General features: G+C 45.6%; 1 protein-coding gene across 1 annotated transcript; it reads left to right on the top strand.

Moving 5' to 3' along the window:
• Positions 1-36,184: 36,184 nt before the first annotated feature.
• On the top strand, positions 36,185-52,701 carry LOC146191486 (uncharacterized). Its single transcript, XM_084599959.1, has 6 exons — positions 36,185-36,419; positions 45,993-46,272; positions 48,534-48,640; positions 48,747-48,773; positions 50,045-50,125; positions 51,336-52,701. The coding sequence occupies exons 1-6, from the start codon at positions 36,386-36,388 to the stop codon at positions 51,398-51,400; spliced, it is 594 nt and encodes a 197-aa protein (XP_084456085.1). The 5' UTR covers positions 36,185-36,385; the 3' UTR covers positions 51,401-52,701.
• Positions 52,702-72,089: the final 19,388 nt, after the last annotated feature.

The following is a 72,089-nucleotide window of genomic DNA, read 5'->3' as shown; positions in this document are numbered from 1 at the left end:
TGCTCATTTAAGAAATTATAGTCTCTAATTATTGAATTGGTTAATTGAAATAACTGACAAAATTAAATATTCGGAAATGGAAGGTTCAAACTTGTGAAAATCAACAGAATGGAACGCCAATGTTTACTGATGCTAAGTATCGGCATATAAAAATATTAATAAAAATGAAAATAAATAAAAACACAAATTAAAAAATTAAGAAATGAAAAAACATCGTCCGTGTTTGTGAAACACTATCGCGTCGTACACTTAAAGGCGGGGCTTAAGAGTCCCCCTACTCTTTTTTATTTTTGTTTAAGTTTTTTTTGGTGAAACGAAAACGCAGTGTCTGTTTCACTTTTCGGTGGAATACTACAGTTAATAAGGCTTAAGGTTATTTGATCCCATCAAGACGAAATCTAAGCTGCACTCCGGATAGTAGATCCTGCGCTCTAAAATTATCAGTACAAAAATAAAAAAGATAAAAACACCAAAGTAGCCGAAGCTTTCTTTACTAGTATTTCTTTACCAATCGTTGCGACGCGTGGCCCGATGTATCGGGAACTCGAAGCAGCATCGTAACAAGACCGAATTCTAGTCACGGCGGTCGCGTTTCAATAGAGGCTAACCGCTAAAATGCCCGCGTACAGTGCGGTGTCAGCGCTCGTAAAGGAGCCACGAAGTGTCAATAACCCCCGAGTCCTGTTCCGCGCATCGCATTGCCGCATGTGTGGTTTCGGCTTTTGCACTCCACATACAGCATGCGATCATCATGCGCCGTCTTGTACGCTGACAAATGTGTTTTTGTGTGTGCGTGCCATACTAGTAACATTGGTATTTTAACTTAAAGTTAACTTGCCTCTCTAAAAAAAAAAAAACAAATGAAACTTACTCTCAGAAGTTCTCGCGTCCTACGAAACATGGTCCGAAATTATGGTCCTACGAAACAGGTCATATTTCTAATTCTATGATGTACATCTACTGTGCAGAAGCAACCATGTTAACTTATCTTTCCGGCTGCTCACAAGTCATAAACAGGGAATCAAGAACAGGTAAGGGGGTATGATTCATTGCCGGGGAAAATTTTCGCAGGTATGACGGCATATTGTCACGTAAAAAAGGAGCTGGTGGTTCATTGTTGTACAAAATGAAAGTAACAGTCACTGCACTTTAGAGGTGGAACCACCAATTTCATACTTGTTTGCCTCTTCCCGTGCTTAATACATTAACTTTTTTTGGGGGAAAAGAACCGCCGTCATAGAAGACGCGGCAAAACCTTTAAAGAGGCTGTTTCTTTGGCCCCCCTTGCTGCCTACACGCGACCGAATTCAAGAGAACTGCGACTCTCTGGGAACTCGTGCCCTAGACCAGAGTCGTAGAACTCTGCTGCATTCTTGTTTAGCTATAGGAGCGAAGTCGGAGCCGGAAAATGAAGATATGCGCCTATGCTGGCCGCAATGAGGAAACCTCCGAAGACCAGAGAGGAAGCAGTTGGGAAAAGGAGACGCAGGAGAGTATAATGAGGCCCATTTATCGCTTTCCCGCGTGCTTGCAAACCTTTTATTCAAATGGGTAATTCACTGCCAGGTTCCTGGATGTTTGCGCTGCTCCGATCGAAGTGCGGAATTACTCTCCTGGACCTCTTTATTCGAAGCTACTAGAGGCAACTGCATGGTGCTTTAATTAGAGATTACTGCGGGCAACCTGGAAGGCAAGGCACCGCCGCTGTTGGCCCTGATTGCCCTTCCGGGAAGAGTGAGGAAAATGCGGACAAATTGCCTAATTACTGGCGGGTGTCTTGCTGAAATACCAAGCGGTAAGAAAGATAATTTATGGCTCTATACTCATCTCTTTAAACCGGAAGCAGCATCGACATTTTAGGTATACCGCTACGAAAAGGCCAACGAAGCAATTTTGGCATTGCGATGTGTTGGGTGGGAAAGCCTGTTTAATGCGGCGAACTGTAAAATAAAAACAATTATAGTGGCGCGGAAAGGATGCATGTGCCGGTAGGCTCCTAACTTCAGAAGTAGCTTAAACACACTCAGACACAAATAAAAAATGTGGAAAGTAATTTTTGCTTTCACCAAGCACTGCAATTCCACCTGAGTGAGTAGTCTGGCCCTGTCATGTCATTTATTATAAAGGGATAATTTATTCTCCCCCCCAGAAACGAATGGTCGTCCATAACGAATACCACCAGCATGGGCCTTCATTAGGGGCTTCTTAATGGGCTGCCCCTCAATCTGAAACTTTTTTCTGTCCTTGCCACACCAAACCTTACTAAGGCATGACATAGTTCGACATGATATGGTGTGATATGATGCGGTATATTCACGATATGTTAACGTGATTTTTAGTCCCAGAGATGAGTAGTGGACTGAAAACACCATAGCTGAGCGCTTATGATTAATTAGACCACCTGCAAGAACACGTTGCGAACATGGCAGATAAACTTCCTAAAGAGTTTGATTTTACTGTCCTGAATATTTGAGGGGGAGTTCAACCCCAATAAAACGTGCCTGACAATGCGTAATCAAAATTTCCGCTCAGTAGACTAGGTTCTAACCTTACTTAACCTGAGTGTAACCTAATGAGTCTAACCTGGCTTAGCTACACAACGTAACCAAGCATAAAGCTTTCACTTTTATAACCCGACTTATCCGAGCTAAACCACAGCTATCTTATCTCTTCCTTCACCTCAGCACCTTTTAAGAAAACAGTGTAATAATAGAACTATGGAATTTGTTAAAAGACTGCTTATACTGTCTTCTAACATATTTACTGAAAAACATAATAGAGAAAGCAGCGAAAATTAATCCTTGAGTGACGCGAGAAGTCCTTCATTTGAAAAGAAGAATACAACGATTAAGACGTAGCAATGCCCGTGCAAAATTTCGGATATTCCATACTAAGAAAAACAAACTGGCGCAATATATAGTGGATGATGGCATTCTTACCGTCGAAATGCAGAGCACTGCTCAGCTTTAAACTTGCAGTTTCATATTGTGTTCGCCAACATGAATGAATGCCTATTTGCCTTCATTGCCTGATGAAAAAGTGGAGCTTTTTATCTCTACAAAATGTAGTTTTCATAATTCTAAACTAATATATAAGCGTCATAATTTTCGCATAATCATTTCGCATAAAAAGAAGTACATGAAAGTTTTTTTTTTCTTCGAATCAAGCTCCGTATTAATTCTATACGGCACCACACAACTATGCGCGTTCAAAGCACCGGATGTAAAACGGGAGGCGACATATTTCACACTCACACTTTGAGCTTGCTTCTTTCTAACTTGCTGAGCACCGGTGTCATTTTTTTCTTGACGAGAGGCGAAGGGTTGTGGGGGGGGGGGGGGATATGTATGGTACGACAGCGTTCTTGTTTGTTCTTGAATACCTCGATATCTGTTCCCTGCCTGAATGTGTTCCCATTGATTTGTTCGCTGGTCAGAAGCAACCAAAGCCGCATGTAAGTTGTGTGCCGCAACGCTATAGTATGTCGGCACTGAAGAACTCACCATAATCAGCAGCAACCGGTTCAATCCGACCACGGCAGCACAAAGGCATCTCCAATATATCCCTTGAATTAACCCGATCCTGTACCAGCTGTGGCCATGCTCCTATCTTCGCAAACTTCGTAACCTCACTCATCCCCCTCGCTTTCTGCAACCTCCTAATACTCTTGCCTTCTTCAGACATAGTGGCTAGTGCACAAGGAAGGCGCACACAGAACGCAAGAAGACAGGATACGCGCTAGACTGCATCTGAAGGCGGCACCAGTGGCGCAGGTTAAAGAGAAAAACAAGAAAAAAGAAAGGAGAATAAAAAAAAATATTGTGTATAAATACTTCCTCCCGTAGTAAATTTCAATTTCAAGTCTAGTTTATGTCCTGTCCTCTTAGCTTCTGTGTGCATCTTCCTTGTGCGCTAGCCACTATGCCTGAATCTAGAAACCAAGTAGCCAATCAAGAGCGCTTTGGCCTTGCCTTCTCACAAAACATGAAACTTTAATATTTATTTTTGTCGATAAGTTAGATGCTATTGTTGTGGTAAAAGCTTGACGTGGACAACCTATCAGGCATGCCTGAAACAGAGCTCGTGATGCCAGGACATAACATTTCTGAATTCGAAGCAGTGCTAACTCAAACTGTATCTGATCCGGCTGTCCTCAAATGGGAGCGCTGAAAACTATTAAAATAATTTTATATTTGTTGGTGAGTCGGTTCGCACCATAACAATTGACTTATAATTTTAAGGATGATTACAATACTCTCTAATGTGAAATTTGAGTGCATCTATTTAAGCGCTTCTGCTATGCGTTCAGGCAAAGAATTTGAGATGTATGTATGTATGTATGTATGTATGTATGCATGCATGCATGTATGCATGCATGCATGCATGCATGCATGCATGCAGGCAGGCAGGCAGGCAGGCAGGCAGGCAGGCAGGCAGGCAGGCAGGCAGGCAGGCAGGCAGGCAGGCAGGCAGGCAGGCAGGCAGGCAGGCAGGCAGGCAGGCAGGCAGGCAGGCAGGCAGGCAGGCAGGCAGGCAGGCAGGCAGGCAGGCAGGCAGGCAGGCAGGCAGGCAGGCAGGCAGGCAGGCAGGCAGGCAGGCAGGCAGGCAGGCAGGCAGGCAGGCAGGCAGGCAGGCAGGCAGGCAGGCAGGCAGGCAGGCAGGCAGGCAGGCAGGCAGGCAGGCAGGCAGGCAGGCAGGCAGGCAGGCAGGCAGGCAGGCAGGCAGGCAGGCAGGCAGGCAGGCAGGCAGGCAGGCAGGCAGGCAGGCAGGCAGGCAGGCAGGCAGGCAGGCAGGCAGGCAGGCAGGCAGGCAGGCAGGCAGGCAGGCAGGCAGGCAGGCAGGCAGGCAGGCAGGCAGGCAGGCAGGCAGGCAGGCAGGCAGGCAGGCAGGCAGGCAGGCAGGCAGGCAGGCAGGCAGGCAGGCAGGCAGGCAGGCAGGCAGGCAGGCAGGCAGGCAGGCAGGCAGGCAGGCAGGCAGGCAGGCAGGCAGGCAGGCAGGCAGGCAGGCAGGCAGGCAGGCAGGCAGGCAGGCAGGCAGGCAGGCAGGCAGGCAGGCAGGCAGGCAGGCAGGCAGGCAGGCAGGCAGGCAGGCAGGCAGGCAGGCAGGCAGGCAGGCAGGCAGGCAGGCAGGCAGGCAGGCAGGCAGGCAGGCAGGCAGGCAGGCAGGCAGGCAGGCAGGCAGGCAGGCAGGCAGGCAGGCAGGCAGGCAGGCAGGCAGGCAGGCAGGCAGGCAGGCAGGCAGGCAGGCAGGCAGGCAGGCAGGCAGGCAGGCAGGCAGGCAGGCAGGCAGGCAGGCAGGCAGGCAGGCAGGCAGGCAGGCAGGCAGGCAGGCAGGCAGGCAGGCAGGCAGGCAGGCAGGCAGGCAGGCAGGCAGGCAGGCAGGCAGGCAGGCAGGCAGGCAGGCAGGCAGGCAGGCAGGCAGGCAGGCAGGCAGGCAGGCAGGCAGGCAGGCAGGCAGGCAGGCAGGCAGGCAGGCAGGCAGGCAGGCAGGCAGGCAGGCAGGCAGGCAGGCAGGCAGGCAGGCAGGCAGGCAGGCAGGCAGGCAGGCAGGCAGGCAGGCAGGCAGGCAGGCAGGCAGGCAGGCAGGCAGGCAGGCAGGCAGGCAGGCAGGCAGGCAGGCAGGCAGGCAGGCAGGCAGGCAGGCAGGCAGGCAGGCAGGCAGGCAGGCAGGCAGGCAGGCAGGCAGGCAGGCAGGCAGGCAGGCAGGCAGGCAGGCAGGCAGGCAGGCAGGCAGGCAGGCAGGCAGGCAGGCAGGCAGGCAGGCAGGCAGGCAGGCAGGCAGGCAGGCAGGCAGGCAGGCAGGCAGGCAGGCAGGCAGGCAGGCAGGCAGGCAGGCAGGCAGGCAGGCAGGCAGGCAGGCAGGCAGGCAGGCAGGCAGGCAGGCAGGCAGGCAGGCAGGCAGGCAGGCAGGCAGGCAGGCAGGCAGGCAGGCAGGCAGGCAGGCAGGCAGGCAGGCAGGCAGGCAGGCAGGCAGGCAGGCAGGCAGGCAGGCAGGCAGGCAGGCAGGCAGGCAGGCAGGCAGGCAGGCAGGCAGGCAGGCAGGCAGGCAGGCAGGCAGGCAGGCAGGCAGGCAGGCAGGCAGGCAGGCAGGCAGGCAGGCAGGCAGGCAGGCAGGCAGGCAGGCAGGCAGGCAGGCAGGCAGGCAGGCAGGCAGGCAGGCAGGCAGGCAGGCAGGCAGGCAGGCAGGCAGGCAGGCAGGCAGGCAGGCAGGCAGGCAGGCAGGCAGGCAGGCAGGCAGGCAGGCAGGCAGGCAGGCAGGCAGGCAGGCAGGCAGGCAGGCAGGCAGGCAGGCAGGCAGGCAGGCAGGCAGGCAGGCAGGCAGGCAGGCAGGCAGGCAGGCAGGCAGGCAGGCAGGCAGGCAGGCAGGCAGGCAGGCAGGCAGGCAGGCAGGCAGGCAGGCAGGCAGGCAGGCAGGCAGGCAGGCAGGCAGGCAGGCAGGCAGGCAGGCAGGCAGGCAGGCAGGCAGGCAGGCAGGCAGGCAGGCAGGCAGGCAGGCAGGCAGGCAGGCAGGCAGGCAGGCAGGCAGGCAGGCAGGCAGGCAGGCAGGCAGGCAGGCAGGCAGGCAGGCAGGCAGGCAGGCAGGCAGGCAGGCAGGCAGGCAGGCAGGCATGTATGTATGTATGTATGTATGTATGTATGTATGTATGTATGTATGTATGTATGTATGTATGTATGTATGTATGTATGTATGTATGTATGTATGTATTTGCCGTTAAGAAACACCATTTTTCCCACGTGCCAGCTTGAATTCTTCAGAAGGAACGAAAGGAGAGGTATGTACGAGCGAGCGCTGCGTAGCTCGTGGCTTTTCGCTCACTTCTGAAAAAGTATATTTGCTTCATGACTCTCCAACGGCGCACCAACGGCGACGCGTACGAACGGGTGCATTGCCGCGTTCTAACATTGATCCTGTGCTTGCCTGCGGTCTCGGAAACGCAACAAAAAAGTGGAATAAATAACACCGCTCGATCAACAAAGCGTTTATCTGAAAACCAAATCTACAACGCACCAAACGCTTCTCTGTATCGATATTGTCAGTGAAAGCTGATAGAGCAAACGGTATACTGGGAGCACACAAACATTGGCGAGAGTAGGCACGGCTCAGCAAATCGACCTGTAAGCTCAGGGAGAAGAGAACAAGTACGTGCCAGTCCCCCTTTGTCTTTCTCTTAGCTTGCATTTTAAACTGTCTCATGTAGCAGTGTTACGTTGTCAAAGTTAAGCGTAGTGATTATTTTATATTTAGGCATAAAAAGAAATTCTCTACTGTATTTTATTCTTTCCGGCCTGGAGAGAATGGTCGCTGACCTCAGACGGTTAAAAACGATATTTATTCATTTCAAAATTACTTGTGCTTGCGTCATGGTGACAAAAAATGCAAGGTTAAACGTGCATTCCGATGTCTTGCCAGTGTATTTTCCGTAAAAAAAGAAGTTCCCTTCAGGAAAAACTTCGCATTACTTCTTCATGAGCTATCTGAAGAGCGGGTACCTTAAGCAGCTTATTCGCCTAAATGCGTTTTAGACTCCCATGTTTCCAAACGTTGCGATCAGCGTAGTGCAGAGAAAGAGAGAAGTTAATACTGCAGAAGGCGCATCGTTAGAAATAGGATGCGTTGCGGTTCACTTCCTCTAAAAATGAAAGAGGAAATGCATTACTTGTAAAATGGGCATATATATATATATATATATATATATATATATATATATATATATATATATATATATATATATATATATATATATATATATATATATATATATATAATGTTCATTGAGTGTATAGTAATATAGAATAGGTTACGCTCAGCTGCATTTCACGAGCTACAGACAGAATGTCGAATGTTCGACATATCTAGTAATCCGATTATCTCAATAAGGACCGTCAAATGACTACGAAATAAGCTTCTTAGTGAGCTAAGTTAAAATAAAATAGAAGTCGCTCCCTCTACACCTGGCGCCTAGCCGAGTGTCCTTCAGGAGCCCTACTGTGGGAAATAAAGTTTTACTAAACCAATGCAACTTTTATACTTTTTCTATAGCCAGCGCGTCCAGCTCTCTCACACAGTACTCGACTTTCTTAGAAACAACTGCGTTGCGAAAAAAAAATGTATTTTGCTTCTTCCGTTAACTTCTTTTTGTGAGTTTTTTCCAGATTGGGATTCCTCCTGGGCTTTGCATTGTCTTATGTCAGGCTTCACAGAAAGACAAGGGATGGGACAAAGGAACGCATCTTCCGAATTGAAACGCTCTAAATTATCCGATTCCTTGATATCATATGCGCAGTGAGGCCTCGTGGGTGAATTTGTAAAGCGAGGTTGCAAAATAAACTTGGTTTTCATGCGTGGTGAGTTGGCGCTTCACTGTGTACCGTTCCATGTAATCTGCCTTCATGAGTCGGAGCAGGCAGCTTCCTAAGTTGGCGACGGTTTGTTCTACATCTGGAAGTCTTCTAAAAGTTTCTACATCTTGCTTTTATTATAATTGGTCTTTAGGGCGGGCTCTTGTGCATTCATCAACGCATGTTTTCCGCGCGTTGTCACTGAACATTAAAGAAAAATGCCGGCGTTTTAAGATGTTAACAGATCGAAAATGGATCTATATTTGCATTCTTCATTGCAGTCTGATATCGCATATGAAATTTAAAACTGAAAGCTGCGGAGTATCTTCATAAATGAAGCCTAAATATGTGCATACCCCTCGATACCAACTTCGTTCAGTGCTACGGGTTAGTACGTGCGCGCGAAGCCGGGGGTTCGCAAAGATTTCGTGGGACCTGAGCAGGCCCACACCAGCTTAACTTGGCGCTTTCAGCTCGATGTGATGCATATATGCCAGAGTGGGGAACACGAGAACTGGGCCTGCGCTGTAGGGAGTACAACTTTCTCAATGGTGACAACGGGCGCCATCTATCATAAATTCCCAAGCGCCAAGGATCTTCGAGACAGGCCTGTAAAACCTGTGGGCAGCTTCAGTTGGTCTCCAAGTCACAAGTTCCCCATGTGCTCGAAACTTTTTATTCGAGATTGTTACGAAGACTCCGTTCGCCGTAAGAAAAGCTTTCGAAGTCGCTGAGGCTTTGTTCAAAAGGCTTTTGAAGGAAGATTCCTTAGTAATATGGTTCAGTACAATAACGAATAGAATCCAACAGCTAAGTGAGGCGTGGCCATCAAAAAGAAGCGGCATGCTGTAAGCCTCAGGTAAAAAAAGCTTAAATTCCTTATCAGTTAAGGGAGTAGTGTCATGACTGATATGCCAACAATAGACTCCAAAGGCGGCTCTGCTACTCCTGGAAGAGAGCACCATCCAGGGCAAAAAACCTTAAGATATCCCATAAGGGTTGAACGAGGAAAGCCTACGCTTCCTCCTTTAATCATTCGCGTTTTTCTCTTGCCTCTACGTTTTATCTAGTTCTCTTGCCTTCTTTTCCTTTGCCTCTCCTTTTAGTCATTATGAGTCATGTCTGAGCATTTTTACTAATTTCTAATCAACTGTAGTCGTTAGAAGTCGTCATCAGACATATTGGCCAGTTGTAGTCCTTAGTAGTCATTAGTATCTATTAGAAGTTGTTAGTAGCCATTTTTGTCCTTACTAGTCATTACTAAGCATTTTTGTCACTTCTAATCAATACTCACTATAAGCTGTCGTTAACCAATACTGGTCATTACAAGACAATAGTAGACATTACAAGTCATTAGTAGTTATTACAAGCCATTAGTAGTCAGTTTAGTCATTACTACTCACTGCTAAGCATTTTTAGTCATTTATTATCAATTGTAGTCTTTACAAGTCATCGCTAGACATACCGGTCATTACAAGTCATTAGTATAGTCGTTATTAGTCATTATAATCTCTACCAAACTTTATTATAACATCTAATAATCGCTATCACTAACAATAATGTTTCTTCTTTAAACTGTCTTGACACGGCGGACATTTAATGATGATGCGTACGGCGGTCAATTCTGCCGACGTACCTGGCGATCACGTCCCAGAGACGCACCAGGAGCGTAGTAAGGCTTTCGTTTTAGAAAAAAATAGAAACGAAGAAGGCGGGGGCCGCGCGTCCTGCTTGCACTGTCGCATTCCCGGTCTCTTCCGTGTACGCGCAGAGCTCTCTTGCTGCATCTGTAACGTGTCGAGGTGTACCGTCTGCAGCGCGCCTTGAAAGCCCCTGCTTGCTTTACTTTATTTTCTGTAAAGCAGACTTGAAAAAGATTAGAAAACTCGTGTATAACTTTTTCTCTATGAAGCAGACAGTAGACAACGGCTGGACGCGATGTGCACTTCGGAAGTTAGCTACCACGTCACATATTAGTTGCCCATTTCATAATGTTCTTGAAATATCGAACGTTCTATAAACAGTACGAAACGATGTACTCGGTGGGGCGCTCAATCGACGCCCTGCGTTTGCGAATATGAGGAGCACGCTTTAATGGTTCTGGTACATATTTGTGCAGAAATTGTGTTCACTAAAGGATAAAATTTAATGGCATGCGAATAAACACAGTTTACTATGAAAGTGGTATCTATCCACTAAAGAGCCTGGGAATCTAAGAGACACTCGTTCTCCATTCTCATCCATTGAAAAAGTTCCCATTGAATTGTTCGCGAGGCAGCGGAACTCCTAAGATTCAAGAAGCTATATACTTTAGGCTAGCAGCTAGGCCGAGAAAGCTTTCTCTGAAAGCATAGTCTCATGTATTTCGGTTTTCGGGCCATGTTTGGACATGAGTATGGACATGTTTGGACTTGTGAGAATATAGGCTTTACAGATACACAAGGGGCTGTGCAAAAGCAGTAGTCAGTGCCAGTGATGCCAAATTAGTGCGCGCGACGCTCACGTGCAACAAGGGCGCAGACACACTCAAAGTGATGTTAAGAAATATTCAAGTTCTAGCTTTTTATTTTTGTCTCCCGAATTATTGGACACAGATGGAAACAATGTTAGCATCATCTGAGGAAAGTGGGAAGCAGCGCATTTAAAACACCGGTAAGAGAGTAAACTAGCCAACATTTGTTTATTTCATAACAGGTATCACTATGCTATAAAAAGCAAGAGTTCTTTAGCGCTTGCAAAGCTGGAAATTACGCTCACTGCAAGCACGAAGCTGCGGTGGCCTTCATGTAAATTAGCACGAAGTAAATTCGCGCTCCAGTGGGGCAATATCCGCTGTATTGACATTTTCTCCCTCGAGTTGCGAAGCATTCATGCTTTACGATGCAGCGCTTCGGTAAAACAATGCATTATAACAAAACAACGTACTCAAAGCATATGTATGTGAAACCATTGTTCTCGTTTCAGATTCACACTTTTCTCTGTTTAGCTTTGTTGTTTCCTTAAAGCGCGTTATGCATGCAGTTTTTTTTTTCTCGTTTTGTGATAATCGCTGTAAGTCTTTCTGCTCTGCAGGTACTGTAACATGTACACTTTTGTTTTTGAAAATGTTTGTGATGATGGCTTTTGCTAAAGTTGTTGGCAACGCCGCCGGTCTGCCCAGTTCTGCGCACTAACGATTGGACACTTATGCGAGCTGAAGGAAAAAATAAACAAAGCGAATGAAATTTTTATTATTGTTAAATTTAGCATCATCATCATAATCATCATCATCATCATCATCATCATCATCATCATCACCACCATAATCAATTCTGAATCCGCGAGAAATGTTTTCTTGCGAGTACTTCTTCAATTTAGATCGGCAGCTTCCACTTGTTGAATCATTAACCTGTTCCCTTCTCCTCTCATTCATCATAACAGGCAAGGACACCAACATTCTTGAACCGAAACCTACTGAAGAAATTATTTTTAACATTTCGGACAAGTACAGCCACGCAGAGGCACGCGCGACCGGTGGCGCTTCCCTCCCTTTCGTACTGAAGGTCGTGTGTACGCACGCGTTCTACTGCCGCTGTCTGGCCAGCAGCGCCCGCCGAGACATCTCTCCAGTAGCCGCAACAACCCGCCACCTAGGGGAGGTACGCGTTGGCGTCGCGCGACGACACTTGAATTCCTTATACAACGCGGTAAATTGTGCAATAGCAGTTTCGTTAGAAGTCGCGCACTCAGAGAGCTCGTCGCGGAACTACTGCGACACGTCTGCTATGAAGAAAATGGTAGTTCACAAACTGTGCGTCATTCAATTGGTTACAATTCCTGAAAACGCTTTGTAGCTAAGCGTTATTCTCTTCTTGTTTTGCCTATTTCGTTATGTCCAATCAATAAATTCGCCAGCATGCTTCAGCCGGCCGACGGAGGTCCACTGCAGCGACTTCGCGGGCATTTGCACTTATAGCGCAAGAGCGCATTTTTCCGTTCCAGCGAGGCAATGAAGTGGAGAAACGATTTATCTGTACCAAGCATATGTTGCATTTGATGTACATCAGCACGCGTGTCACAAGCTGCCTCACCTGTACAGCGGAAGTTGCGGGGCCTTCTACCTCAGAGATAGAGCGAAACTCACGGGATCTCGCTGCTCCTCTGAGCATGATTGGACAAGCCGATGGAGCAGCGACCACACGTCCTTGACGCGGGCGCTGCGTAGACAGCCGAGAGCATAAAAATGCATACAGCAGCACGCCCGCGCCAGTGTGCTCTGGGAAGATCCAGTCTTCCGGGCCTCTCTCGCGGCCGCTCCGCGAAAGCATATTGTGTTTCATCAGGCCCGTGAACGACGCATCGTTCTCCGCACCTGTACGGCCGCCGCTACCGACCAACTCAGCCTTTGACGCCTCAACGAACAAGAAAGCCGTGAGAATTCCTTTTTGCCACAGACTGTTTAATCGAACATTATTTTCGCTTTTGTTAACCTTTACCTGACTTAGCAAGATTGTTCGCTGTGTTTCTATGTGACTTTTGCTCATACTTATTATATTTAGAATACTTGCTTTATTACCCTTATAGTGTTCTTTTATCGCAGCGTTTTGTTCATTGTGGGGTGTTTTTCCTCTTGTCATTTAACTAGTCGTCTTTGATCAATATCTTGTGGTGGCGTTTTATTGTTGTCATTGTACTCTATTATTATGCAGTGTAATTTGGACTACTAATTATAAACATTCAGTTGTTCGTAAAAGAAAGTGATATCTTTTTGAACTTATTCCTCAATGACACACCGACACACGTACTTCACGGGTTGACCGGCCTAACTTTTAAATGTGTTCTCAAACCTCATAGAGGGACGACGGGTAATCATAAATGGGATTCCGCGCCCCTTTTGACCGTAAAGGCGGGGGTTTGTGACCACGCGACTGAGTTATATTTTCCAAAATTTCTTAAATCCACTTGACAAGTATGACATCAAGTTTGAGATGAGCATACAATGGTGTCAGCCATGAGACTTTCCAAAGAAAGATGCGGCCATAAACATCACCCTCTTTAAACCCAAGACAGAATCATGTAGTCCGAGTAAAAGCAGCCTGAAAGAAATTAACTCAAAATTAGGAAGTCATCAAGAAAACAGGTCACATGCTTTGTGATACTCTTAATGCTTTGCTTGGCAATCTTATGGCCACCAACGTTACTAGAGACAAAATCAGTTTCACAGCTCCACCTGGAAAGGTGTCCCCGGTGGCCGCCGCCAGAACTAACGGTGCCGCAGTCAACTCTTGCTCTTTGCCGGGCGCGAAGTTTGCTACACGCGGCGCGGAAGCGTGGAGCGGCCGGCACACACGTAGCTTTTTTGTGTTGCCGTTGCACTCTGCATGGTTGTAGTGCAATTATAACTACATTGCAACAGCTTTGGCTTCAAAGAAATGCATTACCTTGACGAACGTGTTTGTGTGATGCGAAATTTAATGCCGAAATAAGTGTGACAGCTCTGTCGACTTGCTAACCAGCGCCAACGTTCGAGTAACGTTGTCTGCTCTGTGGTTTCCTTTTTTTTATTACACGATGTCGTACGCAGCTCGTCCAAGTAAAAGGCGTCGCCATCGAAGTAACCCAGAGTTGAGAAAAACGTATCCTCAAGAATACGTACGTCATTTCGTATTAAATTGTGACGTAGGCGTTAATGTGCACCGTTCAGTGTGGTGTCACGCAATTTCGCTTCTTATTTACCATCCACCATCTTGTCCAGCTTGAGTCTAATTTATGACAAGAATTCAAGCTGCGGACACATGTGCCATGCAATTCTGTGCCGCTCACTGTAAACGTAGGGTGCGAACCGAGAAAATGATGCGTCATTCGTCCAAAATGACACCAAATAGACGTTTAACGCTTTGACAATGATGTGCCAGCCTCTAGATGCCTAAAATTGGCGGAATGAAGAGACGGTGTTAAATGGACTATCGCGTCCTCTCTTAAGACGAAACTTGAGCGTTCTGCTATTTTTGTTTTTACCTCAGGTCTCTTGATGCTGGCAACGGCACCCATTGAAACGATTACTTGGAAGGCGGAAACTTAGGCGAGTTTGAAAGCATTGAAATCATATTTGCTAGCGCTTCTTTAACGCACAAGACACATTAGAAAGAAGGAACAAATAGGAACACGTGTCCCTTGTTTGTTAAAGAAGCATTGGCAAATAGGATTTCGATTCCTTGGAAGTGATTCATTTTTTCGTGTCAGTGACAGACGCTCTCGAGATTAAAAAATGGACACAAGCTATGCACAGAAAAGATAACTTACTTCGAAGTGAACAATTTCTGATCTACATTTAGAAGAGCTGCTATACTGATGTACGGAAGTAGTTCGTGTAGCAAGGAGCTTTTTTTCCTTGCTGGCACGTATTCAGAACGCAAGAGGCATTCGACCGAAGAGTGAGCACCCTAATTATCGCGCTGCCCCGTGTGTATCGACAGCAATGCCGGAAGAGAACTTGCAAGATTCCAAGAGCTTATCAGTGTGCATATAGCACAGATAGGATAGCTGAGCTTGCACAAACGGATTTCGATCTGGATCATTTTGAGTTCGTCGGAATAACCGTAAATCGAAGGAAGTTTGAGTATTTTCGCGACGTGGAAAAAGATGAGCTGTGAGGGCGATGGAATTTCCTTGTTGAGAGACTTTTGTAAATGGTGAGCGGTTGTAACGACTTTGATTATAGTAGGTTGTGCTTAAAGTTCTCATATCATGTGAATTGAACGTTTGTTACGTAGAAGCTCTTCTGAGGCAGATCAATGGAACAAATTGTGCACGGGGCTTGCAAAGTAGTTCTAATGAGAAGAGCGAAGACATCATATGAACTGCAGAGAAATTCAAGGTGATCAGAAAAATTAAAAAATCTTTAAAATAACTGCGCATACAGCGTAGAAAACGCTTGTTGCGCGCTGCAGTAGCTGACAAGAAAAAGAAACAAGATATTTTGCAGTTAAAAGATAAGAACCTAAAAAGCTCAGATGAGGATCTAGATCGGCGTCTACAAGCTAGGTGTTTCAGACTTTTAACGGCTGGCACGTTAAGCGCCTGCCTGCACTCAGGTATGATGTTAAATAGCTTCTTAACTGCATTTTTGTGAGGGGGGCAATCACAATAGCGTATAAGCTTCTGAATGAGCTCAAGATATGCTACCAACCAAGCATATGAGCTCCTTAATTCGTGCATTGAAGCGCATTCGCTGCAGATATGTTTTTCTATTCTGTTGAAGCAATTCAAAATCACATGCAACAAAAGATGTTCAGGAGAAGTTAGAAACGCTAACGCTCATTTCCCAATAGACACAAAAAAGGAATATGCGGCCAACTCAAAAATATTTTCCAAAAGAAGTATAATGCTCTCATATGCATTGCTTCGAATCTTGCAATGTTTGTCTATGTTGATGTAATCAAGTTTTGGTTGTTTGCTGCCTTTCATTTGCATACGACATTAGGGTTGCTGCCAATATTGCATTTTGCTCAGTTTTTCTGTTTAGAAAAAGGTTGATTAGACATTAGACATTCACACTGGACATTTACATGAGCGGCGACAAATCCCCAAAACAGGAATTGCACATGATTAACAATACATCACATATATACTTCAAATACACCACAAATCAGTATTTACATAGAGAATAAAATTTGGCGGTTCGTGATGATGATATATACAAATTTGAATGGCAGTGTACATGAAGGTATAGACATGCGGAATAATTTGCCAAATAAAATAGATCTAAAAATATACGGCAATCGCATGCACAGCATGTATTGCACATGTGGGTTGCAATGTGAACAGTTGTGAGTGGACATATATATTTGCATTATATTGCAGGTACCAAGGTGTGTTAAAAACCACTCAATACACGTCCATTCGACGTGTGGGGATGCACATGTGCATTGCTATGCTTACAGGAGTGAGTTGACATAAATATTCTTTGTTGCGCTAATAAATACCTTACATTCATACAACACTATTTCCGGCGCGCTGTGGATACCTTGAATATCGTGTTTTAAAACTGCAGTCCAGTGCTAGTTTGAAATTACATTAACTTCCCCTACATGCAGTAATAATATATGTCGTTCTCTCTCTCTCTCTCTCTCTCTCTGTGCATGCGTGCGTGTAAAGATGGAGGGCTTATCTCCCAAGGGCGTTGCTAATAGAATCACAACTTCCTGTGATTACTCGCAAGAACGTTTTTCAGTAGGCTCAGTCATTTCCTTTCGCAATGCACACACCCATTCTCACTCATTCCTCTTTCAGTAAACTCATAATCCTGCCTTCTGCCCTCCTTTTCTTCTCCCTCCTCATTAAATAACCCTTCAGACGTGACACTATTTTAGACGACACGGCAACAAAACTTTTTTTTACATTGCTATACACGGAAGTGCGAGAGTGGAGAGTGCCCATCTCGAGCTATGTGTTCCAAGCCATACCTCAAAGGCACGACACAAGAAAAGAGCATTTGATTACGCGACGACAGGGAACGTTTATTCGCAATCTGTGTTCACAATATTGCTTGACGGGAGTAACCACACTGCATGAACAGACTGCCCAGGCTAGCAGATTTCTGCATGTAATGGAGGCAATCTGCGCAGCGCAGCAGTACACGTGACACTCACTGCGTTACAATCTGAGGTTAGAGTGGTGCTATGCATTGAAATATGACTAATTTGTTTGCATGGTAGGGTCTACGACCTGAAAAAACGCACTACCAAAGAAGGGTCCGGGAGTAAAGCAAGAAACAGTGCTTGTGAGCAAGCCGGCGGCGCTGTCACTTGTTTCACAGCATTAACAATTGAATTTTGCATAACACAAACGCGTCTTCCCCAGTAATGCGTAGCTTCGAAGCCAAAGCTGTCGCAATGTAGTTATAAGTATACTGCAGCTATGAACAGTGCAATGGCAGCAGGCAAAAGCTACATGTGTGCTGGCCGCTCCACGCTTCAGTACCGCGGGTGGCAGACGACGCGCCCGGCAAGGAGCAAGAGTAGGGTGCCTCGGGCATTGAGTCACCCTAAGCAAGAGTTTACTGCTGCGCCGATAGTTCTTGTGCGGCCACCGGGAACACACTTCTCTGCCGTGCGATATGAGGAGCTATGAAACTGAGTTGGTGCTATTAATGGTGATGGTCACGTTATATGGCAACAAATTTCATCAACTTCAGCCAGCCACCATTCTTCGCACGAAGATCCGCTAGCTGAAACTCTTCGCATTTCATTCCAGCGATCGTATCAGAAACAGGGCTTAAATTCTGGCTCCATCAGTGCAGGGTCTCTAGTGAATGTGATTCAAGCTCATGTGGAGAGAGAAATAAAGAGGGCTAGTAAGAGATAACTGCTGTGGTTTGTTTCAGAGATCATTTTATAAAACGGGGTGAATTCTTTTTAGAAGGCGATTTTTTGCTTAATAAATGACACGTACCGATTTAAAAAAAAAAAAAAAAGTGATTCCCACATTCTGAAAGCGTTCTTGACGGTGCGTGACATGAAGCAGCTCAACATGACATAAAACGTCGGCACTTTCAATGTATCTAAATTTTACTTAAAACCCCTATATTGTAATACTTTTGACATCGACCCGACGGGCTGATGCGACAGAGGTTTTGTTAGTGTACCTTATAGGAACAGCGCGAGTTTTAAGTATACTTTTAACGCAGAATAAATCTAACTCGTTGGGAAAGCAAAAGACACGACAGCACAATAAAAGAAGCACACGCAACAGAGCTCCACTGAAAACTGTTGTTTACTCGAAGTAATCAACAGCTGCTAGTTCAGCTCTGTCCCATGGGTGTGTTTTTCAAGCATTCTCGGGTCTTTCGCTGATTCCACATGTTCAATCGATAATAGTTGGGGCGTGTACAGTCACAGCGTGCAGCAGTTTCTGCCTTTGTGTACTGCGACTGACTTATCTTTTTTTTCGATTCGGATTTAGAAAACATTGCCCCTTATATAACGTCAGTGTGAAATTTTCGTAAACCCTGATCTGAAATAGATGCGCACTAAATAATGTCAGGACTTCTCCGATGTTAAGAAGCCACCTTTATGATGCAGATAACGCAGTGCGTCGAGCGACTCGGTTGGCTTTATGGGCGGTGCGCCCTACATGCAAAGTAACTCACCAACTCGAAAAACTTTCAATAAATCGCTTTCCCAAGGCGCACCGGTCTCGGAAAAATACTTTTCACTTCTTCAGGTTTTACGACAAACAAATGATGTCACTGCGCACCTAGGAGCTTATTTCGTTTCGTTCTGGGATTTGTGTTTCTTGCTCTCTCAAAATTATTTTTGTTTGTCTTTCGAAATTCCCACAGATGGGTTTTATAAACACGAAACAGTCATCAGCTAGAAACGGTTAAAAAAACCACCAAAGTTGTCTATTCTAGAACCCTGTGTAGTCGAAATCGCAATCAGGGCCTTTTATTGCGTCTTTCACTACCCACGTACACAGACTACCCTCCACCTCCCCTATCTTTAGACAACGACCACCTAACGCTCTGACGACGACTACAGACGCGCACCCTCCCTTCCCCTTATAGTGCGTCTCGCTACCATCACACCCTCACCGATCCCTCCTGCACCCTTTGCAACAATCCGACCGCCTCCTCGCCCACATCCTGTTCCAATGCCCGGCGGATACTCCCCCGCGGGGTCTAGAGCACCTTACCACCTGGGAGACCTGTGAGAACCTGTTGCACTCTGAGGACCCGGTTCGGCACAAGATCGCCACAGACTGGGCTGCCGACGTCATGAACCATATGAACATGAACGTTTGCGTCTAGTGGGGCCGTGCGGGGCCCAGGAGCATGCATGCCACAAACGCCTCTGTTTTAATAAAGTTATTACCACCACCACCCACGCGCGCGCGCGCGCGCGCGCGCGTGATGCTAAAGCATTACTAGGCTATGTCGGCAAAGTCGTGTGCACAAAACTTGTGCCCAGTCTTTTGTCGTTCTCGTAAGAGCTGGGGTCAAACGAGTGGTTGTAATTGAAAGAAGGTGTGAGGATGCCAAACAAGAAATAAGGTTGATTGGATGTGTATTTAATTATTAGAGCCGGAAATGCAAAAGTAAAATTAATCAGACGTCGAATAAGCCGTACAACTATTGTCGACGTCCAAGGAAAGTGACGTCACGCCAACCGGATGTGAATGTTTCGAACTTAAGGAGCCAAATAAATGCATGATAGTGATATAGTGATCAGAAGCGTGTAATGGCTGTCAGTTATTGAAATAAAAAATAAAATTAGGGCCTAAAAGGACGAGAAAGTCCAAACAATTGCGAAAAATGGCTACGCATATGAAGGGACCTCCTAACGGTTCGGTTGCCACGGGGACCGTCACCGGTGACGTCATGGCGTAGCCTAGCCCGTGTGACGTCATCGACGCCCGGCAGCGACCCTCTCTGCGCAAGGAAGGAGGTCGTTGAGGGCCACTGTGACGTCAAGAGCATCCTGGCAACGCGTGACGTCATGACGTCCGATGGCGCCCTTCTCCTACGCCAGTCTCTCTGGCGCCGCCGGCGCCGTATGAAGCAGTGTGTAACGGGGCAGAGAACGTTATACAGAACGCCGGACAGAGTGAGAAATGTAATCAAGAGAGATAAGGAGATAAAAAAAGAGAAGCAAAGAGGGCTGAAGAGGTGCAAAAAGAAGCAAAGAGAGACAAAGGGAGGCAAAGAGGGGCGAAGAGACGCAAATACAGGTAAAGAGGGGCAACAAGTGTTGAGGAGGAGACAATGCTTTCGAATGCCTCCAAAGTAGATTCTGCAGTGATCTTGAAATTTTTTTTCCTCGAAGGGGTGGAAGAAGGCCAAGGAATAAGCCTTGCACCTGTGACTTCCTCAACCCTAAGACGTACACAGCAAGTTAGCGGGATATTAAAAAAAAAAGGTTTTGTTTGCAGGACGAAAAAAGAAACAACACTATCTGGCCAACATCAGGCAACACAGTACTGATAAATAACAGAGAGAATAAAACACATTTTCTGAACATCTCAGGAACAGAATGCATTACTAAATCACGATGCTATTACTACAGAACTAAATCAAGAAAAGTGGCTGTGTACATTCACAGAATGGAAAATGAGCAGCCAAATATTTAAGCATAATCAAATGTATCAATGCCTTCTTTTTCAACAACACTTAATAATCGTAGAAGACTATGTCGGAGCATTTGTTGCCATAGGTTGGGCGGCATATTGGAACTTTCCATCAGTCCTGAATTCGAGTGCTGTGGATTGGACTATAAGAGTATAATTCTGCCATTCCTATAATGCTTCGTAGCTAGTTACTTATGCAGTACTTGCGGCATAATTTGTACTAATGTATATTGCTTACTTTCATCAAATTGAGCGATGCGAAAATGTGCCAGTCGGTGCTGTAATTCAACATTTTTAATTATTCGTAATATTTTTATAGCGCGATTCTTTGGCGCCCGCTCCTGCGTTTTGCGGCGTCACCGTCGACGTTGTTCCTCGTAACCAGCTCAATAAATAAATAAATAAATAAATAAATAAATAAATAAATAAATAAATAAATAAATAAATAAATAAATAAATAAATAAATAAATCCGGTCTGCACAGAATCGAACCTCCATCCCTCGGATCCCAAGCCGAACGCTTTAACCAACTGCGACACGCCCGGCATTTTTTTTTTTTCACATGGTATTTATAACACGCCTTCAAATGCAGGAAACAGTTATGTGCATGATTTACAAAGTAATCAGCCTGTAGCCGAGAAGTCCAATTGAAACATACAACACAACACCGCAGCACTAGAATACGTCTGAGCACAACTTCCCTGAAACGGTGGCAATGGCCGCCAGTCCGGTTGATAGTCACTATCTTCATGAAACGCACATAATAATTCTCCTTGTCTACCGTGAGGATGATAGTAGCGATGACAATTACGCTGTAATTAGTGATAATGACACTTATGACATTAGCGATGATAATGACAGTGCGTTTAATTGATAATGATAATGAGAGCAGACGTGATACACCGTGTGCACCTGCAACACTTAGGATTTCGCGTTACTGCAGTGTACATTTCATAATGCTCTCAGAATTTTAGCTCTTTGGCGCCCGTTCCTGCGTTTGGCGCCGTCGCCGTTGTCCCTCGTAACAAAAGGGTGCGGAGAAAAGAGTATAGGTTCTGCACTGCGCATGCGCTTGCCTCCGCGGAGGGCTGACTGATTGGAGCAGGAAAGCGTCTGCCGGCATTGCATGCTCCCGGACTAAAAGTGCATTCTGTCTAGATCTCCGGTGAACTTTGATGCGTTGAGCTGAACGCTGGTTACGTTCGATGCAATGCTCGGTAGTTCGCAACGCCCGAGCCGAAACTGCGAACCGCCTGCCTATAAAATAGTCTCTGCTCTGTCAGTTCTTTCTGAGCCATGAGCGAGGCAATCGGTGGAAGTCCTTTGTCTGCTTCTGAGGCTGCTGTTGCTTAACGAGCTGCTAGAGCAGAGGTCCAGCGTCTCCGACGAAGCACAAGCTTACCGTCGTGATTCAGGAGTGCGCGTCGCTGAAGCAGAGGTTTAGCGCCGCCGCCATGAATACAAATACCCTGCCATATTTTTGGTAATTGTGCATACATGTCTTGTTCTAATTATTTCCCTTAATCTATCAAAAAAGGTGAAATAGCTCATGAGCTGTGCTCAAATTTTCTATTAGGAAGCAAAGTAATAGTCGGAAAACGTTTTTATGTAGCCTTTTCAGCAGGTTTGTCTTTGCAGTCATTCCCCAGACAAACGTTTTTATGTAGCCTTTTCAGCAGGTTTGTCTTTGCAGTCATTCCCCAGACAAAGTCAAAGCAGTTTAGGTGAGATAAAGAGAGACCACACCAAACATGTACCATACCATTCTATAGCATATCATTAACGATTCCGACTCTCGCATTGTAGACATGTGAATCACAGCATAGCTTTGTAGTTGTGAGCAGGCACTTAACTTTGTTACAGGAATATGCATGAAGAGCAGCACGATAACTTTACAAAGCTGGAGAATGTAACCGTACAGTACCGCCGTGGGCAGTGTCCCGCTAGAGTAGTTCTTCTGAGAGCAGATACGTTTGTCACTTTAGAATGCAACACATGAAAATGTGGTTGGACGCTAACACCGCGAATAACATTCAAAATCTGTGTTCTGTGCTGAGCTACTGTATTTTGCTTGGAATACTAGCTAACCTTTTACTTTGCCGTCACCCTATTGCAGAATCGCGAGAAACTTGACGGGAAAAATACGGACGTAATTTCTGATGACAATTGTGACACAACCGTTCTTGTACATCGTTCAGGGGAGGCTCATATCATTTCCCATCCCACTTAGTATGTATCGGTTATCCAAGCGGGAAGCTTTATTAAGGAGAAAGCCTTTAATGGCTCATACTGTCGTGGACAAAGTGAGTCGCTTTTGCGGCGGCTGTGGCGTGGCGTTCCTTGGTGCGCGTTCAAGTGTGGGATTGCAGATGGCAGGAACGCTAGACAAGATGAGGCTTCTGGAGGAAAGGCGCAGTATCTTAATAATAATAATAATAATAATAATAATAATAATAATAATAATAATAATAATAATAATAATAATAATAATAATAATAATAATAATAATAATAATAATAATAATAATAATAATAAATACTTGGTTCACAGGAAGGGAAATGCGCAGTATCTGTCACACTTGTTTCTGTGGACACCTGAACCGCGCCGTGAGGGAAGGGAGGAAGGTGGAAGTTAAAGTGGAAAGACGGAAAGAGAAGTAGTGGAGGGCTACGGTGCAATTTCGACCACCTGGGGATCCTTAACGTGCACTGACATCAACATGACTGCCGTGATGGTGCTGGGACAGGTAGGTCACCGCCGCTTGCAGCGAGGGCTTGCCTGCCACCGAATTTTTATCTGTTGTAGGCCGTCATTGCACCCGCCACGCTTCGGTGATGGACGATGGCTCTTGTTGCGGCGCGCGTCTTTCTCTCCCTCTTCCTTTTCTTCTCTATTTTCTCTTCTGTCTGCACGAGGCAGCGGAGGTAGCCCACCTATAGAGCCAGTAGCAGGTCCGTGCATTTTATTTTCCTTCTTCCTACAGCCACAAAAGCACCGCTGACATCGCACAGCACACGAACGCCTCTTCGTTTCGCCTCCATCGAAACGCAGCCGCCGCGGTCGGATTCGAACCCGGGTACTCCGGCACAGTAGTCGGGCGTCACGCAGTATCTGTCACTCTTTTTTCCGACAAGTGTGCGTTTGGGTGGTACGCCATCGCTCCTGTCGCATGGCGTTCCTTGGCGCGCGTTCAAGTGTGGGATTGCAGATGGTAGGAACGCTAGACAAGATGAGACTTCTCAGGCTTTCGCCTTTCACTACTTTAGTCGCTAAAGTTCCTCGTAATTTTTGTCCTAGGTGTTTTAACTGATCGGATATGTACCTCCAGTTTTATGACGTTAATTATTATGTGCAGATGCCTACCAAGAAGTGAGACGGATGCAGTGCCTTCCTTTCTTCAAATAATAATAATAATTGGTTCACAGGAAGGGAAAGGCGCATCATCTGTTACACTTACTCTGTGGACACCTGAACCGCACCGTAAGGAAAGGGATGAAGGTGGGAGTAAAAGTGGAAAGAGAGAAAGAGGAGCCACAGTGGAGGGCTATGGAGTAATTTCGACCGCCTGAGGACCCAAACCAACAAAACACCTTTCTTTGCCAAACTATGTGCCAGCCTCTCAATGCCTGAAATTTGCGCCGTGAAAAGGCTCCATTGCGTCTGGGGTTAAGGAGAAGCCTAAGCGTTATCCTAATATTTTACGCTTAAAAAAGCAGGAGACAGGGCAATACACAGTTGCTTCAGTACATCACGCCATTCTGTGGTGAATCTCTTTTTCAAATTGTATACATCAAGTACCTGTTCTGTGAGGCTATTTTTTTTTGGACCAAATTTATTTCACGATGAATTCTTCCAGGAAAACAAAAACAATGAGTTTTATTTTATCTATTGCAAACCGCATGCAGTCCGCTGTGTCACGTATTTTTATTCAACCCGCCTAGAACGTGTAACATGAAGGAATGAAAAAGCGGTGAAGAGGCCCGAAATGATGTGTAACTAATCTATGTGAAAGGCAGAATAGCAGGAATGATTTTTTTGTCCAGCGGTTGCGCCGTGAGGATGGAATGTCGGGAAACCCTTGAGATTGTTTCAATGTAGGAACAAGGAAGTAAACATCAGGATGGGCAGGCTTTCCTGAGAAGACGAAGAAGGAAATTCCCCTCGGGCCAAGTACCACAAGTACTGCAAGTCGGTCTCGCAAAGAAGAAGAAGAGAGGGAGCTGCAGCCGGCCCAAAGCATCTTGGTCCCCAGAGGCTACAGGTAAGCGGCTGTCCTCATTTCCTCAGCGCGTTTGAATATTCAGAGCCAGCGATGCAAATTGTGAACGACTTGGGGACCCTAAAGGCACTGAGCACATTCTTCTCTGTGCAACAAAGCATCTTTGTTCTTATTGTTCTCAGGAAATGTCTGCCTTACTTCCTCTGGCGTTCATATTCCCGACGCTTTTTCTTTTGGTAGTGAAATTAAATGCTTGTTTACCTGGTTATGGAACTAACGCGATACTAGCGTTATACGCATGAATATAAATATAGCGTATTAGTAATAATATATGAATATAAATTAAAATGCGTATCTGAAAGACGTTATTCAATCATGTCAGTGTAATTGATCGTTTTGGTCTTGTCGTTAGTACGACTATTCGAGTTTTATTAGTAATTATAGAACTGGTAAGACGCACGAAACGAATACACTTAGGAGACTGATTACGCGTGTTTTACCTTTAGTATCACGTTATCATTCATGTGCTATAAGAATGGCTTAAAATAGAATGAAGCTTTGCGTTTCTTGCAATTTTGGGTCTGATGTTTTCATATTCCCTTTACATAGAGAACTGTTAGCTAGTCAATTACGGTGAGGCGTTGCATGTTTCAGCCCCCAGACGTATATGGAACTCCTGTCAGTGTCTCGGAAACATTGGAAAGTTAACATTGCATATTTTGTCCATGGAGATATTTTTGCCTTACAACGCTCTGTACTGCAGCTTAGTTATATTTTACTGCAGCTCTTCGGAGCTTGAATGAAGGGTGTATAACTCATGCTAAGATATTATTCTTTCTTTTTTTTTGAGTTTCTTAACGGAAAACGCGTCAGAGCTTCTGCCAGTGATTAGTGGGAAATTGCGTAATCAAAAATAGGTATCGGCTACCGTCTCTGTAACTGGTACTAAAACTGGGAAAAAGATGCTGGACAGCTGCGAAGTGACTTGAGTAATGAAACTGCGAGCACACAGGGATGAGAAAATAACCCTGTTTTGGGCAATGACTATTTGCTTTGAGGTGATGTCTATTTCTTTTCAATTAAAGATCAAAGCACGGCTAATAAAAAGAAAAGCCGTTTCTTCAATATGCTCTTCATCTGGTTTTGCAGCTGGGCTTTTCCTTCATGTGTGCAAACCTTCATGTGTGATGTGTGAGATCAGTAGTGCTTGCTGTCTTCTCCAGCTTCATAAATTATGTTTCCCAGAAGCGGAACAAGAATAAACTTCTGGTATCTTACCATACCACACCTTAGCACACCGTACCTTGTCACACTGTACCCTGCCATGACATGCCACATCATACACGATACCACGCCATACGACCCCATCACATACCATACAATACTATGTCGCATGCGATGCCTTAGTATTCTATGCTATTCCGTACAATACTTTACTATACCGAAAATATATATCCTACATCAGACCATGATCACATCGTACGATATCATATCATACGATAGCATGTGATTATGCTGACGCCAGTTTAGTTTGCAGCTTTCATCTTGATGTGATATATACGGCACAGCGGTGTGCCACAAAATCGGGTGCGAAAAATGGGTTTGACTTATACCATACATATTCAAGCGGCAAAGACTCTCGCGAGAGACGGGTAAAAGCTGCGCTCTGAGACAAGTGGTCTCCAATAAAGTGTCCCGCATGCTCTTGAAAATTTTACACCAGGATGGTATGAAGACAGCATGTTCTTTGAGAGTAGCTGCTGGAATCGCTAAGCCTGTGTTGAAAATGAGCCTGAAAGCAGGTTCTATACCAACCACCCATCGAACCCACCAGCTGAAGGAAACGCGGCCGGCAAGAAAAATGGGCCGCTGTAGCTCAGAGAAAGGCTCGAATATGTTTTCAGTGCAGTAAGTAATGGCCATATATCAACAACGCCCGCTGACAATTATGTAATAGCAGTTCCTATAGAAGCCGCGTTCTCAATGCTGCTTGGCACGAAACCAATATGCAGCGTCTGTTATACAGAAAGTACGATGTAAAAAACTGTGCGTCATTCTTTTTTTTTTTTTTTTTTAGAGTTCCTGCATGCGCTTTGAAGCTGAGCGTTAGAGTTTTTTGTTTTGTTTTGTTTGCCTGATTGTATCACGACCAAGCAGCAAATGCTGCAACTTGCTTCAGTCGGTTGATGGAGGTGCGTTGCCGGATCCTTCTAAGGCATCCGCATATAATGTATTTTTAATTCCTCCGTAGCAATAAAATGGCGCACATTTTATTGCAGTTTATGTAAATCACCGCCCAGCTGCATAATGCATTTCCAACATTTCTTAAACCTTACTCTTCTATTGTAACCACAAATTGGTTATGAGAATCCGTAATCTTGCCGGTCATGAGACGTGCGAAAAAAAAAAGAAAAACATTACATCTGTCTTTTCGAACCAAAGCAGTTGAACTGTGGTCTATATTATTTTTACCGCGAATTTACATAATGTAAACTACACACGGGACATGGGGCGCAATACTCCCTTCCTAGCGGCAGTGCCTTCATGGTCGTGTTGGTATTTGCTATTCGAGCTGTTCAAGCATCATCGAGTTTGGGTACACAGTCATGATTGCTGGCATTTTATCTTACTCATTCTCAACTAGGTGTATCTCCCTGTACTTGATTCGTGAACAAAAAACTGCCGTTGATCTTGTAAGCTTTCAGACAAAGATGCTCGCGTCATCCTCCATAACTGAATATAAATATCGACGTCTTCTGCTTGCGGGGATTTCGGTGTTTTCTGTTCTTGCAGCCTTGACATGGCGTCTCAAGAGAGTGCCCAAGCAGACAAGTCAAACGCAGAGCCGGTTCTCGAGGTACAAAATGCATCATGTATTTTTTTTCTTTACATATACTGCCGAGTTTTACTGTACGGTATATACATCCTAAACAAAATCATCTACGGTCGAGATTCATCCTCTACTAGTTGCGCAATGCCCAGTAACGTTTATTTTATTCAATAGAGACTTTTAGTTTAGCGTTACCGCTTACCGCTACCGCCTACCGTTACCGCGCGAGCATCAGTACACATGTGCAAAAGCAAGGCGTCCGTGTGCTGTGCGATGTCAGTGCACGTTAAAGAACCCCAGGTGGTCGAAATTTCCGGAGTCCTCCACTACGGCGTCTCTCATAGCCTGAGTTGCTTTGGGACGTTAAACCCCACAAACCAACCAACCAACCAAATCACCCCGATGGCGACAAATGGCGCCACGTTCCCGATAAATTTCGGCGGATGCCGCACGCGGGAACCAATTAGCGCGTGCTGTGCTGACGGTGCGCGGTAGTGTTAGACGGCCGCGGTAAGCGGCAGCGCTAAACTAAAAGTTTCTAATATCTACTTACGCGCATGTTTTTTTCGCCAGCCTCACCGTTTTGGTGCTGTGGTGAGGCCGCTGGACTGCTGTGCCGGAAGGTTAGGGATCGAATACCCGCAGCGGCAGCTTTTCGATGGAGGAGAAAGAAAGGCGCCCGTGTGCGGTGCGATGGCAGTGTACGTTAAAGAACCCTATTTGGTCGAAGTTTACGGAGCCTTCCACTACAGCGTCTCATAGCCATAGTCGCTTTATGAAGTCAAACACCACAAAGCCAAAAAACAGTATTCTTTTTGGCCGCGTTTATACTTTTCTCGAGAGGGCAGGACTAGCAGAGACAAAAGTCAACGTGATACCTCTTAAAAGTACGATGCAGTACATACGAGTAATTTTTGTGCGTTAAGAATCTCCGGGAAGAGAATCCGAATTAATGCATCGCCGAAAACAAGCGATTCTGCGCATTGAACATTCGTTTGGTTGAGGGACTAGTAAGGATTCACGCTGTTTCGGCTGAATACGTGTGGGCCGCGTACGGTCCAGAGCGTTGCTTGTGGTCTTTAGGCTTTTATTAACACAAGTGGTGGCGCACCGACTGCAGCGGGGCTTAAATACTCAGTTATGTCTCAGTGTTTTTAGCACAAGCACTAAACATGGACTCTAACTTTGCGGCATTTGTGTATATTTTGTGCCGTAATAAGCTAATACAAAATCAAGAGTATCGACAATCAATGTCAACCCGCAATAAGTGGCAGTTCAAGATTGAGATCTTTATGTTTTCTCTAGTGCACTGTACCCTAGCTCTTCTATCTTCTGTAGTTTAGATTTGGCTATATAACAAGTGACATCCTATTTGTGTATAATATATATTGTCACGTCTCGGTAGAAGACCAAGGAGAACCTAGCAATAGATGGTTTGAATGGTCGACCAGAACAAGTCTTGTGTTCAAGCTTCTTTCACTTCCAGGCTCGCGCTTGTCGTCATCTTTTGCGTCGTCTTCTATGCGGCATTTGCCCCCCTCCTTAGGAAGCATCGTCCCGATGAGAACAAAAGGAGGTAGGAGGTTAAGGTCAGACTGAGTGGTATGGCTTCATACGCACGACGTGGACGACGTCAGCTTGGTGCTGGCGTCGCTTTGATGTCGACACCCCGTCTGGCATCACCTCATAAGTGACGTCGGTTAAACGTCGCTGAACAACATAGGGTCCAAAGTATTGTCGCAATAGTTTTTCTGAGAGTCCACGGCGGCGAATAGGTGTCCAGACCCACACTTTGTCGCCAGGTTCGTACATTACATGCCGGTGTCTCTGATTGTAGCGTTGTGCATCGTGCTCCTGCTGATTTTGAATCCGCACACGAGCTAGTTGGCGAGCTTCCTCTGCACGCTGAGCGAATTCCTCGGCGTCCTGGTCGAGATCATCGGTGTCGGCATTCGGGAGCAACATTGCATCCAGCATAGTTGTTACTGGTCGCCCGTGAAGGAGGCTGAATGGTGTCATGCGAGTGGTGTCTTGGCGGGCCGTATTGTAGGCGAACGTAACGTAGGGAAGTATTTCGTCCCAATTCTTGTGGTTTACGTCGACGTACATGCAAAGCATGTCTGCGAGGGTCTTATTGAGGCGTTCCGTCAACCCATTGGTTTGAGGGTGATAGGCAGTAGTTTTACGGTGACTGGTACCACTGAGGCGAAGAACGATTTCCAAAAGTTCGGCCGTAAATGTAGTTCCTCGGTCAGTTATAATAAGTGCCGGAGCGCCATGCCTCAGGACAATGTTCTCAACGAAGAACCTAGCTGCTTCGGCGGCGGTACCCTTTGGCAGAGCCTTGGTCTCCGCGTAGCGGGTCAGATAATCAGTGGCGACAATTATCCATTTATTCCCGGCTGTAGACGTCGGAAATGGTCCCAGGAGGTCCATGCCAATTTGCTTAAAAGGTGTCGCTGGCACTTGAAGAGGGTGGAGTAGGCCAGCTGGTTTTACAGGGGGTGATTTACGGCGCTGGCAGTCAATGCACGTACGTACATAGCGTTTCACTGTCGCCGGCAGTTTTGGCCAGTAGTATCCGTGCTGTACTCTAGCCAACGTGCGGGTGTAGCCTAGGTGACCGGCGGTTGGCTCGTCGTGGCACGCTTGCAAAACTTCAGTGCGGAGAACCGATGGGACGACGAGCAGAAGACTGTTTCCCCCAGGACGGAAGTTCTTCTTGTAAAGGACGTTGTTGCGAATAAAAAATGAAGAGATTACTCGGGCGAAAATCTTCGGCACAACCGTAGTTCGCTTCTCCAAGAAATCATTAAGAGGGAGCAATTCCTGATCCTCTCGCTGCTGTTGGGAAAGCGTTGCGTCATCTATGACACCTAAAAACGCAGTGTCTTCATCGGTCATAGTGGAAGGTTCGACCGGCGCTCGCGAAAGGCAATCTGCATCTGTGTGCTTCTTTCCAGATTTGTAAATAACTGCCATGTCAAATTCTTGCAATCGAAGGCTCCAACGCGCGAGTCTCCCTGAAGGGTCCTTTAAGTTCGTCAGCCAACAGAGAGAGTGATGGTTGCTGACGACTTGAAAGGGGCGAGCGTACAAATAAGGGCGGAATTTCATAACCGCCCATACCACTGCAAGACATTCTTTTTCGGTTGCCGAGTAGTTCGCTTCTGCTTTAGATAGGGTCCTGCTGGCGTAAGCAATTACCTTTTCCACACCATCCTGGCGCTGCACTAATACAGCACCTAAGCCCACGTTGCTGGCATCGGTATGAAGCAGTGTAGGGGCGTCGTCATCAAAGTGCGCCAGGACAGGTGGTGTCTGTAGACGCCTCCTCAGCTCATTGAAAGCTTGTTGCTGTTCTTCACCCCAGCGAAAGACAGCGTTGTCACGAGTCAGTGAAGTTAATGGCCAGGCTATTCGTGAGAAGCCAGCAATAAACCGACGGTAATAGGCGTAAAGACCCAAGAAGCGCCGCAATGTCTTTTTGTCCGTAGGTGTTGGGAACTTGGCGACTGCGGAGAGCTTTTCAGGATCCGGCCGAACACCTTCTTGGCTGACGACGTGGCCTAAGAACTGCAGCTCCTCGTAACCGAAGTGGCACTTCTCGGGTTTTAATGTGAGGCCCGCAGATTGTATGGCCTGAAACACAGCTAGCAAACGGAGTAGATGCTCTTCAAATGTAGCCGAAAACACTATCACGTCGTCAAGATACACCAAGCATGTTTGCCACTTAAGTCCCGAAAGCACAGTGTCCATCAGTCTCTGAAATGTTGCTGGCGCCGAGCATAAACCGAACGGAAGGACTTTAAACTCATACAATCCGTCGGGAGTGATGAATGCTGTCTTCTCCCGATCCCTCTCATCCACTTCGATTTGCCAATATCCACTTTTCAAGTCCATCGACGAGAAGTAACGTGCATTTCGTAGGCGATCCAAGGAGTCGTCGATGCGAGGGAGAGGGTACACGTCTTTTTTGGTCACTTGGTTGAGCTTGCGATAGTCTATGCAAAATCGTAAGCTGCCGTCTTTCTTTTTAACAAGTACCACGGGGGAAGCCCAGGGACTCTGTGACGGCTGGATAACGTCGTCTCTAAGCATTTCGGCCACCTGGCGCTGAATGGCTTCACGTTCTTTTGGAGCCACACGGTAAGGATTTTGTCGAATCGGGCGAATCGAGTCATCCGTGATAATTCGATGTTTTGTCAAAGGCGTTTGGCCGATCCGCGATTCTGAAGCAAAACAGTCTCGAAATTGATCTATGAGATCTAAAAGGCGGTCCCGCTCTGAAGAAGACAGATTTGGGCTCACATCAACGATGGTTACGGGTGTCTTGCACACTGATCCTCTCTGTTGCAGTAAGCAACAGTGCTGCGCATTTGGGAGGCTGTCGAAAAAGGCCACAGTTGTGCCTTTCGGAATTTGCTGACGCTCGTCGCTGAAGTTTGTCAGCAGCAGTTCGGTATGCCCATTGGTCAAGTTGACCAGCCCTCGAGCTATAGAAACACCTCGGCTGAGTACCAGGGTAACTGCCCGTTCGGCGACGCCATCGCCTGTATGCGCCACGTCGCATTTCACTTCAACAAGAGAACATGATCTCGGAGGTAATGTCACCGTCTCATTGGCGACGCGTAAGGGCAATAGTGGTACTTGCGCATAACCAAGGTCTTCATGGTTATTGGTGAAGGCAACGATGCTGTCACGGATGCTGATTACAGCCCCATGAAGACGCAGAAAGTCCATGCCCAAGATGAGGTCTTTGCAGCAGTCAGGGAGAATAACGAAGCTGCCAACAAACACCGCGTTTCCTATTCCTATCCGGGCAGTGCATTTCCCTGTCGGTGCCAGTAGCTGACCCCCAGCACTTCTTATTACTGGCCCAGTCCATTCAGTTTTTACTTTGCGCAGGGTGTCGGCCAGTTTCTGGCTAATAATTGAAAAATCTGCCCCGGTATCCACCAGAGCATGTACCGCCAGCCCATCAATGGAAACGGCGAGGTCAGCGCTAACAAAATTATCTGGGTTGATCGTCCCTTTCGGCATTTGCGGCGGAAGAGCGGCAAGGTCGGCGCTGTCAGCTTCGTCGTCATGGCTGATCATCTGGTACGGCATTTTCGGCGGTAGTGCGGAAATGTCAATGTTAGCGGCGGCGTCAGAAGCCCGGATATATATATGTATATATATATATATCCGGCATATGTATATATGTATATATATATATATATATATATAGGATATGAAGCATGTATATATATATACACACACATGTATATATATATATACATGTGTGTGTGTGTGTGTGTGTGTGTGTGTGTGTGTGTGTGTGTGTGTGTGTGTGTGTGTGTGTGTGTGTGTGTGTGTGTGTGTGTGTGTGTGTGTGTGTGTGTGTGTGTGTGTGTGTGTGTGTGTGTGTGTGTGTGTGTGTGTGTGTGTGTGTGTGTGTGTGTGTGTGTGTGTGTGTGTGTGTGTGTGTGTGTGTGTGTGTGTGTGTGTGTGTGTGTGTGTGTGTGTGTGTGTGTGTGTGTGTGTGTGTGTGTGTCAGTGTTATCATTAGTCTACGCAGCTCACTAGTTCACATTTCTGAGCTCAAGGCTCTGTTGCTTCTTCTAACTCTCTCCAATCATTGGAGCTCCAAGACAAGTTCATAGTCCATAGCGAGTTACCTTTATCTGTTCTAGCAATTTATTTGCGGTAGCCGTACCTCGCGACAAAACACATCAGTTGTCTATGCAAGCTGTTGCAATTGATCAATAACGCTGCTCTTGCATGTCACGGGCGTTCCACAAAGCCGCAGCAGCATGGCAGCTTGACTGTATATTTTGATAACATATTCCCAACTTTCACTTGCTCCAGCATTCATGATGTTTTATGTCAGAGCTGTCAGTCTTCCAGCCACTCAAACCTCAATTCACAGTACCGGTGTGTATATCAGCATAATTGTTCACTGAACACACACAGTCAGCCTGATCTCTTAAAAATGACGTTCCTCAGGAACGTGCCGATGGCCAAGTAACCGCTTCCCACGCTCCGAGTGGATCCGGCACCGATGCAAACGGCTCAGTAAACACAAGCGTCCCTGGTATCTGTGACGAAGCGATGTCAGCCACCCGAGGGAGTTCGCCCGCCAAGAAACCGTCGGACGAACCTCGGGGTGGCGAAAGCCCATCCTCCAAGACACAGACACACGAGGTGAGCACTCCCTTGGCGCACGCATACAAATGAAGCATACAACCCTGAGTGGTCACTCGCGTGGAGCTCCAACAGCTAGAACGCTTCTTTGCTCCTTCAATATTTATTTATTCTCCTTCTCCAATAAAAATGCACGATAAGACATGTACATCTGTTATGTTGGAATTTTCTCAGCCTTCCTTTTTAGGCAACATCTAGATGGATGATTTCGTGGAAAGATTTCGTTGCCCAGGGCTTCTGTGTGATATATTGCACGTTTATTATTCATTAGCGGCGCTTGGCGATGAAGCAAGGGGACCATGCAAGGTATCTCTAGCAGCTTCACAACGAGCGTCATGAAAAGAATTCTGCGCAAGTATTATACCTAGGAAGCGTTTCTTTTTCGCCCGATAACAGCACATGTCGTAAACGGCGTCTTACACAAGCGAAGTAGGCCTTTAGTTCTCATACAGTACCGGCAGTAGTGCAATGTCGTTTCCATGGTGCATATAAGGTTCCCACACGCGACCACGAGACGACCAAGCAAGGCGCCCGCGTGCTGTGCGATGTCAGAGCACGTTAAAGAAGCCCAGGGTGTCAAGTCCTTCACTATACGGCGTAGCTCGTAGCCTTAGCCGCTTGGGAACTTTGAACGCAATAAACCTAACCAAACAAAACCAAACATCATAGTTTTAGCATGAGAAGCATAAGTGTTCTTTCACCGCATGCGGGGTCAGCAACCGCCTGCTTCAGAACACAAAGCGCTATTGAGGAACGCATACTCGGGGAAGCTGAGAGGCCTTTTGTTCTGAAGTAGAAGCACGCCCTCAATACCTCCAACGAGGATATGAAAAGGTGCATCTGAGAGAAACGATTGTCTTCTTCCTTCCGTTTAATGAACACAGGGGCGAGCGTGGGGTGTTGTCTTCTTTCATCTTGTTAAACAATTGGGAGTTGGAAAAATAGAGGAAGGGGGCACTTTAGCTTTTGCAGGACTGAAACCTGGGCAATTTTATGAACGTTCAGCGTTGTGTATAGCGAGAAAAACGAAGACTAGATATAAATACGGGCAGAGAAACAAAGCGCTATCAACAAAACTTTTTTATTACGAAGAACTCGTGTTTAAAAAGACATCAAGCGCAGCCTTGCGCAGGCGCAGAAGGGGTGAAAAGGGATGAGATCGATGCATGTTTCTTCTCCGGTCTTCGTTTTTCGCGCTGTACACAACGGGCAAGCTGCGCCATTAAAGGGTATGGGTGAGGCAGCGTTTATGGCCCCCTTCCGCGCCACCTATTGACAATGCTCGTTTGTGTACATTCACTTTGCAACTCGCCTAAGCCCTAATGCCTTATTTTGTACGTCTATTATATCGTACATACTAATTAACATACAGTCAAGAACTACTGCATTACGTGCGCGACCACACATCCTAGATATCAAGCCCGGCTTAACCAAAGCCGTACGAACGTGCCTACATGGACTAGGTGTATAATAATTCAATATAATAATAATGTATAATATAAGGACAAAGACAGGTTCTCTTATTTTCACCCCCTCTCAAAGGACAGGATCAATTTGGCAGCTCTTGCCAACGCAACCATCGCATGCGGTCTCCTGAAGGGAACTTTACTACCAATCAATGCCCTGCCATGTCCGTGATTTATTGCACACAACGCCAACGCCAACACCGGAGAGTGTGGGACGTGGGACTTTTAAAGCAGTCGCGTTATTATCCGCCTTTATCCGCTTTCACGTCACCGCATTACTTGAAAGCCCCGAGACGCAACGAGATCGAAGTCGGCTTTCGTCTGGACAATTCGCTCCAATGAAGCTTCGTGTGCGCATCGGTGAAGTGAACTTAAGCTTAACATTCCTTGCAGGCCAATGACTTCAATTCAACTCTTTATTTATTTATCAGAACACGTAATGGTCTCCAGAGATAAACGTCCCAAACAGCAACTTTCGGTACCCTGGAGCAGTGGAAAAATAAAACCGCTTAAATTCGCAGCTTGATGGAAGCAACATAGTTAGCCATTCTGTAATGCGATGTACAAATTTCGCATTGACACTTTGCTCTTCAAGCAATGATTAAAAACTTAACTAACTAATTGATGCTAATTAATGAGCTTTGACGAAGAAAAAGAACACCTCAGACAAGGATGAGGGATTCGTAATAGTTCTCGGTTGTTCTGACTATACTAGGGCACATAGTATTTTAAAATATTGTTACATTTAGCTAAGACGTCTTGTTATTACCATCGTTTAAGGCGAAGGAATACGAAATACTTTCACTCAGTAATAGACGTACTCAGTAGCAGCCACCAAGAGTAGATAGCGAATCTTTAGTGCCGCAGAGCTACTCCTACGTAATCATTATTCAACGTGCACTCACTGACTCAGCGTCGTCGCTCAATTTCCGCTTTGCAGAAGAGCACAATCTCAAAACACGCGCATTCCAAGCGGAAGTCGTCGTCGGCCTCTCTGGGCAGACATGCGGGCGGAGAACGTCGAGGCTCCAGGATCTCCGCCTCGTCCAAGGCCGGCGTCAGGGCGCTAGGAAGTGTCTCGGCACACAAGGTGCCCTCCTCTCCGACGCTCTCAACATCTGCTCTCAAAAGCGACGGCGCCGTGAATTCTGGAGAGCGCTCGCGCCCAGCGCGCTACTGCAGTGCAGCCACGCAGAACCAATTGACGCCCGAGCTGTTCCCAGGATCTCCGGAAACCATGCCGCAATCTGATGGTACCCCCCATCAGCAAGGTACGGGGCTGTCAGGATGAAACCCCGTCTTTTTAATTACTTGACCTTCAATAACCGTGCAATTGAGTCACAAATATGTTGGAATTCCCCGGCACGGAGAAATACCAGGGCCTGATCTAAGCCTAAGCCTGATCTAATATCTAACGTAACTCGCCAGTGCTTTTGAGGCTAGCACCCCCCAGGAGGCATGTAGATGCATTGACCAAACTGTGAATGGCTTACTTTCCTTAAGCTTGTTTCGAAGCTAGAGCAAATCTCAAATAACATATTAATTGCGCATTTAATCTACTTGAGCGTACCCACACGGCTAAACGAACCGATTCAGTGTTGTTTCAGAATCCGGGCAGTTGTCCTGCCCTAGGATTATACCGCAAGGCGGAAATTATCAACGTGATACAACTCGGACAAGGTGCAACAGCAGTTACATTAATAGTACAATAATAATAACAACAAAGAGGCAGTACTAATAATAATATTACCGCAGCAATAATACAACACGTAATACAATATTTGAGCCATTAACTAAGTGAACGCTAACTATACATTTTTCATTTTATCGGGCAATATTATGCTTAGAATCGCAAACTGCGAACATTAAATAAAATTTGTTTATTTGGCAATACAAATCAATATGTTTCACTTAAAAATATGCATTTGAAAGTTCATTGGGTCGGTTTGCACGAATTTGATGTTTATTCTAAAGTGCGCATTTTTTTTTGTGTTCAATGTCTCTTTAGTTTCTTTGGTAATAATTATTTATACAATGGTGCGGCTCTTATATATTTTTGTGCATCAAATACATGGTATTTTGTGCATTTGATGCTGTAGAAGCAGTAAGCGATTTCTGCGACAAGAAAAGCAGCTCAACAAGACGTCGAATACGTACTTTTGAAGTTTCATATATCGAATCATATTGCCAGTTAAATAATTAATACCTGGACGTGACTTCAATATTAACATTTTTATTTCAAAATTTCATCGTTACCCGGGAAACTAAAAATAGAAAGGTTTTGTTTTATTGAACTGAGCACCTGATTATTGATTTCAAATAATTTTAATACAGTTCGCCTTGCTGTTCAGACCACACTGGTGTATCTCTCGCTGTTTTCTAAATGAAATTCTGCAAAACGTAAAAACAATGGGGTATATTTTTATCGCTCCTTTTCGATTTTCACTGCTCAAATACGAGTCAGCGAACAGACGCCACCCAGCGCAAATGACTCGTTGCAGGACGACACATGTAGGCCAGCCAGTACATATAGAATCATTCAATGATTTCCTAATGGCTGTGTTGTGGGCAACAAGCTAAAAGAGGCTGGAAAATGGGTCAACAACTATGCAATAAGCTATGCGTGTTCAATGAATACTGCGTCTGCTGAAAATTGTGATAGGAATGGTTAACATAACCTATTGGTAATACTGGTAATTACCAAGAAACGACTGCACGGCCACGAGAAAAAGTTTTAAATATCAGTGGAAAAAATTGTTAGCGGAGAACTAGGCCGCTGCTGTGATGATTTATTTTAACGTATATATGCCCCGCTCTAGAGAAAAGTCTTCGTTGGCGTTGTCGGCATCGGCGTTGTGAGCGCAAAATCATGGGCATGCATATGACAGGCGGTAAATGACAGTTAACGTGCCCGCGTCCTGATTGGGTGTCGGCTTGCGTGACATAACTAACCACGTGACATGACCGAGCTGACTCGGTCAGCTACTTTGAGATGAGGAGAGATGTAAATCCGGCACCTTTGGATTCCCAGATTCTGACCTCGGGCCGCGCAGGCACGTTCTATGCTGAGAAGTATGTGTGAGATAACAGAAGCGCTAACTAGGGGATTCGTGATAAAAGGGGTAGCAGAATGAATGCATATGCGAAAGATGACTTGCTAGGGAATCCGAAGACGACAGGCATTAACGCTATCTCATCACAACTGTGAAGGCACTGCATAAGTATATCCCTCCTACATTTTTTCTGTATCATTACATATAATGAAAATATTCTCCATTAAATTATGGTGCGCTTCGTATCTACAACGCCTTGGGAAGCGAAACGAGTGAAGTGTGCCATGTGCTTGCCGCTGTTCGGCTTCAGTAAGTCGATTGGCTTTATCATATGACAGCAATGTGGAGTGTAAATCTAGTGCGAGGCTCTGAATTCCAACATCTAAAACACACCACGCTCCCGTCGTGAAGACTTTTACAGATCCCTGCCGCGGCGGCTAGTTTTCGATGGAGGCGAAAAGCTAGGCTCCCGTGTGCTCTGCAACCTAAGTTCACGTTAAAGAACACCAGCTGGTTGAAAATTCCGGAGCGCTCTACTACGGCGTCTTTCATAGCCTGAGTCACTTTGCGGCGCTAAATACGGCAAACCAAACCAAGCCAAAACTTCATGTGCAGCTCACCCGCCTCCGCAATCGAAATGTAATAGTATAGAGCAGTGCTTGAATCTTCCCTTGCAGGGATGTAGCTCGCCGTTCGATATATCGAACGACTGGGGATTATACCGTTCATTATATTCAGTTACGCTCCTGTATTTTTATCCAGTATGTTCAAGAAAATAACCTATGGTTTAGCTATACCCAAATATTCGAAATATTGTTACGTAGCAATATAAATGTCCGATGTATATATTCGGCTTCTCTATGATAAGGATTATCTCGAAAAAAAAATAAAAATACTGCACACATGGACAAGGACTAAGAGGGGTAGACACAAAAACGCCGTGCGTCCCCTCTTAGTCCTCATCTGTGTGCGTTGATTTTTTTTCCCCAAGAAGACCTGCATCCAACTCGGCCAACTTGCCGTTATTCTGCATAAAGGGTACGCTGTAATTTGATTTCGAAAACGGATATGAAGAAATCTGTCGGTTCCTTTCCATCGCGAGAGACTAATAGCGCTGAACCCCGTTAACACAATGTCGAAGGCGTCTTGAGATATGTTTTTTTTTTTTTTTTTTTTTTTTTTTTTATACAAGCATTGCTTCAGTACAGCCCTTTTTTCTCTTGGTTGCAAAGGCTGTATTTAAACGGACATACGTCCCGCACGTGTGAGTGTACACCGGGGGAAATCTAGGCTTCGTTTACTCTGCCATCGATGTGCCTTGAGGAACCCTTAGACTAGCACATCGAAAAAGCTGGATGTGGTCAAATACTGATACAGAAACTGGATTCATCGCAATTGCATGACCATTCCGCAGCCCCCATTTGCGTCTAGAAAGAGGATCTGCGAGGTATAACGTCGTAAATAACAGGGGAAACTTACTCGGGATATTTAGCCTCGTTTCGTTTAATCTGATACGGGTTGGCGCGAAACAAGGCATGCGGCGACGATTGTCGCAAGTGTTCTGATCGAGTTTCCCAAATGGCGAAATAGCACGCCATCCACAACACTTATCTACGCATTAGCAGTACATTATGGAGAATAGGTACACAAGACAACAGGTTAAAAAATACCCATTAAATATGTTTTCTCCAACGCGTCGAAGGCAACCGCTGTCAGCTCATTTCTTAGTTTGTTTTACACTTCAGGCAACAGCGTAGCTGACTGCATCTTTATTGCCGAAACTTGTAGCTATGCCGAAGTGCTTCTCTGCGAAGCTGTGTACCCGATGCTTCTGGATTATGATTGTGTTCTCATAGTAAATGTCTTGAACTTTACCTTTTCACTCCTTTCCTAATCTTGTCTTAGTGCAACTAGGGAAGGGGGGAGGGGGGGTGGCATTGATATCACCAATCATATGAAATGCACTGCAAAGCGGTCAAGAGATTTGACCAAGCGGCTTAAATGAGGAATGAGCAACACACGAGACTTGTTAAGCCCAGAAGCTCTCCGCAAGCCTTTTGATGTTTAGGGGTTGGAGAACGAAGGAACTCCAAGCAAGTTACCGTGGGAACTATACAGAGATGCTCGGTAACGCATCGGGCTGCTTACTCCAATGTTCTACGAACATAGCTACACCGGCATAGAAAGTCGCCGCACCCCCGAAAAACTTCCGGAGTTATGCTTTGTACGGGAACAGCTAAGGGATGCAGGAAATTTTTACGCGCGTTTTTAACGGCTCTCGGCAAGGCGAGTTATGCGCGCAATTTCTCGCTTCCAAAAGTGCCCGCGGAAATGTTGACCACCACTCGAAATCGATATGCTCATCTCGAAATGTCAATTGCTTTTCATGTCATGGTCCGCAAGTAGACAGGTTGAATGAGAAAAGTTCTCTTCTCCATTCACAAGGAAGTGAGAGGCTGGAAGATGGCTGCTACAAATCACCCCCCCCCCCCCCCCCTCCCGTCCCCCCAAGAAATAAGTGACCTTGAAATTGATTATGGGTAATAATCATTCAGAATGGTTTCTCCAAAATGAAAATGATTCAGCAATGTTTCTCTAAAAAAAAAAATGTGGCTTCCAATGGCCAACACTCATTGCAGATCCTGCTTAAGATCCTGAGATTTCGCTTGCCAACTCGGCCATGTCACCTGGCCTCATAACGTCACACAAGCCTCCTACCTGAATTGAGTTGAGTGAGTTGATTGACGCTACGGTGACGCTACGGTAACGCTACGGTAGAGCAATTGCCGGCAGAATAAGCAAGGCTAATCCCACCTATAGCCTATAACAACTCACTGATCTCAACCCTCCTACCTGTCAGGGCCCTGCCATGTCCCTTGCCAACTACCACCTGTCAAAGCTATGTCCGTGGCTTTTTCGCTCACAACGCCGACGTCGATAAAGGCGCCGCGGGCTTTCTGGAGAACGGGGGATCTTTGACGAATTCGCTTTAAAATATGATGAGATGATAAGAAGTATATTGTATGACATAGGAAGTTTAACATCGCAGACTGGTATTCGCTATGAGGGAAGACTTAGTGACAGCTTCGGGCATAGTTTAGGCCACTTGGGGATATCGTGCGCAGGCATCGCACGGTACACGGACGCGGGAAGGGGTGGTGATGGGGAGGGGTATTCATGGCATGGGGCAACGAATACCACAAGAAGCACAATATATGCCTAATTTTTTTTTTTTTTGAGAAATAGCAACAAAAGGTCGAGTGCCGTCTGATATAAAGCTCGTTTGCTGAAAAACTGCAGCAGTCGTGTAACAATGCGCGGATGAGGTCAACAGACCTCATTCGCATAACTGTCACCAGCAAAGCGACGTGGCGACGTTGTAGCAACAGTAAATGTATGGCTGAAGTATCCCTTTAAAGTTCAAATGCGCGAATTTTATAATGAATGGATGATGGGCGACAACCCGATCTCTTCGGTCGGCCACCTGCGATGTCCACCGCGGCCGGCTGTTTGTGGCTGGATGCCGTTGGCATGGTAGTTAATTCCTGTGTAGATGGTGCTCAGATATTTTCAGAAATGCTAGATCAGCAATGCGCTGGGCGGCACAGAGGGCGATGCAATCGGGCAGGTAGGCAGTTACAAGCACTCATCATCCGTTTGAGTTCCATTGACTATGAGTAATACTTGCGCGCAGTCATGGGCAGTATCGAAGATACAAGCATCTTCAATACTATCTTTATGTATACTTTGTGTATCGGCATTAGATATCGCGTACTGAAAATGAAAGTATAGGAGTATTGTTATCGAAAATACATTTTTAGCATATCGTGTGTTTTACCCATACACGATAATAAAAAACGGCAAATGTTGAAGCCGCTTTGAGTCAGACATTAGGTTGGCGCGCTCACTCAAGGTCCCCTCTTGCTCGGAGTTTCCTTCAAACGCCCCGTCTGCTCAGCCTCACCAATCTATATATTCCCTTCTTTTAAAACTGGAGGAGCCAATGGCAAGTAGATGCTCATGAAGTGGTTTACTTGTGAGCAGCGAGGGCGTACCACGAATCCGCTAAACTGTTTATAGACACACAGAAACAAAGGAAGAGAATCGACAACGAAAACGGAAGGAAGGCAAACACTATAAGGACCGTGCGCACTGCTATAACCGTAGCCGCTCTTCCGTCCTTTCCATCCGCCTGCTTGTCTGCCTCCTAGCCATCTGATTTCCGTCAATCGGCGTGCTCATGCAGTATGCTGACGAAAGCAATGACTTATGCACGACCCTATATCTCCAGGCTCCGTATGTTGGCTCTGCTTGCCGCCAACAACCCGACCTTTTAAGGTCTCAGCCGGCCAAGATGCAGTCGGCTAACTGCCGTTCTTGTAGTTTATAGCGTTTCATTGAAAACAAATCCATTATATGTAACTGCGCCGCGAAGGGGTTTCCACTAGGCTTTTTTTTTTTTTTTCTCTGTAAAAACTATCACGTCAAAACGTTTATGAAATATACGACTTAAAGGTATGTGAACGCTCTTTTTCAGCACCTAAGTTTGAATAATAAATTGTGCTGTCATTTTTTTTTTTTGCCAGAAACTGTTAACGAAATTTGAATAAAACCTGTAAAGATAACTTTGTTCCTTAAAGAATGAAAACTTTTACAGTTTTTCTGAAATATGTGAATTGATTAACATCATATTAGACAAACTCTGCTAAAAAAAAGAACACTTCTATTTTTACTGCAATTATCCGTAGTTCTCAAGCCACGCTAGTGAAACTTGACTTTCTTATACCTCCAGGATCCTCGAGTCAGCGTGGCTATGCTTCACTCTTATCTGCTATTAAAAGGTGCCTACATCAAACACAGCACTGAAACGTGCTCGTCTACTTATGTAGAGAAGTTTTACCCACTTGCCTCGCTTACGGAAGCCCACATTGTGGGGTTCTTTTGGAGCTCATAAAAACGTTAAGCCATTTTATTTTATTTTTTTCTTCTAGATTTAAAAAGTGCGCAGCTTCAAAAGTCGTTTGTCGTACTAATGACAAAATAACTGCTTAGTTCCTCCACCGCACGCAGCCTCGCCTTTTAGCAGAGAGGAAACGGAGGAGCCACCGGGTATGTGACGTGAAATATATGAAATGAAACGCAACCGAAAAAGTTCCAGATTTGTTTGTAGTAGCCAAGTGCTCAGAGGTCAGTCAGTTCGTTTGAACAACGCTCGCCTAAATACATTTTTCGCTATTGTGCCTGTGGAAGCGATTGCTTCGTCGTAACCATGCATGACTTCAGTTCAATGTGAAGTTCTAACAAGGCCAGCTTTGCAGAGTGTCAACCGTAACCCGCGCTGACGGATTCCGTTTAAGCTCTTTCAGAAAACAACTGCGTTATAGGAATGCACTAAAGGTTCCAGAAAGCGTGGCAAAATTTTATAACTTCGCTAATAATATTACCGCGTTTATCATACTCGGAGTTCAGTGATGCATAGAAGTATCGACGATACAGTATCGAGTGATATGAAAAAAAAAAATTAGCGCAAATGAAGTAGCCCAAAAGCGAAAAGAAGGGACAGGAAAGAGCGCTGACTAGCAACTATTCTTTATTGAGCAAAACGTGCACAATATATACGAAAGCGGTAGGAGAAACAATCACATGCAGTCAACGTCGCATCGTGTAAACAGCAGGGCAACTCCGGGGTTTTTTTTGACATTCGAATAATCTAATAAAAATTTTACTTTGGATTCTCCTCTCCGTCCTCATGCATTCTACAAAATTTGGGCGCCGTACGATAATCCGTTCGCGCGCAACACGACTTTAAAATATGCTGTTTTCATGGCTTAAGTTGAGGCTATTTCTGCCGGCAACACTGAGTTTCTGACGTCACAAACAGTATACCGGCGTTACTATCCACTTCCTGCATGATTATGAAAGTGTGAGGCTTATATTGAACTACCTTAGACATTTTATGCAATGCTTCATGATTTCCATACTTTATTTTCACCATCCAACGCACGTACGAGTGTTTCTCTAATACTGAGTGTGACGTCACCATTTCGCCACTTGGGACGTCGTTTCTGGCCGTGAAAGCAGTTTCGGTTTCGATTTGCTGTTTATTCTTTTTAAAAATACTTCTAATTGGAATTTCGAAAAACGTTTTTTTGTGTTCGAGTCAGGACGTGTCGAGGAATGTAATTCAACCAAAAACACAAAATGATGGAAAAACCACCGGAGTTGACCTTTAAGAGCAATGAAACCCAAAGCAAGTGACAAGGCTAAAATATGATGCAACACAAAATAATGATAAAACATTCCGTTGGTCTGGAAAAAGTTATAACAACGAAAGAACACAGACGATTAATAAATCAGGTTTGCGGAAGCAGTGTCAGGAAAATCAGATGAGTCAACGCCATATGATGTAAAGGGTCATAAGAGCGATAAAACGGAAACAAGGTCAAAAGCTAAAAAAAGATGGCAACTCAAAATAATTCCGTTGTTCTTGACAAAGTATACAACTAAAAGGTACATGGGCGATGAATGAGCCACCCATGCGCGGTCAATAACGAATATTTAACAAAGTGTTTCTAAGAAGGCAAATTCGGTCTTATAGAGCGGTTTCGACGCGTCACTCATACATGCTGGGCCTTTTTAGGTATAAAGGAAGCTTCCTCCAATTCACGGGCTATGCTGTCTCGACTTCTATCAAGAATTGCGGTATCAAATAAAGCGTCCTCGGGCGTAGAATCAGCATTGAAGAAGCCCTGTCAGTGCTGCATGGAGGAAAGTTTCCAGTTGAAGATTGCACGACCGCAAAAAGCAGAGTTTCCACAGACAGTGATATCGGCAGTGGCTGCATTCCTGTTTCAGAAGGCCAAGGGCAAGAAAATGAAGAATAATTTAGAGGAGAATAGGAGGGTGAGGCCAGTTGTCGTTCCATACATCCACTGTGCAGCACATAATTTGAAGAAAGTTGCCTATAAGTTCAAGGTACCTGCAGTGTTTTCCGCTCCTTGTAAGCTGGCCAAATTGCATTCCAGGATCAATAAGGAACGCACTAAAGAGAGAACCTGTAGCCGAAGGCATTTTTATGTTTGGCAGTTGTAGAGAAGGGGTGATGTACCAGGTTCCTCTAACATGTGGAAAATTGTATATAGGACAAACGAGAAGATGCCTGAATGAACACTCAGTGAGGGAATACGAACGCCTGCTCGGAAAAGGAACTGGGTCCAGTCTAGCGGTTTATTGCCGCAAATGTGAATGCATGCCTCAGGTAGTAGCCAGTTTAACGTTTTTGGATTGGGACGATTCGTAAGACAAAAGTTTCTTCTGGCTTCGAGGTTTGTATATCCAACAGATTCTCCCTTGTTCCAAGAGGAATTCCAAGTCCAGAAAATGTGGCTGATTATTTTGTGACAATCCACAGGTGTATCTCAAACCATGACTAAGATCTTTAAAACCAGCTAAAGTTTCTTTGACAGTGGATTGGAAAGCAGTTGTGTCTTGTTTGCTTAAAAGTACTGAAAAAATAATCGACATAACTGAAAACTTTTAACATCGTGCGGTTGTCAAACCTACTGTCCAAGTTCCTGTCCACGGCTGCGAGAAAAATGCTTCTTAGCAGCCGTTGAGACGAATTAATCGCCCAGGCATTTTTGCCTTGGTTGCTTCAGGATAGATTTTTTTTCGAAGTTTGCACTTCGAGGAGCGGCGCGAGGTTCAATGGGCGCCTGTATGTAATCCTCATTCATTTCATATAGAGGTTTCATCAATGGCGCGACTTTTTCCCAACGTTAACTATCGCAGGTCTGGAGCGTGGGCAACCAGTAGCCTCATCCAGCAGCGGTCAAGAAGCGGTGCACCACGGCGAGTCCGGTGAAGCGCTGCCGAAGGGCGAAGGAAAGGAAGAAGGCGAGGCTGTAGCCGGTGAAGCAAAGGAGAAGGTGGAGGAGAAGGAAGGCGAAGAGAAAACGAAAGAGGAAGAAAAGAAGCCAGCGGAAAAGAAGGCGCGCAAAAAAGCCTCGCGTGGTTTCAAGATGCCTGACGGAACATACGTGGGCCTCAAAGAAAAGAACCGCTACCTGAGGCAAGTGCCTGTGAGCCTTTTTTTCTAGGGGCCTTGTTTTATTTTGTTCCATTTGCTTTTTTTTTTTCTGACCAAACATAAAACATATGTAGAATCAACGTCTAGGTTGACGAAACCACTAGCGTAAGCACCATCATCGATCGGCCTGTCTGCTACCAGCACAGGAAAAGGCCTCTATCACGTCTTCGCAGTTAATCTTCTCTTGTACCAACCGCGGCCAGCTTATCCCGCAAAGTTTCTAATCTCCTCCGCCCGCCGACTCTCTGCCGCCTCTTGCTATCCTCGCCTTCTCGCGACCAAGCATAATTAATTATAATGCCCAATTACGTTGGGAATGCGTCTGCTAGGAGCCATTGTTGTCTTCACGAGCACCAATTCGTGAGTACAAAAATGTTCCTCTAGAAGGTATACGAGATCGATTCAAGCAGCGGCTCTGTGCGATTGCATAACTATCGCGATTACAGCCGCTGTAAGCAGAAGGGTGAGTAGGCTGCTAAAATACCGCACATAAGTTGTGATCGCTGAGTTGCGTAATGCTCAGTGTCATTGAGCAAATAGAACGTGCAATTTATCGCCTAATTATATGCTCAGTCATATATTCCGGCCATAAACACGATAATGGTTGAGATCTAGACCTTGTATTGAAGTCCCATTAAGACAGAAAGCCACTGCAAATTATGTCCTCCGTAAATGTCATTTGTGTAATGCATGGAAGCAGTCTTTCTGACTTTAATGACTTTGCACGGAAATGATTAGGTGAATAAATGGGCTTTTCTATTTCAGTCGCATAGCCCCTGAACATTTCATTGATGAAATTGCCTCAATGAATAAAAAGGATAAACACCTAAATTTTCATTAGTGCTGCTTATCAATCAAAAACAAGCAGCGAGAAAATTTTCTCTGATTATCAGTAACCCTTGCTAATGCTTGCGGCGAAGAGAAAAAGACCGCCCTGTTTGAAATTTGGGTGCCTCGCAAGAGGATTTAGCGGCAGAAATGAAACTCCACTCGGCGATGTTCCATTAGCGTTAACCTGAAGTGTTTGCGGAGCCCACATCCGTGAAAGCCTGCTGCTGAAGCTGCATCAGTGATAGCCGCTAATACATCCTGAATTGGATAGATATCCGCATCAACTTATTATATATGTGTTGGGAAGCACCAAAAGCCAAATCTTGCCCTAGGTCACAGCCGTGAAAGGCTTTAGCTTTATTGAAAATTAACGACTATCGGCAGATAATGTTAATATCCTCAGGATAGGATTATACTACTATAGTGTATACCTCGAACGTACAGGCTTATGTGTGCAGGCTTATTTTTGGCGGTAGAGCGCTCGAGAGAAAAGCAGCGCTACTAGAAAAAGTCACCATGGTGCGTTGAAGAGGCGGAGGTAAAAACGATTATTGCTTCTAAAAACTCAGTTACATGGAGGTTACTTTGGGGTCGGGATTATTGCATTTCCCCTCACAAACACTAAGTTGACTCCCCAGTACGGGACCTCAGTGGCTTCCGCTGCCGCTATTGCTCGTTTGAGCACCGCCTTTTGTGCTTTCAGGTCGGAGCAGGCGAATAGGGTTGTCTCCCAGTCCTCCCAGCTGGGGTTTGGATTGGGTGTAAGGGCAGGGTTGGTGAAGGACGCCCACACTATGCGAAAGAGGTCCGAGGAGATTTCCCTATAGTGCGGGCACTCCCCTGAGAAGGCACTGTCAAAGTGTTTAAGTCACATCGGGCACATCATAGTGTTCGTAAGGAGGCGCAGAATACACGTTCCTCCGCTCTCTTTAATCCTTTACACGGGTGAGGATAAATGTTGTGTCTGTTTTGATACAGTTGAGTTATGTGCCTGAAAGTGTAGCCCAGTGTGAATTCCTCATCTGTGGAGGAAGGGGAAGAGGTTTCCCGGTTAGAGAGCGTGAAGAGCACATACTTTTCTTTACATGTATGTACACACGGTGACCACATACCGGCGCCAGTTGTCTAAGGGGGAAAAAACGCTGTTAAGTGAAAGAAACGGCAAAAGAGTGAAAGTGTAAAATCTTGACCGCATTTGTTCCTGAAGGTTATTTTTATGATACCTATAGTCAATTCTTACTCCCGACCACCCTATTTAACTGCCCGTCGATGCGTCGCAACTGCTAAAAGGAAGGAAGGTTATAATTCTCAGCGTAAGTAGAGTGTTCCAAAAATAAATATCGTGGGATAGCTGGAAGCCGGAGTAAGGTGACGCGTGCGTCGCTGATGCTGTCCATCCATCGTTCCTGCAGGGCCATGCACAAGGAACACTTGAAGTGCGACTACGTACCGTTCTGCATACTAGGGGTGCTCGCTGTCATTGTCATCACGCTCGTCTACCTGTACGCCTACAGACCGGGTACGTGTGTGCTGCGCAACTTCTTTTATAAAGCTCGCGTCTCCCTATTTACTCAATAGCCGCCTTCAAGAGATCTATTTTTCTCATTCTTATTATTCTCTTGCAGATATCTTCAACCGATTCATCGAAGCGAGTAAGCGTACAACAGCGCTTTGGTTATTAGACTTAGTTTTAAGTATCGATAAATATATTCATCTCTGTGTATTGTGCGTAAAGAAAACCTTCGAGTTGGAGCTGATTTTAAGCAGTTTGAAAGTGGTGCATTTCAGTCTGTTTTGAGCCTCCGTTTCATGCTCACTTTTCATTTCATACAAAAAAAAATGGATGATTCCTGTCGTTCGCCACCATCTTTAAACGGCGCTTTGTGAAGCCGGAAGTGCGCAAATTAATTACCAATTCACTTTACACGCCAGTTTAAGAATGCAAGCAACCAGGCACATCCTAGTGAAAACCTCTTAGTTAACGTCAACCACCCCGGTTCCTTTAAACTGCACTAATAGCTAAGCACGAGGAGAATTTCGTAATCCGCCTTTTCCAAAACGTGTCTGGCAATCAGATTGTGTAAGAGAGAGTTGTGCGAATAATGATTGGCGGTAAAAAGTATTTGGATAGAGCTCACGAACTGCGTTGGCGGCTGCCGATAGTACCCTGCAGATGTGCTCTACACTGTAGCTCTCATATTCAGATAATTAAGGAAATTATTGCGCGAGCTCGCGATGGTTATGATTGGCTGTCGTTAATTAAGCTCCGGAGTGGTTAGCGATATAAACAGACGACACTGACAAGCACTGGTCTCGATATATTGCACCACCATGGCACACTGTTACCCTACACTTTCCGTGCGGGCAGCCCATTCCCAAAGGAGAGGAAAAAGGAAACAGTAGCTTAATTTCGCTTGGCCGTTGTGAAGCCCGCTACTTGGGCGGTAATAATGAGTGCATGACTGCCTACACAGTAAGGCATTGGGGACATTGAAGGGGGCCTTTCAAAGATTTCAAGGCTTGAATCATTGAAAATTGCTGTGTGGGAGTTATTATGCTCCGTGCTTGGTGAAGCCATGTAATATCATGCTTCGAAAAATTCTGAACGAAATCTGAAGTATCCCTCAAATCACGAAAGTGAGTTATCCTTCGTAATAATTTACTGGCAAACAGTCACAGGTGCAATGGGTTAATTTAGACCTGTCAGCTCGGCATCGTTTTTATTTTAATTTGTTGCCGCGTTTGGTTAACAGAAAATTATATGCACGCAGATCGCAACGTTTTGCAAAAGTTGAACATACTCACGTGCAGCGATCTATTCGGGAGTTTTCGCTCTTCTATCATCAAAACGAGTACACGGGTGGCAGCCGAAATACGAAAAATAAGAGACAGATTGGCTATTTCTTCTGTATTTTGTCCGCAGTTCGAAGCCTCTTGGGGCTTAACAAGCGAGAGGAAGAAAATAAAGAGGCGGGCCTCTTCGATGACGTCATTCAAAACTCAAGTAAGTACTTACCAGTTATTTGTTGTGTGGGTACAACGTAAAAACAAAAAGCGACAAAAAGTTCTTTTGGACCACTGGTAATTATGGAAATAATCATTTAAATAATGGCAATTCGCGTGAAGCTGAGCGAAGTCAAGCTGTTAAAACAAAAACTTAAATTTTCGCACTGCTAGTTGATGAATAAAGAAACCAGAACCTATTTGGAATTCGCCACCCTTTTGCTACTAAATGCTGCTTCAGATGCGCCAGCTTTTCACCAATCTTAGCGAAAGGCATGGCGTGTAATAGGTGTCGTGGGGTTAATTGCTTGCAAGTTTTGTCTTGGAAACGAATCGCGGCTTGTATTTCTCGTCGGCACTGAGGAAAGGGTTTATGCCTCAAAGAAGATAGCAAATTTTTAAAGAATGGAGTCGTGTTCTCGGCCTGCATATTACCTCTTTAATCATGAATTGCGGTATTTCGCGTCAACCAATATTGCACGAGAATTCTTTGAGTGACTTATGAACCTTAATGGAGAAAACAGCCACTGACGCCAAGGAAAGCATAGGTGTTTTTTTTTTTTTTTTTGGCGTTGGTAAGTGTGGAGCAGTAATGTAACAATCAAGATAATTAGACAATAGAAAAAAAACACATACCACAGGTGGACTTCGAGCCCACGATCTTCGAATTTCGCAACCAGTGCTCTACCAATTGAGTTATGACGGCGGCTGTTCAGTCCTCTACATTCTTATGTAATTACGTTGCGTGTGATTTACATTTGATAGTGCTTAGTAGCGCCAACCATTGTCTCCAGTGGCGGAAGCAGTACGTTCTATTAACCTCAAGTGTCACTTGGAATGTGTTTTTACTCTACGATAACCCTTTAACACTTCCTATGGCACTCAGTCTGTCGGATTCGAGACCCTCGTCAGGCTAATCAGCAAATATCAAGAAATCAGAGGCCCGTTATGAGTTACACATATCTTATGTTGTATCTCACAACGAGCTCTTTTCATGTATCTCATAATGAGCCTCTTATTTTCCCATATTTTTGCTCATAAGCTATCGACCAGATATCTAGTACTTACTTTTTTATCGACCAGATATCTAGTTCTTATTTTTGTTCTTAGGGAAACCATTAAATGAGACCATGTTTCCAAATATTTCTCATAGGCGTGCAGATTTGTAAGCACCATGTCGAACTTGTTTTCTTTGATTATCATGCGTGCAGGTTCATCGCGCGACGTTTCCACCGGCCAGGAAGGGAGTGCGACGGCTACTTTCCCGACCACCTAAACGGAAGCAATGCTGACCGATGGAAAAGCGGAATTCATTAGGGTGGCTGCGCCAGTATTACAGTTAGCTTTAAGTAACTCGCGTTAATAATATAATCGATATAATGTTAGGCATTACTGTGATCTCATTGATACTGTATTTATTAGTGTTCATCTATAAAACAACAACGTCAGAAAATAGGCAGCTGCACCATTTTTAAATTGGGTGATCTTTTTGTCGCACCATTATAAGCATGTATGGAAGGCTGATGCAATTAGATAGTCCTCACGAATTTGATTTACAACGAGATTATCGCCTATTTGGGATTTTAATGGGCAGATCGCACCAGTAGTACCCATCGCATAACTAGTAACTCCAGGTTGCGTTTGGGCCTCAGCTGTATTTTCGGCCTCTGCACTCAACTTCACACATGCCAGTTTGAACATCAGGATCGTAGAAGGAAGCTGCAGATTTTAATTTACGAACTTCATTCAAATTCTAGCCTGCAGTACCTTCAATAAATCAACAACAGATTACGCAACTGTTATACGATGTCTGGCTACTAAACAAAATTTACATACACCAGCTGAGATACAGAGGGCAGTAATCGAAATATTTTGGCAGTTATAGTGCCAATGATCGCCAAATGACTGAAAATGGAAAATTGAGCCCCGTTACTGCTAGCACGTTTAACATTTCGTTTCAAAGTTATGCATCAGGATTATTTTAATATGAAAAATAGCACAGTGTCATAGAAAATGCTAGACGTTCACTCCGTAAGCGCACTCTGACATTAAATAAAATTTCGTGCTATTTTAACTGTTCCAGACATTCTGCGTTGGAAAAGCCTGACACCATAAATTACGCGCAGTTCTGCATTACATTAATTAAATAAGCCATTAGAGTATTTACTGCGTAGATGTTAGGAATATTGAGTCCAAAAAGCATCATTGCCGGTGCCATCGTATTTAATTACCTACCTTTTGATGCTTTCAATGACACCTGCAGTTGTCTTGAACCGTTCTTTATCCAAATTTTCGAATTTAAGTTTTTGATGCTGAGTCTTTCTTCGCGGAGGTCGATCATGTACAGTCGTGAGCAAAATCGGTATACAACACATCAGCCGGTGGCGGGGCTTGAGAGAACTGTATCCCAACTTTATCTAGCAACAGGCATCTACAATCGAGACAATAGTGACGGTCCCCATTTTACCGACATGCATGTGCCGATGTCGCTGTCCCTTACGTTATCACTAGATGTCATTTCGATGCAGTTTTCCCAAACTCTGTCACTGGCATAGTGTTGTATATCTTATCCTTTTCTTACCAGGGACAGTTCTTGGTGTCAAAGCTGTTCTTTAGTATTGTATGACTACAATGTGGTGCCACGTGCTTTCTCTACGCAAATTCATTACACGACTGGCGGTATTTATAAATACATAAATTATTAACTTATTGCATTGGAGTGCTCACCGCTCCACTGAATCCTCAAGTTTGTTAGATGTACACGTGGCGTTGCACACCCTCAAAGATTTTTTTCACGTAACGTTTCTCTGCATTTTAGCATGTCGTTTTGTAAGCATTTCCCAGATTCAGAGAGCATGCGTTAACGCCCAGCTTTCTGAGCACGTGACAATAATCATTAAGGACGTGGAAAATCATTTGCGCTCCGTTACCGATACTCAGCCAAGTCATTTTCGTAGAGTTTCGCGAGAGCATAAAGCCGCTTCGAATTATCGCCCTGTTAAATATTTCCGGGAACTGAAACGGCTTAATCTAATATATTGGTGCTTGGTCGAGGACAAGTCGCTTTACTGGATGCCGGCGAAATTTAGCCGTGAAAAACAGTACCGACCAGAGCGTGGACGAAGACAGGTAATGTTGACAAATCTAACAATGTGGTGAAGTGTCGGCCAGTGCGCGTTATTTTTGTGGTCAGGAATGGGACAGTGAGGCAGTCTGAGGCTTTGCTTCGTGCTGCAGTTTGCACACCAAACGCAAATTCGATCAAAATTACGAAGGAGGATGACCTAACATTAAACTAAACATCATGGGTTCCTCAAACCTTTTTCTCTTCCTTCGTTGTCTGACAGGCATGGGATAGAGCGAATAAAAAAAAAGGGGGGGGGGGGGGGGTCTCATAATAATGAAAGTTCTGAACTGCGCGGACGAGAGCAAAGGTAGAAAAGAAGAGAGGCAAGTACTCTAGAGCTCAGTGTGGAGTCCAACATTCATCAAGATTTTGGAGCACTATATATGCCATATTTACCTGGCGTGGCCTTCTGAATGCATGGGCCCTCCGAATGAACGGAGAACGGCTAGAGTTACTGAAAGACGAGGAGAGATGACAAGGCGAATTGGCTCGTGGCTGCAGAGGAATGGAGGGAAAACATGGAAAACGTCCCGTTGTATTCTTTCTCACAACGTTTGTCAGCGGCGTTTCCGTCAGTCTCCACTAGCTAGGATAACTCCATCATCTTTATTCACAAAAGAAGGCTGAGCTATCAGCTGTTTGCAACCCTACATCAAAGGCGACAAAAAGCTGGAGGAAACTAAATATTTCTTTAAAGCCAACTTACGTCGTTGATAGTTAATCTATGCGTGAACGTGGCAAAATTGATTTGCAAGATCATAGCAGGTTAGACAATAACTTCGCCTTAAGAGTAGACGTAACAGCGCCTTCACCACCATCTTTTCATTTCGTTAAATTCTTCCTTGTTTATTTTCTTAATTTTCAAAATTATTACTTTAACATTAGTACTCATTCCAAACCCAGAATTGGATAACAGCGCTGAGATGAGGAACGAAAGACAGGACTATCGCCTTTCCTGTTTTTCTTTCTCCCTCGTCTCAACGCTGTTATTCTTCGTCAGTAGCGGAGCTTTTAATCCTACCAGGTAGGAAACTCCGCTTAAAAAATGACTAATTCCAGTATGCAGTTTTGAGATTGTGGCGCCATCTAGAAGCAGCCAATAAAAGCTCTCTACTATTGCCGTAACTCCGTTCTGAAAGTCGCTTCTTTTTTTTTTTTTTTTTTCTTCGTCAAATTGTCTCTACGTGTGACACGTCAAATAGTTTTTGCTACTGCATCTCTTCAGCTGATTTTATTTTGCAAGTGGTTGCGCATTCATCAACAATCCGAAAGTTTGCCACTTAGACGCAGATTACAGTAATGACCACGGAAGCTGCAATTATTCTTAAATAACCTAATGTTTAACAATCAGAACCACCATTTTTGTATACATGGGCTCTATGGGAAGGTTTGCAAATGGTAATATCGAAGATTTCTCGACAGTATGCACTAAACTAGCTCTACTAACGCTTGAAATCCTATACACACATTAAGTCATACACACCTCAACACGTTCACTGGGTGCCTCGGTACAAACGGCCCTTCGTTGCCTGCGACGACTAATGTATTGTATTAAATTAGTTCCGCTTTATAAAATATACCTATTATAGGAACCTGCTCGCCAAATTCGGCTTTATTTTCGTCCTCCTCCTATTCGTTAGCTTTATTTGAATGTAGGATGTTCTAAATTATCGCGTGAGGTCATGTGGTTCAATAAGGATTTTTCCCGACTACCATCTGCGCCGCCGAAATTTCTTTGGCGGAAGAAGCTTTCTACCCTATCTCGTAAAATCCTCAGGTTATATCAATGCTATTATTACTGTCACCGGAGTTATGTAAAATGCAGCTGCTGCCTCTTAGGTCCAACCTTTCTTATTAAAAGAAATATGGGATATCTTGAAGAAAGCCAATTGTTTTATTTTGTTTATCTTATATTGTTCTTGTTCTTGCGCGTTCGTTTCCCGAACAAAATGGGCGCGGCGCTCGTCTAACACCACCAGCCTGCGCTGAATTTCCCGAGAGCTGGTCGTGTTCCAGCAACGCCGAATGTATGGAAGCCGTCGACGAGCGGCTGGTGCGCAAGCCGCATAGGAAAGCCTGCGTTGCCTCCGCTTGACCCCAGACGTGCGTCGAGATCACGTTTATAATATCGGGCGGCTAGCAAAAAAGAAATGCGAGCCAGTGTCTGCACCGTACCCTGGCCCTATAGGTAGGGAAATAATGAATAAAGAATAGCATCTTTTCTTCAGAAGGGCAGAGTGGCGGGAAAAAAAAAAAAAAAAAAAAAAAAAAAAAAAAACATGTATATGGACATAGAAGGGGAGCAGGACACTTCTATGTCTGTGTAACGTTTTCTTGCGCTCCTAGCCTTCCTGACCATACAACAAGCCCAGTAAGAAGCTCTTTTATGGCAAGGCATTTTGTATGTGTTCACCTTGACCCCTTCTCAATGTTCGTCCGCAGTAGGTGTTGACTATAGGTTTCGGCAGAATTAATCTACATTGCGTGCTTGTTATCCTAGCTCTGGAATTATTTTTGCGAGGCTTGCATGCTGATACACTTGCGGTTAGCAGAGGATTAATCATTGTGGGAATACTTAAAGCGGGGCATAGAGGAAAACGGGGTACATGCTTTTACTACCAGATATCACCAAGGCGGTACAACTTGATTTGTGCACAAGTCTGGAATCTAAGAATCTGCAAAAAACAGTCTTGACATGGCCAATCCTCCATGTGAGTATGCGCTATTTATATGAGGGCAACAACAACACTGAAATGTTTGCCCTCTTGCATTGTTATGTATGTAATGTGACTGGCAGAGACTAGGCCGTTAAACCAACAATGCAGATGTTAGATTTTCACGCATTTTATGATTGCTTTATTTTTGGCATTTTTGCCTGTCTATTTTGAAATGGTGATCACAAGGCGTTGCGTAGTGAATAACCCGTAGTTCAGTCACGCTATCAAACCACGCCGCCGTCGTTTGTACAACATTCAAAGAATATGAAAATGTCAAGATTTTCCTCATGTGCTCAAGCAGGTTAAGACTGCGGCCCCATATAACCTCACAGTGTGACATAGAGGCAACACCACGGTGCTATAATCTGGCAGCGTTGTCTAGTCTTCAAAAAGTTTGCTTACACGACAGCAGCCTTTCCTAGCCAAGAGTCGAAAATCACCGGTGTCGGCAAAAATGGTGCCGGCTTACGGAATCAGAAACGGCCGGCTATATGGTGCAAGGTTTCCTCCATTTTGTATCAAGATTATGATACAGTTGTTTTCTGTGCTGTGTTCTGGACGGTGCCTTACCTCATCACTTCTCATTTAGCATACACCAGTTAGTCAAGTTTGAATCTAGTTTGTGATATGGATTCGGATCGGCGATAATAAATGCCTTGATTATCTAAATATGATCTTTATGTTATATTACGCGCATATATATACGCGCATTCAACAGAGCCAATGACGCGGCGGTTATGACTTATCTCGCACATGAATATAGTGACTTTTTTAATCTATGCACCCAGGGAAGTGCAACTGAAGATGCATTATTGCTCCATATATATATATATATATATATATATATATATATATATATATATATATATATATATATATACATTCCTGTGTGACCTTGCGCAGAAGGCATCTTGAGAGGGGAAGTGGAGAGGCAACCGCAGACAAACTAATATTACAGAAGGCTTCGCACTGCCGGTCACATGATTCGTAAAGTATTCATCGCGATATCAGAGTGATCTGTAGAGAAGGCAGTAAAACATTCAAATTCTGCAACATTTTAGCATTGCACTTGTAATTTCCCCCTTGAAAACTGAAAGGCTATAGATATTTTCCTGCTCTGCTGATATTAGAGCCGCGGTATGTGAATGCGTTACAAAAAAAGGAGGCTCCGCGCACCCCCTAAGTGTCACGGGTTGGAGGAAGTGTAACGACGTATTTCAAACTAAATATAAGGAGGTCTGTAGAAAGAGCCCAAACTCACACTAATATTATCTGTATGAAACTCACTGGAAACATAAAATCTTCAATTGATTAAAGCAAGCAACGGAATTCCGTGCTACATCGCAGCATATTCTTTATTGGCCGTCTCCCCTTGTAATTCGTTACGATGTTGGGTTCGTCACTGTCACGAGACATAAAACCTCGCAAAAACTTGGAAAGTTTGGCTGAACCTGTCAAAAACGTGAGAAGTGTGGCTGGGAATTCTGAGCAGAGCTGCTAATCGTCTCGACCGAATTCAGTTTGCCTTTCTCCCCAGGGCTCACCTAAAAATTGCTCAGTCCTTCCCAATCTTCGCTAACAGCCCCTAGTAGAACGTAGTTGTCGCAAAGAGGCCCTAACGTGTTCTCTCCCTTTGCCCCGTTGGATGTATCGTTCTTTTTGGGCGACGCGCTTTCCTCTGATGGGCGGCCCTGGTAAACACGTCTCCGAACTCCTTGGCATTGAACAAGCGATGAACCTTCTCTTATTTGGCTCTGGTGAGTGGCATATCCGAACAAATAAATGTTCTGTCACGCCTTTATTCGCAGTACTTTCCCGCCAAAGTGTTTTTATTCCGAAGGAGTTTCACCTGTCAAGTCATATTTCTCGGAGCGGATACGTTCCCACGGTTACACAGTGGGGAATTAGCTGTCTCATTCCGGCTCCTACGCGTTCTTCCCAGGCCCCGCAGTATAGTGATCGAAATTATATTTCCTATCTGCCACTCTTCATCTGGATAGCATCTATCAGCACTCTCGACTTCGGGAGATGAGGGTTGTCATCCGCGCATCGTCGCATAGGTCGCTAACATGCGCCGAGGGCACTGCGTGCCCTCGGCGCTGTTCAGGCTGTTTAGGCGTGCGGGCTGCTCGCCTAAACAGTCTCCTCACACCCGAGCTAATCCAATACACAGGGCGTCAACCAGTTCATACGGCTTCCTTGCCCTGACACTGCCTCCCTACCGTCGCAGTGTCCGAATGTTTTATCTTCGCGGACGTCTATTCTCTCCCATATCATTACCATGTGTATACTTACTTATACATATGGCTGACAAACTCATCAGCTCCGGCGCCTAACATCTGCGTACTACTGCACTTGGCTTTAGATCTGACCGCCTCAACCGAAATGCACCCATCGTGAATTACAACCCTGTCCGCATTCGGGATATCAAGTGAATATTGTTCCCAAGTGGTCGAAATTTCTCCGGCGTCCGCCACTACGGCACTCTTTTTTCTCTCTCCGCTTTCACTCCCACGTTTTCACTTCCCTTATGGCGCGGGTTAGGTGTCCGCAGAAAAATTGTGGCAGATGCTGCGCCTTCCCTTTCCTGTAAACCAATTATTTCTTTCTTCTGTGCGTACATCAAGCTATTATGCCCTTGTTAAGTTTTCAAGGGCAACCACGGAAGACCTTTCAGAGTCTTACGCTGATCTTTATGGTATATTACGCGCATATATATACGCGCATTCAACAGAGCCAATGACGCTGCGGTTATGACTTATCTCGCGCATGAATATAATGACTTTTTTATTCTATACGCCCAGGGAAGTACAACTGTCGATGCATTATGGCTCCAGTTTACAACATGCGTGATACATTGTACCCTATCTTTCTTTCCGTTGATACGTAAATGCATAAGAAAGTAAAATCCATGGATTACCCGGGAAATAATTCACATGACCGGCAAAACTAAAAGGCTACGGAAAACGTACAGACAATTCAGAACTAAGGCTTAGTATATGCGCACTAGCAAGATCAGTGAAGAAGGTACTTGAGGCCAAAAAAAAAAAAAAAAAACACTTTCCAGCACTACACACCATTTTATCAAAGAATCCCAGAGTAAGTATCGGAACTACATCAGTGATAAAGTGCTCCTGGGGGCTTCGATGTTGTCGGAATAAACAACAGACTGACTCCTTCACCAGCTATTTTCAATCAGGTTTTACGGCCGACCGCAGCCTTTTAGGGACACTAACGTGTCGCAGTAATGACTCCATGCATCTGTTGGGCGCTCCCAGCATAACAGTATCTGGAATCATTTCTTTGTTACTAAACTTAGATGCCAAAAGGAGTTGCGGTCCGGATGGTATACCAAACTGTTGTTTAAGGCGATATGCAGAACCAGTTGGTTAGTACCTCTATCTGACATTCCAAATCAATTCAGGATAACCGCATGCCAACTGAATGGAAAGTAGCGAAAGTAGTCCCTATTCACAAATCAGGGGATGTAAAATTCCCCTTCAATTAGCGCCTAATCTCTCTCACATGCACTTGTTCAAAATATTAGAGCATATCATATTAAATTTTCTTAAAGAGCATGCCGAGGCCAATAACATCATCCATCCCAACAAGCACGGGTTCAGAAGTGGTCTGTCTACTGTTAACCAACTTCTCGAACTCTTGATCTTAACACCTACCAAGATATCCTAAATCATTACAAATTAGGCAGATCAGTACTACCAACAACTCACCAAAAGCGAGGAGGTTATGTGGCGTAAGCTACAAACTGGAGTATTCCCGAACCCCCAGCTTTACAGCAAGTGGCACCCGGAAATTTGTAGCCCCAGGTGCAAACGTTGCGATGGCATAGCGGACATGATCCATATGATATGGACGTGTCCTAGATTTTGAGAACCTGACCGAACAGATGAGTCTTGGGAGGCACTATTTCTCAAGCAGGACGAAAAAGGACAACGAGAAGTCATCCGTCTTGCTCTGGCCGCTGCTCATATCCAAGGGATCCAGGTCGACGGCTGAGGGGGAGGACATGGTTGGGACAGAGCTTCGCCTCGGATCTGCACCAACCTTTTGACGGGTGCAATAAATGTTATTTCTCTCTCTCTCTCGTGACCTCGCACAGGGAATCAACAACCAAAGTCAATTAGAGGTAACACTTTTAGACTACTGGAACGCTTTTGATCGAGTGTCATACGCTAAATTGCTCTTTAAGCTTAACCGTGCACTTGGGGATGGCCCCGTTGTCAGATGAATAACCGACTATTTGCACGAACGTCGGCAGCTTGTGCAGTATGAAGACCACTTTTCTGATACCGTCTCGGCTGAATCTGGTGTTCTGCCGGGTACTGTGCTGCCACCATTCTTATTCCTATTTTTTTTATAAATGACATAGCGGACCACATGGATGTCAACATACGATTGTTCGCTGACGACTGCGTGCTTCATTAGCAAATAAATAGCAAAGCTGAAAACGGCGTTCAACAACGTCTTGCGGTGGTGCAACAGTTGGCAAATGTCTATAACTTAGAAAAAGTTTCCATGTCCGTAACAAACAAAAAAAGTCAAAGCTTAGCTTCTCTTATGGTTGTGGCAATGTGTTTCTAGAAACTGTAACGGAAGAGAATTACCAGGGTGTAACGGCTACAAATGACCTCGGTTACAATGCTCATGTGCAGCATTTCACCAAAAAAGCAATGAAGAGGCTATTCTTTCGAAAACGCGTCCTACGTTACTCCACTCAAGAAACCAAACCGCTCGCATACAAGGCTATCATTCGTCCAATTCTAAAATATACGGACATCGTGTGGTACCCGTTTCTACAAGTAGTCATAATCGTGCTCGAGTCGGTACAACGGAAAGAGGTACGCTTTATCTACAACAAGTATCGGCGCGCACCGACTCTCCCACGGAGCTGCTTTCACTTGCAGGCCACCACACTATCAAGCGGCGCAATCCTGCATAGACTAAAATTCTTATATCTGCTATTTCATTATGCGGTGATAAATCCTGTCCCGAATGCCAACTTCAGCCGTTCTAGAGCAACACGACACAAGCATGACTATACGCTCTAAGAGTAATCTTGCACCAACAATGTATATTGTTATGCTTCCTCCCCCCCCCCCCACGGGGGGGGGGGGGGGGGCTATGCGTGAATGGAACGCGCTAGACAGCTCTGTAACATCGCAGGATACGCTGGAAAGTTTTGTTTGGCTCGCTAGGAAGTCGCTGCTGCCAACAAGCAAAAGTTGGTGCCTTCTTGTAGATCTTCCTAGTGGTTTTGTGTTTCCTTTTCTTGGTTATATGCAAATTTGTTTGCATTTTATACTGGTTGTACACTTGAGTCTTATATGGTGTGATTAAACTCAGCTCTGGAACGACTGCCTCAATGTGCACTCAAAAGGGCCAGTTTGAATAATCAAAATGTGGTGAATTCTCTAAAGTATGATGGCACCAAATGCGGCTAATCTGCTCTTAAGGATATACTGGATAGCCCTTGCACAAAAGTTCACTTTGATGGTCATTGTGTAAATATTGTTTTACTTGATGTACACGCCAATAACAAATGTTTCTGCAACTCTTTTCATTGTATAGGTGATTGTACAGTTCCTGCTTGACCCGATGATATACTGGTTCAGCTGGTTTGTATGCACACTTGTATGCCTCTTGTAAGAGCTCACTCCTGTAACAATCCCCAGTGGGGATTGAGAGTATATGCTAAATAAATAAAAATAAATGAATATTCCTTGAATCTTTTCTCGTTAAATGGGATGACAGACGTTTTACAGCAATAAAAAAAATATATACAAATAAAAAATAAACAAAGCAAATATCTGCGCAACCAGTGATCAGCAAACGACATAACCGGAAGCTCAAAGAAAGCTCTTCTGCGTTTGAAATGCAGATAACTAGCATCACCGTTTGTATGATATGACCAAAGAGAGTTTTTTTTTTTACTGTAAAAACGCAGAGTGAACATCACGAACCCAAGGTTGTTCATGTTATTTGCCCTGACTAAAGCGAGAAAATAGGAACTTTCACAGCTCATTAGCCTTAATCGAAATTCGAGGTAAACGATTCAAAGACATACCTGCTATAAGCAAATAAACCCGGCCGAGTCTTTTTTTTTTTTTTTTTTCAAAATGACTGATGATGATACAAGGAATGACGATGCGGCTATTTCGTTTATAACAGGTGGTATACAGCCTATCCAAAAACTCCATTGCTGCCTACAATGCTCCTGTACAGGTCGCCAGGCAGGGGCGACCGCGGCCAAATTTATTCGAGGAGAAGCTGAGGAGGCTGCGGCGGCAGCGTCCGGCCGAGGCGAAGGTACCGAGCGTTCCGAAGCTCTCCTGCCGCCGCTGCATTCTTTTCTTCAGCATGGGCCGGGCGCCTCTTCTCAGGCGCCGGCGCCTCTGGTGGCGCTACAGTGCATGCGGCGTGCGGCGAACGCATGCTACGCGAGTCGCTACAGAGCCCCTCCCTTAGACAATTAGTCGAAAAAAAGAAAAAGGAAAAAAAAAACTCGGTCTAAGCAAAGGGCACTGCTTTAAAGAAAAACTAGGAAGCAAGCTATACACATATGTATGTTAAGTTCGTGTCCAAGTCGTAGTTCAAGGGGCAAGCAGGTTTCATCAGTGACTGTTCAGTAGGTCGCGGTTGAGTAAAACGTAGTGGTAGGGAAGGCGGGACAATTGATCAGAAATACCTTGAATCTCCGCTTGTCAGAACTGAAGTTGTGATTGGGAACGATAGAACACTGCGCGCGCATCCAAGATCTGAAGCAATTGAGCAGACTGTGTCTCTCCTGGAAGTTTGGTATGCTGAGTCGCTTCCGTCCGTTGCGAAGGTCGATTGACAGACTGATTTGAACGGGTTGGGCTAGTTGTGGTAGGTTCACCAGGGTGTCTGTGGTTCATGTGACGGCGCTGAAAGGGAGGCATTGTGCTCACAACTGGCCGAATGGAGACTGCCAAAGCACTGCGGCGAGCCAGTTTTGGGGAGGGAACGTAACTAATGGCGATTTCCACTGGTCACTACGGAGCACGTTTTCTTGCTCCGGGACGACGATTTCGATTTCCACTGGTCGATCAAGATAGGTTGCGCGTATTCCGCTGGTCGTTTGGGGCAGCTCGGGACGCTCCAGCTCGATCCGCCGACCGAAGTCGGATCTCGCCGGAAGTCCTAGTCGCTGACGCGGTCACTTCCGGATGCTGCTGGATTCTTTTGGCTGTTTTTGACCGTTTCAGCGACATCGGCAGTGGACGCTGGATGTCACAGTTTTTTGCGCGAATATGTCGAAGTGCGTCTATCGAAAAACGTTTGCAGCGTTAAAAAAATGAGAAAGCAAGTTGTTGAGGGCCGCACTCCTGCCTATTTATCTACCGCAAACATTTTGGCGCTGGGATGCGGCTACAACTTTCGAAACCGGCTCAGCTTTACTTCCGCCGCGCGCTCTACACGTTCTGCTGGTCGACCAAGGTTGATTCGCTCTGTAGCGCTCTAGGTCGGCTCGGGCGCCCTGCTCCGATCGACCAGTGGAAATCGCCATAAGAGCTATGTACAGTCCTAAGGTTGCAGCACGGGAGGGAGAAATTAGCCGTGGTGAAGACAGCGGCTGTGGGCTGTAATGCACGTACGCACGGGCCACTTGCGGTGGGCACAGGCTGACATACTGTTGCCGCCTAATTGGGGCTTGAAAATACTGGAGGTGAACAACAAAGGCAACATGATAGGCTCTGTGACAGGAACCAGAGATGTTGCGTCGTATGGCGCGTGGGGTTCGAGCAAGGTGGCTGCGGAGCCCACTGATCCGCCATCGCGGTGGATGGCGATTGCAGACAATGAGCAGGACGCTTGGTGCGAGGAATCGAAGTACGTTCTGAAGTCCGGTGTTGATGCTTCACACGACTCCCATGCCAGCACTTGAATGACGGCAAAGTTTTTAACCGATACTGGGAGTGTAAGTGACGCACAGGAGGACGGGACAGCTGAGGCTGCGCTTCCTGTGTCGTAAACAATACGTTTGGGAGAGTAGCCAGGCCGGATGCGTTGGGCAAGAATGGCAGGGAGCTGGCCTAGGACAGCTGCGGCATGTTGTGTCCCGAGGATGCAGCCGTAGACGAGAGTGATGCTGGTGCAGGTGCAGATGCTGGCGGCGGCGAAAGCGAGCCTGCCACATCGTAGAGCGGCAGCGGGCAGTAGCTTTCGCCGAAGTACACTAGGACGGCAGCGCGCAGCTCATCGTATAGCCGGCAACTCGAGGCAGGGCAGGCGAGTCGGCACAGGAGGTCGGTTGGTAAGATTTCGGAGAGGACTGCATGCTTAAACTGCTGGTTGGTGAGACAGTTCTGGTACATCGCAGCCTCCAGTTGAGCGAACCACCCGCTGAAGCCTGCCGGCCGGAACGTCGGAAGCGGCGGGTCGAAAGCCGGGCCTTGCTAATATGCCATCCAGGTATGCCGCCAGGGTGAAGGTACGGTTCTCTGCATGGGTCACCGCAAATGTGGAGGTCGGCAGGCAGGGGCCACTGCGGCCACATTTATTTGAGAAGAAGCTGAAGAGGCGGCAGCGGCAGCGTCCGGCTGAGGAGGAGGTTGTTGTTCTCTGATTTGATCGCACATATCCACCGAGCGTTCCGAAGCTCTAGTGCCTGTGCTGCCTCCTTTTCTTAGGCGCGTGTCGGGCGCCTCTTGTTCTCAGGCGCCAGCGTCTCTGGTGGCGTTACAGTGCATGTGTTTGCTCCCGCCATGGCCTCCGAGATCACCCCCCCCCCGCGTCCCCACACGAAGTGGCGATCTCGGAGGCCATGCTCCGGTGCCTGTGGGATCCACTTCGTCTTTCGGCGTGCGGCGGACGCATGCCACGCAAGTCACTACACTCGAAAAGCATTACCTCCGCAGATTCCGTCCAATCAACTCTAGAAGTAAAATACGGCAACTGCAAATTCAGACCTTGTGATTGCCAAATGACTAGAATTCGTCTACAATAGAGTTTTAGTTGAGAATGTTTTGCTGATATCTCGAACGATCCCGTCAGTGGCCATCGTAATCATCATCGACGTGATGCTCCACGCGGAGAGAGCTTATTCCCTCGTACGCTGGAGTAAACAAAAATCGGCCATTATCGACATTGCTTTAACAGAAGGGGCGCTGGGAAACAAGGACGCTGCAGTTGGGCGACATGACAGAAAGGAGTGATAGTTCTCCAAGACGCCTCTCTGTTGCCACCTCTGGCCCCGGTGAGTCGTTCTCTCATTGGTTCCACGTCACCTAGATCTTGGCAACCCTTGGCGGTAGATTAGCAGCTCTGGCCTTCTGAACTTAGGTATGTTTGCATACGTTGCGACATATCGGTATACAAGGTGGAAATTCAGGCCGTAGTGGCCACATTTGTGTGAAGGTAGGGCCTAAAGGTATGCAGGACAGTCATTTAGGCTTAAGATTGCCTAATGTCGTCTAATTTTATTAGCGTACATAAGTTAATAAAGATCAAATTCTAATTTCACTAGTGTCGTCTCGGGGCACTCGCGGATAACGACGCTATCACCTTTCGTTTCCCTTAGACTTCCTGGAGACTTTCGTCCCCTATAGTACTTTTTTAAACCCATTCCAACCAGGGCCCGCCAGTAGTCATTTCCCCGCTTCGTACTAGTATGCTACTACTCATTTGCCGCTCCAGCTTCGCATTCAGAAAAAAGCAGCCGACGGGTCACTGACCGAAAATCTGTCCTTGGTTCCAGCAGCCGAGTGCCGTAGGACTGAGCTCGAAACGGACTGTAGCGTTTAACTATATCTGCATATGTCCTAGCACACGATTCTGTCTCTACATGCGAAAGTATTTGGAGACGCATGCCCTTCACGTCTTCTTAGATTTGACATCCACTCATTTTAGCCTTCTGTCGACAAAACAACCATCGAATAATGTGAACAAATTCACAATAAGTGAGCAAATTGGAGGTGAAGTTCTGAAACTTTTCGACGTCCTAGACAGCAAATGTTCACGATGGAGGTTGAAATCACAGGTTGAACAACAGCTAGCTAAGGAATGTGATAGAAAAGAACATATTGGTATTATAGTGACTATTATTGCCTCCCGTAGGCTACTTTAATTACGCGACATTCTCTTGGGATCAACAAGGATCTCGTATGTGGTTCGAAAACATCTCAGAACTTTACCTTTTTCTTTGCTTAGTGATCTTCAACTTGCTTATTATTATATAGCATGTATTCATCAGGCTTTCGACTATGACTTGCTATATTTTCTAATCCATCTTCAAGGAACTCTAGCGGCTCCGGCCTCTCCGCTGACTCTTCAGTACCCTCTTTTAGCGTCAACGCCAGCCTACGGGGTGATTCCCCCGCGCCCCGTGCTACCCCAGGATGGTCTGGTCGGGACCCCGCCGTTGTTGCCGATGCCTTACCACTACGCAATGGCCCCATGCGTTGGAGCCTGGCCGCCACCCGCGCCGTACCTGGCACCCATACAGTACCCGGTGTCGAGGCGGTCCTACTTGCTGTCACCTCAACCCTTGTCGGCGCTGTCGCCGGGTGACTATGAACCTAAGCGAGTTCCTGCCGAGTTGACACGTAGCACCGGCGCAACCACCAGGAGGCAGTCAGCGCAGCGCCGAGATACTCCGTAAGAGATGTCTTTCAACACGACGGCAGTAAACACTCTGCTCTACAGAACAACCGGCTTTGGCTTTCTAGCAGTAGGCGTGAGTGAAAAATAGATATGTCTGTTTAGGGGACATGGCCGGGCCCCGATCTGTCGGCGGGTTGCGCGGCGGTACGAGACCATATCACTGGCAGAGTTGACTGGGTAGCTCCTGTGGAATGTGATAAGGTGCGAATCGAACCTGATATATTTGTATCCCGATTTGGACCTGTAGGCAACGCAGGCGCGTATGTACGCACGGCTTGGTAAAAGAGAGTTGTTGTTGTTGTTGCGACTGAAGGAAGAAGCAAAAGAAAATGCACGGGCCTGCTACGGGCTCTGTAGCTGAGCCACCTTCGCTGCCTCGTGCGGATAGAAGAGAAAAAAAAAGATGAAAGAAAAAGACAAGGGGGAGAAAGACGCGCGTCGCAACAGCCGTCGTCCACCACCGAAACGGCAGCGGGTGCAATGACGGCCTACAACTGATAAAATTATGGTGGCAGTCTACCCCAGCCGCAAGCAGCAGTGACCTGTTAGTCCCATCCCCGTAGGGCAAGGATCAACCACCAACCATTCCTCGCCCTGGTATCGCTGCCCCAGCGGTAAAAGTGAGGCTTTGGTTTAGTCATTTTTGTAGGGCTTAACTCCTCGAAGTGTCTCAGGTTAGGAGGAAATGCGGTAGTGGAGGGCTTCGAAAATTTCTACCACATGGATTTCTTTAACATGAATTACCATCGCACAGTACGCTGGCGTCTAGGTCTTAGCCTTCACTTAGCCTTCATCGAAAACCGGCCTTCGCGATCGGAGTTTAACCTTCACCTTTGGGAATAGTTGTTGAGGGCCCTAACCACCAAGCCCCTACTGCTGGTAAGGCGGGATCTGATATATGCACGTCTTCTGGTCTTGCAGAGAGTGTGATAGCTTACGACTGTATGTTAAGAGTATGCGTGATTTAACCGAGGCACAAAATAACAAATTAGAGATTAATCAAATAGCAATGTGCTCGTACTCGAGCAGGCATCCGGAAACGAAGCCGGCCAACGGGACCCAGTAATGCTGTCGTGTCACTCACTTAAAGGTGCGGCATGAAAGTCCCTCAAACTTCTCCTTTGGGTCACACGTCAGTCGTGCTGTGATGCCTATAAATTGATATCTCATTGCCCTGTGCTCCATGACACGAAAAGAAGACATGTTTCAGGATAGAAACCGAGGAGATATATAAAGATGACTGTGCCCTGCGGCCGCTGTTCAATGTGTAACCATTCTCATTAGCTTTGGTTTTATATAACAGGTTTCTAAGTTTAGAGGAGATAGCACGATGGTGCGTAGTGTTCAACCTAATGTGTTATGAGGGAGGAGAGCCAGAGGCTAGTCAGATGGTAGCCTAGCTAAGAAAAGGTTGAATAGGATTTAGCCATTTCTGATGCATTAAAATAAGAGAAAATGCGTCATAACAGTACCTTTGCTTATTTCAGTTGGGGGGGGAGGGATCATTGCCACTTATCCTTCTCACTGTTTCGGTTACACTTCCTTTGTTGCGAAGGGCACGAGTCACTTTAAAGAGCCACACTTTACAAATATATTTACGGGTATGTTGCATTCAAATATTAGCATAAATACCATTTCAGTAGTTTTAAAATTGCTAGGCTCCCCTTTATCTGCAAAACAAAATTCTTGTAAACCACGCAAAGAAGGACTGATGTTGCAATTACAACAAGAATTAGTGCCTCATATCCATGATTCTTAGTAGAAACTGAGGCGGCCTTGTTCACGCACGTGCTTTTTGGTGACAGCCTAATTACAATTACCTTAATTTGTGCTGACAAGAAAGTGCTCGAATTGAATAGCTCCCTTCTGTTCTTTTTGACGCTCCGCATTGAATATCAGGACCTTGTGGGACATCCTCTCAGTTGCTAGGTGGTACAAAAACAAGGATGTAGCTTGCCACAAGAATTTATCATCTCATCGTGCACTAGATATTAGTTAAAATCAAATTCGTGACAATGCAGCGGTTCTGTCACGTTTATTTGTGGAAGGCAGAAGCACATCGTGTCAAACTTCCAGGAGTCGATTGAAATCGCCTCTGAGCGTGGAACAGACAGATGGTATCTGCAGCTGAGGTTTAATTGGGCCATTTCTCCTCCCAGGCTCATGTTGCAGAGATGCGGCCCGTTCTACGCGTGGCAGCTGATAATCATGTGGTTGGCGGTTCTGGGCACAGTGGTTTTTGTTTGCAGCTTCGCCGCCTTTAGAACGTGTAAGTTATTTCCTGTGTATGAGGAGCAAATTATTCCGAAGTGCGCCCATAAATCAACTGTGCATGTTCCTGTATTCTAGTTACTACTCTCGAATAGAAAATTCCTACCACAACTCCAGTGATTAAATCTTTGTTCGCCATAGTGATAAATGCCCGCAAAAATGTGACCATTTCCACTTCACCGTATTTTTCGAAAATGTCACAGAAATAAAGCAGTGTAAACACAGGAAATTGTTTGTTCTCGCTTTTGTGAATGACAGTAAGAATTATAATTTACTAAAACAATTTCATTCATTATGGCCGCTTGGTACTATACGCAACTCAGTGAAATTAATACCTGAGGAAACTTTCATCAAATTACAAACTCGCATTGCAAAGTTGCGACTGTCGCCAAATCTGTACAGCCTTTGTTTGTGCTGGAGGCCGAAGAACGTTCGCTCTACAGTTCGCAATTTCAACTCAAGCACATTGAAATACCTCTACTACCAGTTGTGAAAGATCTAAGTTCGCTACTTTTGTTGATGGCTATACAGCGTACAAAACACATTACAATTGGACACGTCTAGTTGATTATCTTTTTTCCCTTTGTGTGAAATCATATGGATTCCCATACAGAGCCAAGCCACACTTACTTGCCGGAGGTAGCCATCGATATCTGTCCATCTGAGGTCTGTGCTAGCTTATTCGTTAGCCTTTAAAACGAGCATAGCGTGCGTCGTTTAGATTTTTTAACAACTTACGCCAGCCTAGATAAGTGTGTTATTACATTTAAGTCGTAGCAACTGTAGCGTGCGCTCCACAGGTACCAGACGCGATACCGATAGCGCTATTCTTTTCTTCCTGAAGTAATATTCAAAGCGTCGTTCAGGCTGATAGAGGAAGGACTTTGCACATTGACATGGGTCAATAATTTTGCGCGTTCACAAAGTGAAGGAAGCCCTGTAGTTGAATAAGACACTAGAAGCAGCGTACACATAGATGCTTGCGGCGAGCGTGTTGTTACTGCTCTAACTTAGGCAATAGTATCAAGAGAGATGCAAGAAACAGTTTTTTTTTTTTTTTTTTGTAATTGCTGCCACCATTGTAAACCGTCTCCAGCATAGCTGCGTTAACCGCAAATATCACTGGAAAGAAAAGAAATCGCGGATGAAGGAACAATTCGTACGTTACTGCATCCCTTCTCATATTAACTACTACTTTCAATCATTTCTAGCAGACTCTCCTGTTCACTGTCGAGCTAAACAGAGTCCATATTTCTGACCCGAAGAAATTAGAGCCGATGCTTGATTTAGGTTCAGCTGAAAAGCGCGGCTTCCTTGTACATCGCCGACTCTACGCAGTCTCGCGCCTACTTGTGCGAATGACGAGGAGCTCATTGAAATCCTCAAAGTTTGTGCCATAAGGAGCGGCTGCATTTACGCCCCATAGAATGTTCTCAGCGCAAATTTGTATGGGATGTGCTTAAATATTCCTAATACTTTTTTTACCATTCAACTTCTGTTTTTCCTCGCAGTGCTCATTTCGGGAAATTTACACGCGCTGTGTTGTCTAACGTTGTATAATGTACCCTTCCTTTTTTTCTAGTTCGTTTTCTCTTTTCGTGTGTGTGTGTGTGTGTGTGTGTGTGTGTGTGTGTGTGTGTGTGTGTGTGTGTGTGTGTGTGTGTGTGTGTGTGTGTGTGTGTGTGTGTGTGTGTGTGTGTGTGTGTGTGTGTGTGTGTGTGTGTGTGTGTGTTGTCGTGACGCTGGGGCTACGTCGACCCGGCCTTCACTTGGTAGCGTGCAGAGACTCGGGGTTGAAGAAGGACTGAATCTTCGAAGTTGGTGAAATATGTACAAGCAGGTTTACTGGCACTTTGAGAAAACGTATTTACAAGAATATTTACATGAAGAAGAAGGGTACATCAGCAAAATGACAAGCGTTAAGAGTTCATAGCGAGAAGCGACTGGATGAGCCGTTTACCCAGGGCCCAGAGCGACATTTCGTGCTCTGCAGCGTCCTTAAAAACCCCCTATGTCCAGCCCCTCTCTGAAGATGCTGACCAACCAAATCCAGGGCACGCCCCTCAGGTATCGGCATCCAATCGAACACATCACTGCACTGATGGTCTGAAGCACTGACTGGTCCGGCATTCATTCGTTGGGCGTGATCACTTGTTGGCGGGAAAAGCTTGGGAACGGCGAGGAGAGGAGGTACATTTCTATTCTTCAGCAAAGAAACCACAGGCTGGTTCTGGGGGTTTTACTTCTCAGAAACCCGAGTGCACGTGGCGCCGTATAGGGCTCCCAACATGGTCCCTTTTCGACAATTGCAAATCTTTCCTGCATTCCCGGGAAATCACTTAATGGCCGTATGAGTCATGCTCTTCTCTTGTCCTGCACGTCAGCGGACATGTCACTCTGTCGTCTCCTTTGGATAGGAGGCATTCATCGCTGGAGGATAGCACTTCTCGACTGGAAGGGTGAACAAAAGAAAGCACTTCCTGCTATTTCCCGCAGGGGGACGTTTCTTTGTGTTTTTCCAGACGTTCTCTTGACAGGGCCAATTTGGCATTTGCAGGTTGTCCACAAAGCAAAACATGCTTACAAAACAGGATTCCTGGAAACAGGCTCACTTAGAGCCAATGGACCATCACCACATATTCACAAAACTTTTCCATGCCCACAGGCGAACAATAGAGCGCGCAAATGCGGATGCTTGGTCGTAACAGCCTCCTCCCCCGCCAGAAGAGACTCGGAGGGCAGCAGCCGCAGCTGCTGCATGAAGAGACGACTTAATGGCCTGCACGTGAACGCTTGAAGCTCGCTGTTGCATGTCGCGTTGTCTTGATTGTTGTAGGCCAAATTGCTTGAGCTATCTGAAACTCAACCACATGTCGAAGCAAGCACTCGGCTCCCGTCTGAAGAGACCAGGTCAAAAGAAAACTGCCATTGTTGTTCGAGAAAAGCCCACTCTCAAGACGTTCAGGACCCACGTATGCCTCGAAAACCAAACGTGCTGCTTTACATAGTCATCTATATTCAAGCGCACGAAAAAAAAAAAACCTGATTATCAATTTGGATACATGGTGAGGAACATCTCGGACCGCTTAGAAAGAGCGGCTAAGCGCGTCCGCATTCCCATTTAACTTCCCCTTTTTGTATCTTATTTCAAAATTGTACTGCTGTAAAATCAAGCTCCACCTAAGAAGGCGACTGTTCTTCGATGT

The sequence above is a fragment of the Amblyomma maculatum genome, chromosome 4 (assembly GCF_055883805.1).
Source record: "Amblyomma maculatum isolate TAMU_Amacu chromosome 4, ASM5588380v1, whole genome shotgun sequence".
In the NCBI taxonomy this organism is placed as follows: Eukaryota; Metazoa; Arthropoda; class Arachnida; order Ixodida; family Ixodidae; genus Amblyomma; species Amblyomma maculatum.
This window is presented reverse-complemented; position numbering and strand designations above follow the sequence as displayed.

What these genes read in the sequence shown, in the direction of transcription:
- LOC146191486 (XM_084599959.1), top strand. Translation starts at nt 36,386, where the DNA reads ATGCCGCAATCTGATGGTACCCCCCATCAGCAAG. An exon ending in CAACCGATTCATCGAAGCGA is followed by an intron (nt 48,774 to 50,044) that starts GTAAGCGTACAA and finishes TTTTGTCCGCAG; the next exon opens with TTCGAAGCCTCTTGGGGCTT. An exon ending in TGACGTCATTCAAAACTCAA is followed by an intron (nt 50,126 to 51,335) that starts GTAAGTACTTAC and finishes TCATGCGTGCAG; the next exon opens with GTTCATCGCGCGACGTTTCC.